Here is a 62763-nt window from a genome sequence, read left to right on the forward strand (position 1 = left end):
GGATTTTATTACTAATTTCAATGGTGGGGTTCCAGTTTTGAAAGTGTTACTTGGTCAAAAGTTCAGATTTCAAGTACACAAAGAGAAACATACAAAATTGTTCAGTGCGGCATTGTTACTGATATTACAGCAACAAAAATAACATGAAAAACAACATCCATCAATAGAGGTGGTTGAAGAAATTACGTTGCAAACATACAATGGAATAATACATAGCTTGTAAAACTTAAACACAGAAAGATTTCCATGATACAGTAAATCTAAAACCTAAGTTACAAAACAGTATCAGTGTTGTATGATCTTATTTCATTTAAAATCTAAATGTTTTCTAAAGAAATACCTAGGAAGATATTAACAAACTACCTCAGAGGATTATGGGAGACTGCATTTTCTATGTCCTACATCCCTGTATGATTTAAAAGCTTGCTGCAAGCATCTATTATTTCTATAAACAAAAACACACATTCAGGGGTGTGTGTGTGTGTGTGTGTGTGTGTGTGTGTGTGAAAGTTCACTAAGCTTTGGGCGTGATGAAATTCAAAGAAATGGTACAGAGTAATGATCATTAATTTGCTATTCTATTTGTAGACTAGGCCTATGCCTTTTATAATTTCATAAGAAACACATGACCCTAGAACTAGAAAGCTGAGGCCGTTCACAGGAAAACAACTTCTTTTCTTCTGACTCAAAAACACCTGCAGCCATCCAATTACTCCAATTACCCACTGGAACAAACATGTGAAAATGAAGCCAAAAATATAAGATAACATAAACTTAGTTGAAAACTGAAGTCTCTATAGAAATATCCTTTTCCCCAGGCACCCCTCTTTTCCCACACATACTCCCCCCGATAAACTCAGGCCTTGACCTGAAAACCACTTTCTTTCTCTTTCTTGATTGTTCCTAAGTGATGGTGGGAATAGGCTGTAAATCCCCATGAAGAACACACTTAGTAAGATTCCAAAGTTTATTGTTCTCAGTATTCGTAAGATTACTTATTGGAGTGCTAACGGTGACAGAAACACATACATCAGCATATACACTGCTTGGCATTTAGACGTGACTCTCACTGCAAAATATGGTAAACAAGGAAAACGATTTTTGTTGGGTAAGGAAAATAAAACCCTCATTACATCTCTCATAAAAGACCTGAGAAATCACTTTAAAGCTCTCACTGGCTACTCTTTGTTTAGAAAGGACCAAATTACAAAGGTTCGTCTATATTATGTTAAAGCATGCTTATAACCGTCTTTCTGAATGATAAATTTAAATAAACATTTCTTTGCTGCCATCTCGTGGATTATCTAGGTAATGCGGACAAAGCTCAGGAGCAGGCAAATTCCCCCAGATTGTGCCAGATACGAAAAGACTTATTGGTTATTTGAAATCATACGCAATGTATATGGACTACTACTTCCAACATATTAAACTTCTTCCTAAGAACCAGGTTAATACTAAGATCTTTTAGCTTTTAAATGTCGTTACCTTGTTAGAGAAACAAAGCACTTTTTGCCACTACTTATGCAATAATTACTATTTAAAAAAATTATAAATATCTTCTTTAAGGCAATGATCCCTTTAAAAATCTAGTTTTTTAATATACACTGTTGGCATTACCTCTACCACCTAATATTAAATTTTAGGGAAAAAAGGTAAAATCCTCCACTGTCTAAAAAGATAATATCTATGGCATTTAAGGCTAACTCCAAACCCACATGCCATTGGGAAATGACCCCAAAACACATAGCAAGAATTAACTTGTGGTCTTAGACAATGGGGGTCTATGGCCTGAGCTCTCTGTCTGAGCACCTTCCCCCAACACCTGTGAATACCAGCCATCTCCAAAGGGACTGAACCGCAGGGGAGGACACGTGAACTCACCTGGTGGTGTGACAATGCAGTAGGAATAGGAACACCCACCGAAAGTACCTGCAGCCTGATTTCTACTCTGTGAATGAGTAGGATAACTGCAGAGCTGTTCCCCCTCCACAGAGACTGGGAGCAGGGAAATGTGGGTGTAGGAAAAGAGGAAACAGTATTGTGATATTGTGATTTATAAGAAGTATATATTTGGTCTTCATTTCCTTCCTGGCACAGAGCTCCTAAAAACTCTTGGAATTTCCTGAATGATAAGGGTGATCAAGGCGACTTTCGTTATGTTAATGAGGCGACTTTGGCGTTGCACCTAAGGATAGGGGCTGGTTGCCCAAGGGAACCAACAATGTAATGGGCTGGAGGTTGAATCAGTTGCCAATGGCCAGTGATTTAATCAATCATGCCTATGTAATGAAGCCTCCATAAAAACCCAGGGCAGGGTTCAGAGAGCTTCTGTGTTGGTGAACACGTGGAGATGCTAGTGAGAGACACATGAAGTTCTGCATCCTCTCCCCATACCTTGCCCTATGCATGACTGCTCCTGAGCTATATATCCTTTTATAATTAATGGGTTATCTAGTAAGTAAAATGCTTCTGAGTTCCGTGAGCCACTCCAGCAAATTAATCGAATTCATTCAAGGAAGGGGTCCTTAGAACCTCCGTGTAGCTGGTCTGTCAGAAGCACAGGTTACGACCTGAACTTGCATTGGCATCTAAAGTAGGGGGCAGTCTTTGTGAGACCCAGCCCTTAATCTGTGGGATCTGATGCCATCTCCAGGTAGTGTCAGAATTGGGTTGAATTGTAGGACACCTGGCTGGTGTCAAAGAATTGCTTGGTGGTGTGGAAAATACACGTATTGGAACTGGTGTCAGAATTGTCGGTATCTTCATCCCTTTGCAGATTCTGAACGCGGTCCCGATGGGCAAAGGCTAGTGTGATGAGCAGAGGTATGCTTAACATGTGGCTGCCAAACCCACTGTCAAGTGTTGTTACAGATTCATGCTGCATTTCCCATACAATTCCTGGACCTGCAGGCATTCCTTGCAGTGTCTAGGTTTTAGGGTCAGCAATAAACCCAGAAAGGGATAGAGGGGAAAAGCAGAAACTCTTGTTAGTCATAATGCATGTATTGGAGAACTGAAGACAACACTGGAAAAAAATTCTGCTCCCCACACACCTGCTGCCCCCAATTCTTTCTCCAGTAAACCTGAGAAATATAGAATTTTCCCACTTGAGAAGAACTTAAAAGGATGTATTAGGAGAACCTTTATGAGACCCTTCAAATGTGTTCTTCAGAATCCCATGAACAAGATCTAGGACTTGTACTGATATCTCTACACTCACTGCCAGAATAGCACCTTTTAGCAGATTTGTGCTCTGGGCACAGTAGATACAGTAAAAGGTGGGAAAGCAGGGTAGTAATATGTGCTTTCAGTTGCATATTTATTTACCTCTGCTTGTAATTAAATGGTTGCATGGGAGGAGATGGGCCCTGACTGATAGATCCTATGTTGTGAGTCAGATCCTGGCCTCAGAAATACTATTTCTCCTTTAGGTTCTGTAGAATCTACCTCTGTGGACTTCGGGATAGAAAATGAGATTGACCGGGAGAAGAGCCTGGGGTTACTAGATTAAGCAGAAAAAAAAAAAGGTCACCCAGTTAAATTAAAATTTCAGATTAAAAACCAAACAGTTGGGACATGCTAATATTAAAAATTATCGATTGTTTATCTGAAATTCAAATTTCTAGTGGGCTTCAGGAATTTCATCCAGCAACCTTAATCTTCCCCTTCCCCAATGAGAAAGAAATTGGACGGCCCAACTGGAGAAAAAGAAACAAACTGGTAATTCCTTTTTAACATAAAGCTAATCTTTCTAAATTATTAAGATAAAATTGCCTAAAAATACACTGAGTAACAAATTTTCCAAATGTCATGGGGTAAAAACGTATGGCAAATTACATTAAGGTTATAATTACAGGTAGAACTGAAGGTCAAGTAGAATTATTCCCTTCGGTACTTCAGATACTTAGTAAGCACCACTGCATGCAGGAAGCATGCTCAACACCAGGAAGGGGGAGAGCAGGCTCGTCATCCAGTGAGGGGAGAGACAGAGGAGGTGGTACACAGGTGATACAGGCAGGGGGCCGAAGGACACAGGGGCCTCATGCCTCTCTTCTGCTGCCCAGAGAACCTGGTCTCGTGAGTAAGGAGGTGAAGAGATGTATTTTAAACAAATAGACCACAACTGTCTGTACTGACTCTTGGTTAACAGCAAAACCTGCATATTATCTGTCAGATGATAAAATATCAAGGCTGGAAATGACCTTAGAGACGTCCCCCAGCATGACCGTTTGATAGAACGGAAGCCTGAAGTCCCGCAGCTGCTGGCATCGGGGGTGGCCGCCCCCTGCTGTACAGACTCCATCTAAGTCTTATCCTGGCTGCTGCTTCCTCTGGGGAGGTCTGGCCACGAGGATGGAAGGGTCCATATCTCAGGTTCCAAATGACGAATAAATTCACGTCTCCAGAGACCAAAACTACCAAAGCAGAGAGAATTTTTAAAAGAATTGCGAAAGAGACTGCTGCCATATCGTGACAGTTCAGTTAGAGCAAAGTGAACAATGGGCTAAATGTTGCTACAAGAAGACAGTTATTTAGCCAGAATTGGTGTGTGCTTGTTTAGCAGGTAAAATTTACTCGTGCCATCCTTGGTCATCACACAGTTGTGTCAAAAGGCTAATCTCTGGGCTTCCCTGGTGGCGCAGTGGTTGAGAGTCCACCTGCTGATGCAGGGGACACGGGTTCGTGCCCCGGTCCGGGAAGATCCCACATGCCGCGGAGCGGCTGGGCCTGTGAGCCATGGCCGCTGAGCCTGCACGTCCGGAGCCTGTGCTCCGCAACGGGAGAGGCCACTACAGTGAGAGGCCCGCGTACCGCAAAAAAAAAAAAAAAAAAATGGGCAAAGGATCTGAAAGACATTCTTCTAAAGCATATACACAAATGACCAACAGGTACATGAAAATATGCTCAACATCATCAATCATCAGGGAAAAGTAAATCAAAACCAAAATGAGATATCACCTCACACTTGTTAGAATAGCTTTCATCAAAAAGACAAGTGTTGGTGAGAATGTGGAGAAAAGGGGACTCTTGCCCACAGTTGGTAGGAATGTAAATTGGTGCAGTCACTAGGGAAAACAGTATGGGAGGTTCCTTAAAAAACTAACAATAGAACTACCACATGATCCAGCAACTCCATTTCTGGGAATATATCTGAAGGAAATAAAGTCACTATCTCAAAGAGACACCTGCACCCCCATACTCATCATTCACTGCATTATTTACAGTAACCAAGACATGGAAATTACCTAAATGTCCATTGACAGATGAGTAGATTTTTTTAAATGTGAGATAGATACAGATATAGATACAGATACATACAATATATTTTTAAATTAAATACAATGTGATGTTATTCAGCCATAAAAAAGAAGGAAATCCTGCAATTTACAACAACATGGATAAAACTTGAGGGCATTATATTAAGTGAAATAAGTCAGACATAGAAAGACAAATACTGTATGATCTCACTTATACGTGGAAACTAAAAAAAAAAAAAAGGACCCAGAAACAGAGCAGTTGGGTGGTTGCCAGGGGCAGGGAGGAGTAGGGGAAATGGGTGAAGGTGGTCAAAGTGTACAAACTTCCATTTATAACATGAGGGCTGCAGTGGACAACATGATAAATACAATGAACACCACTGTGTGTTATACATGAAAGTTGTGAAGAGAGTAAATCCTGAGTCCTCGTCACAAGGAAAGAAAATTTTTTTCTATTTCTTTAATTTTGGGTCTATATGAGATGAACGTTCAGAGAACTTTTTGTGGTAATCACTTCATGATGTCTGTGAGTCAAACCATTATGCTGTGCACCTTAAACGTATACAGTATATCAATCATATCTCAATAAAACTGGAAGAAAAAAAATCAGCCTCTTTGTTAACGATATCATTTTCTTTTGTGTTGTGAGCTAAATATTTCTTTATAAGGAAACAGCTGACGTTAGTGAACGTGGGCTCTTTTTTAGTTAATCAGATCTGTGTTCAAATCTTAGCTCTGTTTCATATTATCATCCGTTAAGCGCAACTGGCTTATTGATTCACTTTTCTCTCAAATGAGGATAATGCATCTCAAACAACTGTTATGAAGACTATATAAGAGATAACACAGAAAAAATGCTTTAGCACAGTTTAGTAAGAACTTGATAATTCATGGCTATCACTATAGTCCAGTTAATGAAAAAAAAGAGATTTTTAATACCTATCTATTTATAACTTACCACATATTTGCCATTTAATATACAATAATGTGACAGCAAGATTAGCTGAATTCCTCATCCTAGAATTTTCTCTCCATACCCATTTTCAACCTCCAGTTGGGAGTAAAGATTCTCTACCAATGAGACAGAACGTGAAGCCACTACAGATCCTTAGCTAATTGGCAATAGGATGGTGGGTTGATAGACTGCAGGAGAATGGAAACACAGGGATATTCATGCCTTCACTCATTTTTTATTCCTCATATGTGTATTTACTAAACAAACATGTATGTCAGATACTGCTGGGTTCTGGAGTAAGAGCAATTTTTTTTAAAAAAAGAGAAACATTATATTCTTAAGTTTTTTGGTGCTAGGGGCATTTATTGACCATTTTAGGACCCTATTAAGAAGCTCTCAGAAATAAAAACTAGTTTATTGCAGAAAGCCAATGAAAATATAACATCCAATAGATATTTTCTGGTCAAATATGTCTTTAACTAGAATTAACCCAGAGAATTAAATATCTTGAGAGTAGAGTAGACAGGATAAAGGAGAGAGGGCTTGCTGGGTCCTACCTTCTCCGGGGAGAATAGACTAGCTCTGCCCTGTAAGTGCAACAGGGAAGCAGATGCCTTGCAACAAGAGGTAAGATTTCTCCATGATCAGAGCTGTCTGAGGACTGAAAGGGCAGCCTAGGAAGGGCTAAATCAATGGACACAGAAGCAATTGGCTGACAAATGCAACGACCATTTTTTTTTAAATTACCATTCCTTTCAACTCTGAGACTTTTTGGTACCCGGGCCTCTCACTGTTGTGGCCTCTCCCCTTGCAGAGCACAGGCTCCGGACGCGCAGACTTAGCGGCCATGGCTCATGGGCCCGCGCGGGCTCAGTGGCCATGGCTCATTGGCCCAGCCACTCCACGGCATGTGGGATCTTCCCGGACCGGGGCACGAACCCATGTCCCCTGCATTGGCAAGCGGACTCTCAACCACTGTGACACCAGGGAAGCCCTCAACTCAGACTTTTATCAATGAGATGTTTCACATTGAGAGGATGTTGCCTCCAGAGTTTATGCTGAGAAAATAGACACTTGGGATATATTTTTGATACAATATTTGACCCAGTATGGACAGTGGAATTACCCAAGCTGCCACATAGTGTCAGACAAAACGGAAGAGAACTGAGTTAGCCTAGCAAGTCTTTTAGGACCCTCGGATCAATCTGGCAATAAGGCCCAAATAGAGTTAACCATCTAGAGAATGGCTGCTTTAACTCCGGCTTCTTCATGGATTGTAAACCTGTCACATTTCACTTGTTTCATGACCATCATCTACAAGCCACACTAAAAGTTAATTAGCGAAACAGAATCGTCACTGCGATTATAGGATGCAGAGTCTAGAATCAGGAATGTAATGTTCACCATAGAACTATCTGGCGAGGCCACAAAGACAGGAGGAGTGCCTGACCATGAGAGGATGATGAATGAAAGTTCCCTAAGCAACTCTTCTGTGGTGAGCTCACAGTAAAAGAGGAAGAGCTGCGAGGGCCAGTCACAGTCAGCACAACTCCAAACAACGCGATCAAACTGTAGAAACAGGGCTAGAAGCCAAGCTGATACATCAATCAGAAATAGAGCAGCTAATGTTAAACACGTGACAGTTTTATAGGCAAAGAGCTTCAAGTGCAGACATTGACAGGGCCTAAAAATCCCACGTGATTCCAAACTTAAGGACACTGTGGTAGACAGGGGCAGCCGCCAATGGTGACTCAGGGTCACGTCCGTGCTCCTGCCCTTCACTGCTCTCTACTAAGAGATCTTACCTCTCTCCGAGATGAGAGATGGCACAGGGTTGGGTTCGTCACAGGGTACCTCTCCCACCCTGGCCATGATGCTGGTCCCGGGTTGGACAACGGCCAAACCCTTAACTAGGAAGCAGACTCCTTATTGCCTCCAGAATTGCAGCACTGGAGGCAGAGGATTCTGGAGTGGCCTGAGCCTTGTTCTCTACCACTGGGGAAAAGCTCCTAAGATACCCTGTGGAGGCAAAAATGAAGTCGACCTGTGCCCAAGTTCCAGTGGCTTTCAAATCTCAGACTGATCCTATGCGTGCCCTTTCTGCAGTTTGTCCATACGAACCAACGCATTCTCTTTGGCTTTAATTAAAGTTGGGTACTGTCCACTTGAAAGCAGCCTAATGTCTATCATATGTGTAACGAGTTTATGGCAGAGACACAGCTCTTTGGGGGAGTAAATGTAAAACAATTTTTTTAAACTATTGCCTTGAGCTCTACTGCATTGAGTGTCCCTCTCTTATCTTTTAAAGATATGGGCAAATTAACTGCCTTTCAGTTTTTACAGGGGTCAGAACACTTTTTCTGTAAAGAACCAGATATTAGCCAAATAGCCTAATATTTTAGGCTTTGTGAGTCATATATGATCTCCATTGTATATTCTGGTTTATTTTGTAATCCTTTAAAAAAATGTCAGGACTTTCCTTGCGGCGCAGTGGTTAAGAATCCGCCTGCCAATGCAGGGGACACGGGTTCGAGCCCTGATCCAGGAAGATCCCACATGCCGTGGAGCAACTAAGCCCGTGCACCACAACTACTGAGCCTGCGCTCTAGAGCCCGCGAGCCACAACTACAGAGCCTGAGTGCCACAACTACTGGAGCCCACGTGCCTAGAGCCCATGCTCCACAACAAGAGAAGGCACTGCAGTGAAAAGCCCGTGCACCACAACAAAGATCAGGCCCCGCTCTCCGCAACTAGAGAAAGCCCGCACGCAGCAACAAAGACCCAATGCAGCCAAAAATAAATAAATAAATTTATTTTTAAAAATAAAAATAAAAAATAAAGAAAAAATGTCAAAACCGTGGGCTGGGGCTGGATTTGGCCCAAGGGTTATTAAAACACTTGTGGTTTTTTTTTTTAATTGAAGTATAGTTGATTTACAATGTTGTGTTAGTTTCTGGTGTACAGCAAAGTGACTCATATTTTCATATTCTTTTCCATTATGGTTTATTACAAGATATTGAATATAGTTTCCTGTGCTATACTGTAGGACCTTGTTTTTTATCTATTTTACATTGATATATAGTAAAAGTTTGTGTCTGCTAATCCCAAACTCCTAATTTATCCCTCCCCTCAACAAAACACTTCAGTTTTGAGCTTCAATCTCACTGTTGGGAGAGGCACCCTGCCCCCTGAGTGTCCCTGCACGTTCCTGCTGAGTGTGCTAGACTGGCAGGCTTATGTGTCTTCTGACACTGAGCGTAGACAACTAAGTCACATGGACAGCTGAGTCCAGGTGACTACCAGGTAGCCCAGCATGATGAGCAGAGCCAAGATTAGGGCGAGGCAAGCAAGGCACCCAGAGCACAAAATCTAAGGAGGCTCTCATGCTTAGGTGCCAATCCTGCATTTGCACCGTGGGTGCCGTCCCTTGCCCCATCCTTCTCCCAGCCCAGATGAGCCCAGATGAGCACCACCTAACGGCTCATTCTCAAGAAGAAGGAAACTGGCTTTCTTGCTCTTTCCTACAATGTTTACAGCTGGCTCCAAAGGCACTAGGTGTGGGCTTCCCTGGTGGCGCAGTGGTTGAGAGTCCGCCTGCCGATGCAGGGGACACGGGTTCGTGCCCCGGTCCAGGAGGATCCCACATGCCGCGGAGCGGCTGGGCCCATGAGCCGTGGCCGCTGAGCCTGCACGTCCGGAGCCTGTGCTCCGCAACGGGAGAGGCCACAACAGTGAGAGGCCCACATACCGCAAAAAATAAATAAACAAATGAAAGCACTAGGCTTTTGGCCTTGGGTCCTTCTCCTGGAACATAACCCACTGCATGTATCCGTATTACCTCAGCCCATGAATCACCCCCATGGGACTTGCGGGCAAGGGAAACCAACAGGAACATGCTGAGGCTCATGCTTTTATTGTGCGGTGAGTAATAAAAGCCATTTGTCTCTGCCACAGGAGTCTGAGGTCTTCAGCCAGCAGACGTGAAACCTATCAGGCTAACTTGTTAGCTTGCAAGGTAAAATCAGACCCTTCACAGCTGCGGACACTCACATCTGATGCCAAACCCCCAGCCCACCCATACTCCTATGTGCATCTCAACCACGGATGGGTGGCGGCTCCAGGACTTGTAACGGTATTGTCTCTCCTTGAAACCTCTCTTTCCTTCTTTAAGGCTGGAGTTAAGGCAAGGAGGATGGATTAGGGGGTTAGAAACATGTAACTGAACTGCCTGCCTGATGATGGTGTTAGGAATTCCTCGTTTCTCATTACTACTGATTAGACTTGGTTCTGTCTGATGCTGGTGGTCTCCAAAGAGGCTATGTGTGTTTCTTAGGCTACTGTCAGCCTCACTCAGCTCCTTCCATTTCTGAGAAGCCCCTCAGGGAGGAGGAACCTAGACCCTCTCACCCATAGATGTGGTAAATGTCTCTTGATGGGAGTTGTCTTCTCACTCAACCTAGGTAATTATATAGTTCCTGCCCTTCTTTAACTTCCAAATTCCTTCCCAAGGATCCCAAAGAACCTCTAGGTAACTCTTCCATAGCCTCTGAGAGCTGTGGAATCCCAGAATGGGGTGGCAGTTACCACCCTCCTCTACCTGGGCATCCACATCCTTCAAACTCTGCCAACATAGGCTGCTCTTGTAGATTCCTTGTCTTCAGAAACCTCCAGACAAAAGCAGATATTCATTTCTATGTACACATACTTCCTCACATTCTACGGATATATTTCATGCTCTCTCTAGGCTCTGACCTTGCTCTACTAAAGGGACAGTGCAAGACGCACTTTGGGTTCAGACTGATTCTCTTAAAGCCCCAGCCCCTCCCTGGGCTTGAAAGAAACCACCCCCTCTCCTGCCCCCAGGAGGAGAGGAGGTAGCCACTGGCTCCAAACACCGTTTCCCCTATGGTCCCTCCTCAAGCTTCTCCTGACGTAACTGTGGGTGAAGAAAGGGATTGCTAAAATAAATTAAAATTTGGCAGTGTCGGACAGTAGACTATGGGAGAATTAGCACCCTTTATTCTCAGCTTTGGGCCTTGCTGCAACTCCAGAATAATAAGAAAGTTCCTATTGAATATCCTGACACAGGTATTTATAAGACATGGGTCTTTTAAAACCACGCCAGAAAAAATCGTAGGCATTAACTTTGCGTCATTGTTAGGGTCCACTCTAAACTGGATCCACAACAAGAAACTTGGTACTATTTTCATGGGTTTTTAGTATATATGATGATAGCACAAAGGAAAGCTGGTCTCTAAGGGAAAATTTTCAGGAGAAATTTAGAACTCATTCAAACGTATTAAACAGAAAAGACAACTTCATCAACTGGAAAAACAAATGTTTCCTTACTAGAAGGCTAAAACTATTTTCTGACTCGATAAGAGTGTTTACAGTTAACTTCAACGTTCAAATTGCTTTATTGTCTTGTGCACCAATGGTAACACAACCAAAAACATCTTCTTGTGTAGTTTTAGGGTTGGCCTTAAGGGGTCTAGATCTTTAGAGCAGTGATTCTCAAACTTCAGCATGCGTGTGTCAGACCCCTTTGGAGAGCTGGTTAAAACCCTAATTGCTGGACCCCAGCCCCGGTTTCTGACTCAGTCGCTACTGTTGGGGGCAGGGGAGGGAGCCTGAGAATTTGCACTGCTAACAGGTTTCCAGTGATCAGTGCTGCCGATCTGGGAATCCCATATGAGAAACAGTGCCTAGGGTATCATTTTCTAGCTCAGAGAGCATCCACTGTGTCCAAGCCAACCTGTTTCTTTATAAAAATAGTTTTATGGTAATGCAATCACATTCATTTATTTACTTCTTGTCTGTGGCTGCTTTCTTGGTGCAACTGCAGAGTTGAGTTGTTGCAATAAACTTTAAGGCCTTCAAAGCCTTTTTTGGCCCTTACAGAATATTTCCTATTTGGTGCTTTATAGAAAAAAATGCTGATCTCTGGTCTACTACATCATCATCTAGCCCTAGTAAACCCTGCCACATCATGTCCTGGCCTGAGGATAATTACAGAGGATAATCCTATAAGGATGTTGCCATGACTGGGGCTTATTTCACTAAATGTGCAATTTCATAAAATTTTATAACTTTGACTTTGCATGGGTCATTTTACAACTAAATATAAACTAAAGATATTTGCTCAAAACCTTGCTTTATATTCAGGTCATTATTTTAATTCCTTGAATGAAAAGTTTTTTTAAAAAAGGTCTCCAGGGGCTTCCCTGGTGGCGCAGTGGTTGAGAGTCCGCCTGCCGATGCAGGGGACGCGGGTTCGTGCCCCAGTCCGGGAAGATCCCACATGCCGTGGAGTGGCTGGTCCGTGACCCATGGCTGCTGAGCCTACGCGTCCGGAGCCTGTGCTCCGCAACGGGAGAGGCCACAGCAGTGAGAGGCCCGCATAGCGCAAAAAAAAAAAAAAAAAAGGTCTCCATACACCTTGGAAGATAAAGAACTATTGAAAATATCTATGTTACCCAGCCACAAAGGAAAATTGGAAGGATACAGCATTTATTATGGTGGAGTTGTATCTCGTGCAGAGTTATATACACAAGAAAAAAAATCTCATGGAGTCAAAATTATGCTTGGAAATCAAAGTCACCTTTAAAAAATACAGTATACAACATTTACAGACCATGTTGGAAGCAGATTCTCAACGTGTCCAACACAGCCAGTTTTTCCTTCAGTGTTCAAACAGATGGCTCAATCTTTGGGTGAGCACCAGATGAAATAGTTGGCTTGCATTTGAGGCCATCTTGTATAAAAAAATACTTATCTTTAAACACTAGAATCACACTCCGCACAGTGAGAAGCTCACGCTACAAGGCACAAAGAATCTATGACCAACTGAGGGAGCTCACTTAGTCTGGGGAGTATTCAAGAGAAATGGTAGTCAGAAGTGACTGCATGACTTAAACCCTCAACCTCTCTCTTTCCCTCTGGCCCAGCACATACACTTGGACTCATAAAACTTGAATGTGCCTCTGATGGGACTCCCCTATGTTCATGAAGACACTCGTAATAAAATAAAGGTCTTTGAGGGCTTCCCTGGTGGTGCAGTGGTTAAGAATCCGCCTGCCAATGCAGGGGACATGGGTTCGAGCCCTGGTCCGGGAAGATCCCACATGCCGCGGAGCAACTAAGCCCGTTTGCCACAACTACTGAACCTGCGCTCTTGAGCCCGTGAGCCACAACTACTGAAGCCTGCGTGCCCAGAGCCTGTGCTTCACAACAAGAGAAGCCACTGCAATGAAAAGCCCTTGCACTGCAACGAAGAGTAGCCCCGCTCGCTGGAACTAGAGAAAGCCGGCGCACAGTAATGGAAGATCCAATGCAGCCAATAAATAAATAAATAAAATAAAATAAAAAATAAAGGTCTTTGAATGGTGGTTCATATCCCACTCCTGGTACCAGATTCTGTTATTGCTCTGCTCAGGTTGTAAATAAAAAACATGCCCAGCAGAAATAGAGACACAGATGTAGAGAACAAAAGTATGGACACCAAGGGGGGAAAGTAGCGGGAAGGGGGGATGGGGGAGGGGGATGGGGGAGGGGGATGGGGGATGGGGGATGAATTGGGAGATTGGGATTGACATGTGTACACTAACATGTATAAAATGATAACTAATAAGAACCTGCTGTATAAAAAATAAAATTCTAAAATTCAAAGAAAAGAAAACAAGATTACTTAGAGATAATGGAGATAAATCTAAAATACAGTCAACTAAAAGAGTTGAAACTGATGCCTCTGTGAAAGTCGAAATGGGGGAAAAGGTAGTGGACTGCCTTCTGTTTTCATAGAAAACCTTATAATCCTTGTTATTTCCTTAAACCATGCATATGTATAACTTTTGTTTTTAAAAGAATATAATAAGTTTCCTGATGGCACGGACCATGAGAGTATTGTTCTATTAAAATCCCCAGTGCTCTACCTGAAAAAAAAAAAGAAACATGCCCAGGTAAACTTAAAGGAAAATGATTTATTTTTAAGACATATCAGCATCACTAACGGCACTAGTACTTTGACAGTGTCATCTCTGTTTATGTCAGGGCTTTTTAGCTCCAAATAATCCTAGCTAAAAAGCTTACTGGATCATTTTGTCACCATCCACCACCTCTGACCCATGACCATGGCGAAATGCAAACACTCCTACGCCATTTAGACAAAGCTGCCATGGGTACTTTCCTCTGACAAAGGCAACTTAGCAGGCTGTCACTTTAAGGCCCCAACCTCCTTTAGTACAAATACCAAATACCAAGCCCTTCCAAATGATCACAAAGATTGTTTAAAAGCCACGTTTATTCTTCACAGTAAGTTCACATGAAATTGTTTTTAAAAAGATAATACCTGGTTTAAAAAATTTTAAGATTTTTTTTTATTTATTTGATCTTAGTTCCCCTTACCAGGGATCAAACCCAGGCCCCCTGCAGTGGAAGCGCAGAGTCCTAACCACTGGGGCGCCAGGGAATTTCCTGTTTTAAGATTTTTAAGTCCAAGTTTACTTTCATTTCAAATAATATTAAAATATTGTCTAAATTGAGCCTCGCATAAATCTTGTGAAGATGGGTATTAACCTTACTTTGCATATAAGAAATTGAAGAGCATAATTAAGTCATATAACATGTAGGTTAGAGCTGGACTCTAAACCCAGGTCTCTTCTGATTCTAGGAAGCTGACTTGGTAGGTTTCTTGATAAGTAAATCAATGGCTAACTTTGGCATAATCATTACAGGAACATGAAAAGTATTTAAAATAGTACACAATTATTTTAATTGTTGAATGTGTAAGTCCAGAATAGGATAAGTAGCAGCCCGGGAAATAAAAATTTTACAGTTTTAGCAACGTGTGTAACAGGGCTAGTGAAAACTAGGAATGCCATCTATACCTATCTTGCTGAAATAGGATAACAAAAGTTTAAAAGGCTCCTGGTAAAAAAAAAAAAAAAAAAAAAAAAAAAAAAAAAGGCTCCTGGTAAAATCGCCTTTCCCTTAGCGTATTATTCATCTAACTAAAGCAAAAAGATCGAGTAAACAATCTGCATAAAGAATCACAAATATAGCTGTAGCTTAAGAAGTTTAGATTCATTAGAAAAATGGATAGTTTAATGTGTGAATATAAAATTAATGTAAGGAATTAAGTATAGTTACTCATACATCATTATTTGTTTGACTCAGTTTAGTAAAATGTAATTGTTTCCTACATTAAGTGTTTATGAGTGGAGATTTTTTAAATTGACCAAGCCACATTGCATTATAGCATGTCAATGATTAAAGAAACATCTCCCCATTAGTGATTTAGGACTTCACGATCTCCTAAAGGCTACCATAATTTTCCTTTGAGATTTAATGAACATACATAACACAAAAAAATCTTCTGTCCCAATTTGTTTCAAAATCTGAAACTGCTACTCATTTATACCCAGATAAAATGTAAAATATCTGATCTAAATTTACATAATATTTATTAATCAGTAAAGTTATGGTATTATTACCTACACATACTCAATATATTTATTACCTGCATCTCTACTTGCATTGAAGATCCTCAACACTTGGGACTTTCCTGAGCATTGGAGGACATTTAGCATCCCGGCCCCAGCACACTAAGTCCCAATAGTTCGTTCCATTACTATGACCATAACAAAGGGTGGGCATGAACCGTAAACGTGCCCCCAGACATTGTGAAAACCCTATACCACTCTCCTCATCCCCTTCAAGAACCACTGTGATATGGGCTTCCTTGGTGGCGCAGTGGTTGAGAATCTGCCTGCTAATGTAGGGGACACGGGTTCGAGCCCTGGTCTGGGAGGATCCCACATGCCGCGGAGCAACTAGGCCCGTGAGCCATGGCCGCTGAGCCTGCGCGTCCGGAGCCTGTGCTCCACAAAAAGAGAGGCCGCGATAGTGAGAGGCCCGCGCACCGCGATGAAGACTGGCCCCCGCTTGCCACAACTAGAGAAAGCCCTCGCACAGAAACGAAGACCCAACACAACAAAAATAAATAAATTAATTAATAAACTCCTACCCCCAACATCTTAAAAAAAAGAACCACTGTGATAGATATTATAGCAGACCTGGACAAAGTTGACAAAGATAGGTAGCTCTTTGGAAGAGGTTTCTAGGAGACTAGATATATTCAATGTAAGATGTAGCTGGGAAATTTTTCTATACTAACGTATAATTTGACTTGCTGACTTCTTTACTATTGAGCTGGGTTTAATTCTGGAGTAATACATCCCTATGATATTGATTAGGAATAACGAATATCGCTTATTCTAGTAGATAATTGTGTTCATTTAAGTTACAGAAGGGTTCTGAGTCAGAACTCGAAACTCGGGAATACTTTTCTCTCTTCCACCTCACCCCCAATCATCACACAGGACCTGGACCTCTTTTTAACTTGAAAGAATAAAATATAATGGAAAATCAGGCTACCTCTATAATTTTCACATATCATTTCAAATTTTTTCTTTAAAAAAATTCAGATTTAATAAATTACTAAGTCAAATATTACTGATTTTATAGAGGACATTTATATGTTAGTTTTAGACATACTTTTGGAAAATTGTTATGCCTGTACATATCACGAATATATTACACTGCAGAGCCCTTGCACAATTATTTATAGGAACTACAAACCAGAAAGCCTTAACTGAGTAAGACTGCATGGAGGCAACTGTTAAAACACATGTGAATCTGAAATCTAAAAAGTAGGTAGAGAATCAATCTGCTTTCATCCTTTTTCTTGAACAGTTCATCTGCAAAAGAGGGGGGGAGGTAAAATTTCATAAGAAAACTTTCAAATCTTCAGCTGAAATTGCAACCACTCCTGAGAGAGCACACAGGCACAGAATCTTTGTATTGAAAATAAACCAAAATATCCATTACATTTGTGTACTTGATAGTTATAAATCATAATGTACATTATAGATCCCTGTATCTACATATGCACATAAACTGGCTATATTTACTTTAATAATGAGATTACTGCTGTAGAGCAAATGATACAATAAACGTTCAACTATTTTGAATGGTTGCTATTTCTATTTTAGAGTCTTCATATGTCTTCATTGTTTTGAAAATGTAGACAACTGAAATTAAATAGTCATTACCATTCCTCTATGGTAAGTACTGATGACATGAACACAAACACTTATAAAAACATACTATGCATTCCTTTGAAACAGGTGAAGAAAAGTAACAGCCATAACTTGCTAAAAAGTCATGTAAGATAGCTGCCTTTCTACTGATGACAGTTTTGCTTCTACAGTTGTGAATTAGTATTTTTTAATTTGGAGAATTTATAAATATACAGGAAATGTGTGACACCCATTAGCCAAGCCTCACCAACCAACATAATTCCATGTTTATGTAATAGTAGAAGCTGTAGTTTATAACATATACCAAATAACAATTCAAGCTTATTACAACTATCAAAGGCTTCTTCATCCTAAAACATTTATGCTTTTGAATAGTTGCTAGCTCTAAAATGTTTATGTCCGTTTTAAGTATTCAATTGATTAAATTTAAACTTTCTCCCCGGCAGTGCCTTGAGAAATTTTTGAAATATATTCTTGCCCTTTTAATATATTTTTACTTGGATCATGACCTAGATTCTGGATATCTGGAGAATCCGAACATTTGTGGGTATATGTGTTGTCGCAATATTTTAAAACAGGTAATACTATTGGGGGCTGAAATAAAAAAGAATTTCAAGGTTAAGAAACTTCAAATCCAGAAACTAACACACCATTGTAAAGCAATTATACCCCAATAAAGATGTTAAAAAAAAAAAAAGAAACTTCAAATCTATAAAGAATATCTGCTATCAAATAGGTGGCACCATGCTGGATGCTATGTAGGGTACCCTGACATTTATAATGGGAAACACTTCAGAAATAAGCCCAAGGGCAAAATGAATACACTAAAAATCATACAAAAGCTGAGTAACTAATAAAACAGCAAAGATATTCAACTAAACATCAAAGGTTTTGTATATAAGCTTTTGCTCTGAATTTCAATTTGAGCAGTTTCTGAAACCAGTTGGTTGGAGGAAAGGGGCTTTCCTGAACTGAGCAAAAAGTAACATCTCTCACAAGACCTTTAGATCTTAGAAGTACAAGGACTAATTCATGGTTTTCAACCTTGGCTGTATATTAGCATCACCCCAAAGCTGTTAAAAAATACCCATGCCCTTGCCCCATCCCCAGAGACTGGTTCAAGTATCTGGAGTGGGGACAATGTTATTTATTAAAAGCAGGCAAATAATCCTAATGTGCAGATAGGGTTGAGACCCACTGAACTAGATGCAAGGATCAGAGAAAGCAGATCGTAATCTAGGAGTCTGATGGTCTTTCATGGAAATAAACTCATCCACGCTAATATAAAAAATATGAGTGACTGGAGCACATTCTCATTCTGGTTAATTTTAAATAGGCTTAAGATAAAACTAATTCAACTTGTCTCCTTAGTCCACTAGGAATTTAATAAGAGTAATATAAGAAAATTCCTAACTGGCCAATCCAGCAAGTCTCTGTTCAGCCTTAGAGAAGGATCCAGAGTTCAACTATCAAAGACCAGTCCTTCCAGCCCTCCTCTGGACTACACTCGCTTCTGAACCTCATTCCACATTAAATGTCTCTTTTCTATATCTTCTCTCTCTAGGATCCATCCCACTAACATCTAAACATCTCAGTCTCTCCCATTTAAAGCACGCGTCCCTAGATCCCTCATCAACACCCTCGCCCACAATCCTATTCTTCTAGTGTCCCCTAGCTCAGTGTCCAACAAGCCCATCAGTGCAGCTGCTAAGGATCCTGGGGGTCTCCCCTCACAACGAATCATCATGTCCTTCTCTGATAATGCATTAAAAAAACTCAAACGTGACACCTCTCTCCATGCCCACTGCTTCTTACCAAGTCCAAGCCACCATTGTCCCTGCATTGCAAGTATGGTAACAGCCTTATAATGTGGTATCCTCCAATCCATTCTTCTCTCAGGCCCGTTCTCCACATGGTAGCCTAAGTAATCTCTTGGGCAAATAACCAATTACCAAACCCATGTTTCAGTCTTTCTTTCCTTCTTTCCTTCCTTCCTTCCTTCCTCCCTCCCTCCCTCCCTTCCTTCCGCATGAGGGATCCTCGTTGCTGCATTCGGGATCTTAGTTGTGGCATGCAAACTCTTAGTTACGGCATATGAGCTCTAGTTCCCTGACCAGGGGTTGAACCAGGGCCCCCTGCATTGGGAGAGCGAAGTCTTAGCCACTGGACCACCGGGGAAATCCCAAATCCACTTTTTTTAAATTAACAGACCTCATAGAAGTATTGAGATCAAATGAATACTAAACAAGAGCAATTAGCAACTGTGAAGCATAATAAATGCTGGTTATTATTAGTTTATTAATGTACAAATACTTAATAGCAATTGAACTATTTGCATTAGTAGAGGAAACAAAATTTCAGGGACTAAAAGGGCCTACAAAGTCTTGTTTTATCTGGCCTCCACCAACATTTCCGTATCATCTTGGACTCAACACATCAGCCTTACTCTTACTTAGCCTTCACAAAGCTGTTCCTTTTGCCTGGAATGCTCTCCTTGTCCCACTTGGCCAATGAATGCCTGCTCATCACTCAAGTTCTGGCTTAAACTTTAATTTCTCCAAGAAGCCTATCTTGACTCCTCCATGCCCCTTCCCAGACAACATCAGGTCTCCCGAACCTCCGGTACCACTTCCAGGTACATCATATTTGTAATGAGCTGTTCCATGATCTTCCTTCCTTCCCACTAGACCATGAACCCCACAAAGAACCATGTCTATAACTCCATCCATCAGCACCATGACCAGGACAATATAGGTTTTCAAATGTTTAATAACTAACTTTAATGACCTAACTGAAACATACCCTTAAGTGTCAGCATGAGTCGGTAATCGTTGGCATTTCTCCATCACTTTGTCTCCACTGAGCTTCACCAACCAGGGTAAGGAAAGTATCTTCTTTTTCCTAGTATTAAACTTACATTTCTAACATAAGTTATGGAGGTGACAAACCATCTGCTTGGCCTATATTGCTATGACAACACTAAGAAATGGTATAATGAAGGAAGAAAGTGTATCTGCTCTCCCATCCTGTATCATAACTAATAGCTCAGTGATCAGGATCTTAATTTAGAATACATTTTTCTTTAACTCATTACCTCCTACCAGCCTACACTTGCTACTTACTATCCAATCAGGGAGAGAGAAAATCCCTGTAGATTGTCATCCCCGTGAGTTTTACTACATACATTTCCACAAGAAGTTAAATAAAACACTAGTAGTCCTTAATACCAGGCACCATAAGTATCTTCATCCAGAAGTCTTTACACATTGTTTATCGTCCTTCAGTAAAAAACACTCGTTTTTTACTGAATTTAACTCTCAGTGGGACCGGAAACACTTGGATTTCTTCTCACTAGGTACATCTTGCTTTAATCCCATGTGTGTCATGTGAATCTAATTTTTTTAAGAAAGACCTTATATTGCCCGGAAGAACTTGATACATTAAAAAAATCAATAAAATCAAAACTAAAAGTATAAATGCCCATGTAAAGAAAGTTTTACAAAGCTTTATTTTTACATACGAATTTCCTTAAAGCAGTACACTTTTCCTCTGAGTTTCAACATGGAGAGGTAATGATTCTTTTTCCCTTAGAATGTTATCTCCTAAAACGGAGCCCTGCCTTCTAGCTCAACTCTTTCAGTCTGCCTTAGACTTTTCACTCTATTTTTTCACTCATTGGTAAGGTCAGGGTGACTGATTTTCCATGTATTGCCTTTTTCCATTTCTTACCTACCAATCTTCTAGTGCATTTATCTTAAGCTAAAATTTTCCCTTTTTTCCCACCAATCACAAGATTACTTTTTCTTCTGAAAATGTACCTGGATATCTGAAATATCTGTGTCCTAATAAACTATCCTTCCACTTGGAATATTTAAACGTGAGAAAATGGATACTTACGCAACTCATATTTTCACATTAAAGTCCTTATCGGAAGAGAATAGATTAGAAAAGAACTTCGGGAAACAGGCTAGTCCCGAAGCCATCAGTAATGAGGAGGCTTGGAGCTAGGCTTCAAGGTGGGCTTGATAAGAAGGGGGCAGGGCAAGAGGAAGCACAGCTTTGAAAGTGACCTATGCTGTTGTAACTTACGAAATAAACACGCTTAGGAATGAAGAGACCAAAGACACAACTAAGTGGTCAAGGGTACAGCAGACCAGGTAAGCGCTGAAAGAGTTTAAATGGTTAGGAAAGACTGGCAACAGCCCAAGTGGGCAGAGAAGCCTCCATGGAATAGCCTTGAAGAATAGATAGAATTTGGTCATTTGAGAAAAGAATGCATTTACTGAAGACTAAAGATGTCAGTTCAACTAAAAATAAGAATGTCAGATCAATTAGAAGAGCAGGACAGGTTACAGAGAATATTGAGAACATAATAATAATTTAGATTTGACACAATAAAAGTCACTAAAGGCTTAAAGCCAGGAGAGTAGAAAATAAAAACATATAATTATTTTGGCAACTATTTGGTCACTAAGAGGACCTCTGAGATTTAAATCTCAAACCTGGGGACTTCCCTGGCAGTCCAATGGTTAAGACTCCATGCTTCCACTGCAGGGGGCGTGGGTTCAATCCCTGGTGGGGGAATTAAGATCCTGCATGACACGCAGCGTAGCCAAAAACAAAAAACAAAACAAAAGAAACCCCAAACCTGACACTTATCTGTTATATTTAACTCCAGTTATTTTATTTTCAACCTTCAGTTTCCTCTGTAAAATGAGTACTAAAATCCCAGCTCACTGGACCGTTGGGATGATTAAAGGAGATTACACAAGTAAAAGCCCCAGTACATGGCCTGGAATGTAGTTAACGCTCAAGTAATGTTAAATGTTACTAAGAAGCAGGTGGCAGTAAACCAGAAGTACAGTAATTAATCCAAACAAGAGAAGACTCAAAATACCAAATACCCACCCCCTCGACATGGAAATACTACCATCATTGTTAATTTACCATCATAACTCATTCGTAAACACTCCCCAGATGTTCGGCACACACAGTATTACACTCCATAGTGTGGCAAACACTAAGAAATCCTAAGAAATACTCCCTCCCCTTACAGATCTTGATCTCAATAAGAAGTAATATACTTATGGAAAGTAACGGACCATAAATGACAGGTCCCAAACCTAAGTAAGTACCATAGCAGTTAAGAGAAAGAATGAATCATGGGGTGAAAAATGACCACAGGGGTGTAATGGATTTGAATAAAAAGCAGTGGGAAATACTCTGTACAGTGTGCAAGTTGCAAATATTTTTATTAAAGAAATGGGCATATCTCTTTAACGTGTTAAAGAACTTCTGTAAGTCCAGTAAGAAAAACCAAATCCTCCTCCCCCTACCAATAAATGAAAAAGGACAGAGACAACTCACAGAAAAAAATAAACAGCTCTTAAATACATAAAAAGCTCACTCTCAATCATAAGAGATCCATTTTTTTAGACCACAAAGGGCTAAATATGAGATAACACAGTTGGAGAGAATGAAGGAAAGCAGGAAACCTCATAACCTGCTGGTGAGAGAGGAAACTGGAATAATTTCTGAGGAAGCAGGAACTATCTAAATTAAAAGCCCTCACAGCCTTTGACGTAGCAATTCTACATCTAGGAATCCATTCTACAGATATACTTAAGTAGCAACATTTGTAGAAGCAAAGGATTATAATCAAAACACTGGTTAAATAAACAGTGGAACATTAGAATGTTAACAATGTGAAGCTGTGAAAGAAGGAAGCTACTTTATACAGGGATCTAGAGTAATTTCTAAGATACACTTTAAGTGAAAAAAGTAGGGTGCAGGGCGTTATCTTACTTGTGTGGGACAAAAACATGAAAAAGTTGGTAAATTTATAGACTATCCTTGATGGGCACACAAACTTAGTAGCAATGGCTGTCCTTGGTGAGGGGAACCAGGTGACTAAGGTTCAAAGGAAGAGTCACCCATCACTGGATGCCTATCTTGAACATGTTAAAAAATTCAAAGTGTAACTTCCTACCAATCGAAACAAATCAAAACATTCAGTTATCAATATTGTCCATTTGTAGGATGGACAGATGACTTGCATCTTCTTTATGCATTTCTATAATTTTCATAAGAAAATGTTTTAAAGGAGATGAGAGTGTAAAGGAGGAAATTCTAGATAAGAAAGAATATGAGCAAATCTAGAGGGCAGGCTGAATACAGAATATTTAGGTTATAATACACAGGCAAGCCTAAATAAAGCAGACTTTTTAAGAGTTTTACAAACTTTATTGCACTGATTAAAATTCTAGGTCTCCATTTCATATTTCTAAAAAAGACTGTTTTTGAAACGAGATATACAACTGTGCCTCACATATAGAAAGGCTGTGGTAATCCTGCAGAACGTATGAAAGATTAGGTTGGGGGGCTAAGCTCTCACGGCATTTTTGGTGCTGGACAAAGCAGTGCAAACTAATCCACAGGCCTTTGTTGACATTAAAGCAGAAAAACGACAAAGGTACTGTTAAGATTAATTTGACACATCAGAATGTGGCTACTCTACAAGTAAAAGTAGCCAATTTCTGGCCACAGGCATGTTTCTTGTGGCTCAGGTAGTGTTTTAAGGGTCTGGAAAAGCAACCAAGTCCAGAAGCTCTGATTGTGAAAAGCCCACAATCCACGTGAGGAAGACGTGGTTTCCCTCTTTAGACAGGCTGGGTGCTCTCTGTGTGTTTTCCTACGTTGTGGCCTAAACAGACTCACTTCTTTCACGTACCTACCTCTTCTGGCCTCCAGACAGAGTTCTGGATTGCTAACAGACACCCGGGTGAAGTCACTGAACTGGAACGCTGGTGTTGGGAGACGGGAGGGCTCAGCAGGGGACCCAGGACGTAGGCTGCCCGTGAGAGGCGGAGGCCGGGAACTAGGCCAGGCCACGCAGTCTAGTCCTGGCTTCACCACTTATTAGTTCTGCGACCTGGGACTAATGAGTTACTTGTGTCTCATTTTCCCCCATCTATAAAATGGAGACGTAACAGTACCTGCCTCACAGTTGTTAAGGATTAAATGAACAAATATTTGTAAAGCACTTAGCACAATGCCTGGCACAGAATTAGTTTTTGTGAAATTTATTGCATGACCTCAGTCCTAAGAGAAATAAAAATTCACAGACTTTACACTTGACAGGTACAGCAAAGGAGAGGGGAACTCTCAAAGATGACAGTAAATGGAGATTTAGAAGGTATCTGCACAGAGGTAAATGAAGACAAGAGATGAGTTCTTCAAGGGTCAACATTTAGACAAAAATCAAATAGCTGAGGACTTAGCCTCAAAGAAAAAATCCCTCTGACTGGATACAGAAAGATAAGTCACATAAAGTGTGACTAGAAAGGCACAGTGTCTTGCTTGAGAATCAAAGACAAGAAGAGAATCATTTCAAACTTCCAGTAACAATAATTCCATCTTATACTTGTACCAGTACTATATATATGTAATATTCTAAAATAATTCTATAAGAATCAGGATATTATAAGTTAATTTTAACTTCATTCAATGGAGCATTATACCCCTTTCTCCTGCTTTTTGAAAAAATAAAAACCAAATGACAAAATAAATGGGGGAATTTGCCTAGCATTAATCAGCCAGAAATAAACATACCAGAAAAAAAAAATACAGCCTGACATTTTTCCTATTTGCCCAACGAGTTAAATAGTACCCTCCATTTATTTTTTACTGATTAAAAAAAAAAATTCTTTGTTCATTCTCTTAAAAAAATATTTGAGCATTAAATACTAGCCAGGTACTACTACAGACCTTCTCAGTTCTCAAAGAGCTAAGTAGGGCACAGACACTGGTAAATATAATTTTAATCTAATGCAATAAACACTACAATGCATATATGTACAGGGGCACTGATCCAAACCCAGGAAGAAGCAGGTGTGGTGCTGGGAAGGAGATGAATGGAAGATGCCCGGGAATTAGTCGGATAACACACTTGCAGGGAGTGAGAAGGTGCCAGGCAGTGTGGATACAAACAGGCTTTAGCGAAATCAGTAATGCTTATACCACAAAAATGCAATATCCATTCAATTTTAATTATGTTACCTTTTATTATTTTACAATATATTTCAAAAAATGCTGTTACAGTTGCCTTAACTGCTCTATATATATAAGACCTGGAATCAAAGAACACTGAGAATTAGAACACACAAACATCAAGCTGTAATACCTACTTGTGCTGAACAATTACTATCAAAAGGATGTCGTTTTCTAAATAAGGAGATGTGTGGCAATTCAAAATAAAATACAAACCTGTTAGAACAGTAAACTTTGTTTCAATGGCTATAGAAAGGAGGTGGTTTTGTTTTGTTTTGTTTTTTTCAACACATCCGGTCTGGCAGCAAGTTGTACTATGCATTTAAAGCAATACATGCCCTGAAAGCTTATATTTTCAGTTGTGCGCATCACCTGAGTCAGAGCCCAGGTGAAAAAATATTACTCTCCATACGCTCAACACCCCTCCCTCTATAAGGTCACAATGTTCTTGAACTCAAGATTCTGGTTGGCGAACTATTTTACAATAATTCTTCTCCAGTGACACTGGATGCTTTTAGTTTTCTCTAAAAGAGAAGCAATGAAAACGCAAGGAAACCCTCCAGGGTCCAATTTTCACTTCACATTCTCCAAGGAGTTAAATAGCAGCTCTACATGTTGACGAAAAAAGTTTTCGATTTCCTCCTATTAGTTTTAAATCATATTAGCATTAAACTTTATCTGGAGTTAGTTGGATTTCCAAAAGAAAAATTTTTGTTGCCAAATATTTCAGAAATTTAATAAAGCATTACATATATGTGATTAGCTCTTAAATCTATACCAAAAATATATATGTATATATATTTATATTTATTTATCTTACCTTTGCTGAAGTCCTGTTTTTTTCTGGCAGAAAGTTTAAGTGGACGGACAAATGCTGGCTTGCTTTCTTTATAAGCAATAATTTGAGTCTTTTTTCTTTTCATTCAATATGACTGCATGTTCATAATAAATTCACAAAAAGCAATACAAGGAAACACCTACTGAATAGGCATCTGCCAAGTGATTCATGTTTTAAGGTTAGACTCTACCAAATAGCACTATGGCATTATAGGCGTTCCATTTTTGTTTTCTTTTTTCAAGTTTGTCAGTTCTTTACTACTTTTTTTTTTCTTCTTCTCAGCAGGGGATAGTGTGTAATCACAAAGTAAGGCCTAGAGACCATTTACAGTCACTCCCAATATTAGGGTGGACATAATTCTCAAGAGCTGATATAAACCAAACTGAACAGCAGTCAACTAGAACCACATTTGGTCACATTCAAATGGTCTCCAATAACACTTTGCTGATACACGTTTCCTTCTCGACTGATTTTGTGTTAATCTTTTAAAAATTATAACAACTAAGACTGCCAAGTTTTTGTAGAGTTGTATTTTTAGGGGTCTGTTACATTGCAATGAATATGTTTTAATTCACAAAATGTCACTAGTGACGTCCTTTCTATAAACATGGTTGGCAAAATAAAAAAGGCACAAAAGGGGAATTATGAGAAATGCTTTCAAAGCAAGTATCTTTTCATGAGAAAGAAAGAGTACCAAAGCAAGTATCTTTCATGAGAAAAGGCAAAGTGTTCAGTAATTCATGCACAACTTGAGCTAAAAAAAAAAAACAACAAAAAACTTCTCTTCAGATAGGTCCTGAGGCTTGAGAAAACAAGTTTTCCTAATCACGTGCTTTGTGTAAAATAAAATGTAAAGCTGCACAAATACATGTTTGGTTTAACGGTGGACCCATGTTTTTTAAAAAGTGAGGCAATTTAAACAAAGGAAAACAAAACCAAAACACCTTCATAAACAAAGCAATTCCACCTGTAGCCTGTCCTTTTTACCACTTAGTGGGGTAAAATGTCCAGTAAAATGTAAAATGCAGCATTCTTAATCATGTAATCTAGAAACTTTTCATGATAACTTATTGCAAATTGCACTTGACAGTTCACCACAACAATGGAAAACTGGCCCCTTGTTCGTTTACACAGTCCTTGAGCCCCAAACTGAAGTCACCAGTAAAATGATCTGGATAAAAAGTTTGCAGCTGTGCTCAGCCAGCTAGCTCCACCCTCTGGGTGTGAGCCCACCCGGGACACTGCTTTGTCCTGCTCCTTTGTGGGACTCTCGTCCTCAGGCAGGTAGTCGGGCAGCTCTGTGTTCTGTTCTACTTCCACAGGCGTGTCTTGGAACGGGACCAGCATCTGATGCAGAGAGCACGTTAAGAGTTGTTACAAAGTCAACCTAATTGATATAGGTACATGTCAAACGTTAAAAGTCAACTTTATTTCTCATTCTCATCACCATATTTATTCTCAGAGGTTATATTCCTTTAAAAAGTATCCTCTTCTATGAAGGTAGGCCCAATTGTTGAGCACTGTGTAAGCACAGAAGGAAGAAGTAGACGTGAAAATTCTGATGCTTTTCTCCTGAGGCTCCAGGAATAAATGTTCAACCTCTATTTAAAGACGACAAAAACAAGCAACCGGCTGCTATGGGGCCCTGAAGGGCCAATGAACCTCCTTTCTGTGGAAACTCAAATGAGCTAAAGCCATACAGATTCCTCTTCCCTATCAGATTCCTCTTCCCTATCACAAAGCCAGTGGAAAGAGTAGCAAGATGCAGAGATTATCACTATATATACCTGCCCAACGATGGGACTGGATCTTTATTTTTGGACTGGCAAAACCAATTAAGGGTTAGAAAGTATTTAAAAACCAATGCAAGGAAACCACATATCCTTTATTTCCAAATAAAATCAGCAAGACATCTCCACTGACATCAAGAACAGAGTCTGAGAGATTCTGAAATCCACCAAAGATCTCTCTGTATTTCTAAAAGTGTTAACTGTTAACCAAGAAACATTAGGATAATCTGACTCAGCCACATCGCTATATACTCAGCAGCTATTAGTCTAGAAATACTAGCAATCTGCTGGCCACAAGGGACAATCAAGAGGGAGTCAAGCATAAAGCAAACTAAATCGAGCTTTTACCTCTTCTCCACTTTCGCTTTTCACGACTTGCTGAGCCTTCATAACCTTGGTTGATGCTATCGCTGATGCCAAAGCCTAGGCCAGGATAGAAAGACAACAGTTTTGAACACGGATGTGTTTACCCGTAACCTCAAGCATATTTAGCCATTTAAAATACCAACCTCTGCTTTCAGATCCGAACGGATTCGCACCACACATCTTTGAACAGCCATTTGAAAAGTAAAGCTAATAACGCCTTTGATTTTTAACAAAGCTTCTTCACACAGGTTTCTCCGAGACTGAAAAAGTAAAAGCAAATTGCTATTAAAACTAGCAAAATAATAAGGGAATAAATCAAATCAAACAACACTGAACTAGTCTTTATATTTGGGGGGAAGGAGGGAACACAGGGCAAGGGAAAGCTAATGTCCCTATTTCAATTCTACAATCACATATTTGAGGGCACAGAAAGGGTGGTGCTTAGTCAAGTTTATGAAAATTTATAAGATCCAACAAAATAGTAATTCCTGCTAGATTTTTTCAAGCTTCATTACTAATATTTAATTTTAATCATTTTAATCAGAAATAAATTTGCCAATGTTAATTTAAATCTTAAACCAAACAGAATGGAAGAATAATACAGAAAACATGCTGAAAAGCAGAGTTTCCTCAAGCTCAAGGGTGGGCAAACTACGGTCCAACAGCTGTTTTTGTAAATAAAGTTTTATTGGAAACACCCACACCTATCTGTTTACATACTGTCCAAGTCTAGTTTCACCCTCTAGCAGAGTTAGTAGTCATAACAGAGACCATATGCCTGCAAAACCTGAAGTGTTTACTATCCAGCCCTGTAAAGAAAGGGTTTACTGACCCCTGCTCTAGCTTAAAAACCTCCAGGGATAGATTCTAACAGACTGAAGTTAGAATTAGTGAGCATTCAGTGTAGGAGTCACTATTTTTTAAATCACTTGGTATTTATATCACGGCATCCATCATTCATGGCATTCTCGGTGGTTACCACTGTATTCTCAAGGGTTATCAATATCCACTTTTTGGTTCTCATTTTCCTCTTGACAACACAACATAACATACTCCCTTCAATGCTTCTTTGACTTCTTAATAATACACCACCCTGGTGTTCTGCTCACACCACTGAGTATTTCATCTGTCTCATTTTATCTCCAAGGTCCAGTGCTAAAACTAAGTGATTTTCTTTCTACTTCATCCCTCAGTAGATTATTCAGATCACTTCAACCATCACTACCATGTAGAAGCACAGAAGTCTACTTCCAATATGATTTTATTTTCATTTGTCTACAAACACATCCACGTGGATAACAAGTGGTCATCTTAAACACAAGATCCAAAGAGAAAATGAATTAAAAAGTAACTACAGTTCTCCCCATCCCTCCCTCCTCCTCCAACCCATACATCGAATCAACATCTCTAAATTATCCTGTTTCTGTATTGAGACCAGACTCCGATTCAGTACCTCTGAGGGGACAGGAATCAGCAAATGACACCAAGTCTCTGGGTCATAGCCTAGGAAGCACTGCCTTCAATTACCTGATTCATTCTTTTCTACTGAATAAAATCAGTCTTCAAACTTATTCCCACATCCTTCAAAACAACTCACATCATTGTTTATCTCCTACTTAAACTACTTTTCCACTTCTGCGTTTCAACACTATTCAGGCAAGGGTCTCGCATACAGTGGTGCATGGCAGCGCACGGGGCTCATGTACTGCACTGTCCCTTCTGCAAAGCGCCTTTGGTGGATTAGTGCCCAAAAGGTCCATGTTTATCTCTTCCACATATTCAACACCAGGTAAACTTAACAGTGAACGAAAGTTTACACAGCATATACAACATGAAAGTTAGGATACTACTAGTCTAATCTGTTTCCTTATTTTAAATGTGAGGAAACCAAAAAATATAAACGTTAAGCAACTTTCCTGGTTTATCACAAGAGTCTGACATTAAATTCCAACTATGTGTGACAGTGAAAAACCACACTCATGATGCCAACTCATCTTTATTTTAACACAAGTTAACACATCTGCAACAGGTAAAGGGGGGTGTCCAACTCCAAGATGTAAACATGAGATCTTCAACAGAGCAAATAGGATCAAGAATTAGCTACGAAGGATGAGTAACTTCTTGATAGGGATAGAAGGTCAAGATCAGGTTTTAAGAATCATAAGCAGATCAAATTAAGAATTGGGCAAGGAGGTAGATGGGTCAAAGTTAACTGCCTGGCAATTGCTAGGAGAAGGGTTGGGGTGCGGGGGGGGGGGGAGAAGGGGAGGGGGAGGAAGGAAGAGGGAGGGGGAGGGGGAGGGAGGGAGGAAGAGGGGGAGGGGGAGAGAGTGTAGATAATAGCCTCTCTCCAATTTCTAAAGACTCCATGGTAGCATGATTTGCAGCTGAGGAAATAAAGCAAAGGGAAAAATGTGACAATCCAAAATCAGGAATATCTTTCTAAAAGCCTTGATACGTACACTAAAATAATGTACACTGCTTTCATTACTAGTGAGAGTAGACACGTTTCCCTGCGTAGCTGTCCAAAGCAGCAGTTAAGAGCGGGGTTCTGCAGCTAGACCCACGCTGCCTAGATTCAAATCCCATGTCCTTCACTTACCACTTCTACTACACCAGGAAGCTATTGAAATTTGGTGTGCTTCTGTCTCCTCATCTGTAAACTGGGACTATAAGTAGACCTTATACTTTTAAGAAAAATAAATGAGTTAACACACCAGAAAGGTACCTGCAAGTACTGCAATAAATGTTAGCTGATACTATTTACTGGAAATTACATCTCTTCCAGGAATTTCCCATTTTCCTGTTGGATTTTCTTTTGTTGATTTTTTTGATATATATTTTTAATTTTTATTCTTTTTAATTGGAGTATAGCTGCTTTACAATGTTGTATTAGTTTCTGCTGTACAATGAAGTGAATCAGCTCTATGTATACATATATCCCCTCCCTCTTGGACCTCCCTCCCACCCTCTCCCCCCATCCCACCCATCTAGGTGATCACAGAGCACCGAACTGAGCTCCCTGTACTATGCAGCAGGTTCCCACTAGCTACCTATTTTACACACGGTAATAAGGCCACTAACCTGATGTCAATTATTCATTACAAATATTTTCCTACTTGTTTTTATGTTTTAAGAATACATTTAACAAAGCAAAAACTTTACTGTTAAACTAGAGCTCTTTCCTAAAGCAATTTCTTCCACATCCTTTTATTACTCTTAGGTATCTTCTTAGTTGTCTATGTGTGAAGGCTTGACATTCATGGCTCCCTTTCTTGGGAACATGCACTCTTCCACAGATATCCACTGGGTCACTCCTAAGTTTTGGCTAAATGTCAGTTTCTCCAAGAGGATTTTTAAACCATCCTATTTAAAACTATAATCCACCATCCCACCCCTTAGCGATCCCTAGCTACCTTCCCTTTATTTCTGTCCATGGAACTTACCACTTCTACTATACTATAAAACTTGGCTTGTTGACGGTCTCCTCCAACTATGAGATTAGCTTAATTAAGTCAAACATAGGATTCATGAGAACTTTTGCTTATTTTGGTCACCGCTGTATCCCTGGTGCCTAAAATAGTGCCTGGCACATACTAGGTGCCAGGTTATGCTGCCAAAACATTACAGTACAGTTTCACAGTTAACCTTTTTTTTTTTTGGATTTTAGCAATTACATTTTTAAGATATAGTGGCCTATGTATATATTTTTTAATATATTTGTTTATTTATTTACTTTTGGCTGCACTGGGTCTTCGTTGCTGCACACGGGCTTTCTCTAGTTGCGGTGAGCGGGGGCTACTCTTCATTGCAGTGCGCGGGCTTCTCATTGCGGGGGCTACTCTTCATTGCAGTGCGCGGGCTTCTCATTGCGGGGGCTACTCTTCATTGCAGTGCGCGGGCTTCTCATTGCGGAGGCTACTCTTCATTGCAGTGCGCGGGCTTCTCATTGCGGGGGCTACTCTTCATTGCAGTGCGCGGGCTTCTCATTGCGGGGGCTACTCTTCATTGCAGTGCGCGGGCTTCTCATTGCGGGGGCTACTCTTCATTGCAGTGCGCGGGCTTCTCATTGCGGGGGCTACTCTTCATTGCAGTGCGCGGGCTTCTCATTGCGGGGGCTACTCTTCATTGCAGTGCGCGGGCTTCTCATTGCGGGGGCTACTCTTCATTGCAGTGCGCGGGCTTCTCATTGCGGGGGCTACTCTTCATTGCAGTGCGCGGGCTTCTCATTGCGGGGGCTACTCTTCATTGCAGTGCGCGGGCTTCTCATTGCGGGGGCTACTCTTCATTGCAGTGCGCGGGCTTCTCATTGCGGGGGCTACTCTTCATTGCAGTGCGCGGGCTTCTCATTGCGGGGGCTACTCTTCATTGCAGTGCGCGGGCTTCTCATTGTGGGGGCTACTCTTCATTGCAGTGCGCGGGCTTCTCATTGCGGGGGCTACTCTTCATTGCAGTGCGCGGGCTTCTCATTGCGGTGGCTTCTCTTCTTGCAGAGCACGGGCTCTAGGCGTGTTGGCTTCAGTAGTTGTGGGGCGTGGGCTCAGCAGTTGTGGCTCGCGGGCTCTAGAGTGCAGGCTCAGTAGTTGTGGCACACGGACTTAGCTGCTCTGCGGCATGTGGGATCTTCCCAGACCAGGGCTTGAACCCGTGTCCCCTGCATTGGCAGGTGGATTCTTAACCACTGCACAACGAGGGAAGCCCCCTATGTGGCCTATATTTTTGTGTGTGTGAGCTTTGTTGGGTGTTTTTATTTGGTTTCTGCTAGCTTTAAAAAGGAACTGTACTGTCTTCATTAACATTAAACAAATGGTACTGGTGACAATTTATACATCTTAATATCTTTCATTCAATTAATTTACATTTACCAGAACCTGCTTTCTAGAAACTTTTTGGGATCTTGTGGCCCCAGTTTTGAGAAGATAGTTGTTAACTTATTTGGCAATGTCATGGATGATATGCATATGAAAAGTTTTCCCCAATCCCTGTTTACTGAATCCTAAATCCTGAGGGCTAGGTGCCCCAATGCCACAACTAGAAAAAGCTGTGGATAATCCAATGTAACCTACCTGGCACAGCTAAAGAGATAAGTGGTAATCCAACAGTTGCCACCCCTCAATATGTGAAGGTATATAACTTATCACTGCTCAAGATAACTTCAGGGAGACCTGCAATTCCAGTCAAGATGGAGTAACAGGGACCAGATTTACCCTCAAGGCTTAAACAACTAAAAACACAGACAAAATAAAATGAATAAAACAATGATTTCCAGGTGTTGGAAAGCAGACACCCCCGAGAGAAGGAAAGCAAATGAAGTTAGGCTCACCAGCACAGCAGCGGATTGCCTGGAAAATTTTTAGGCTGCAACTCACAAAGCAGGAAGCCAAGCAGAACCAGCAGTCTCCCCAAGTTGAGGACACAGTTGAAAATTCAGGGAGGTCAAGGCAACTATAATTCATAGCACAGAGCATGAGAGGACACAGTTGCACAAAGGGGGCCCCGCAGAGAGAAGACACACACCAGAGATCGGCAATGGGTTCCCCTCTGGTTTTCAGCTGAGTGATGAAGGGTGCACGAATGTGAGGAAACAACCAGGCTGGAAAGGAATAGAAGCAACCATCCTGCGTACTCACACAGGGCTGGGAATACTTCCTGTCCCCATCAGCCAGAGCAGAGAAAACTGATATACACAGGGCACAGACAGAGAACCCAGAAGAGTATGGCCTCAGTAGTGTAGTAAAATTATCTCTAGGTTAAACGGTGCTGTAGTCTGCCTACCAGAGCTTAAAGGCAAGACTCAAAAACATCTAATGTTTGCAAGTAACTTAACTGATCCAGAACAAAATTCAAGAATATTTAAAGGCTTTGCATACAAATACATGCTGTATCCCAATATGTAAAATTTGTAATATGTGGCATCCAATCAAAAATTATGAGGTGTGCAAAGAAGCAAGAAAATACAACCTATAACTAGAAAAATCAACCTACAGAAACACACTCAAAAATAACACATATGACTGAATTAGTTGACAAAGACATTAAACAGTTATTCTAACCATATTCTGTATGTTCAAGTAGACAGAGTATAAACTGTTAAGGAGATATAACAAAGGCTCAAATCAAACTTCTAGAGATAAATAAAATAATGCCTATGGTGAAAAAATTAACAGCAAAGTAAATACCGGAAGAAGAAAAATTTAGCAAATATACCAACAGAAACCAACCAATATGAAAGAGAAAAAAAGAATGAAAATGAAATTAACAGAGTATCAGTGAGCAATGGGACAACTTCACATGGTTGAATATGTCACAGGAATCCCTGAAAGACAGAAAAAGTACTTGAAAAAATAATGGAAAAAATTGCCCAAATTTGCTGCAAACTATAAACCCAGAGATCCAAGAAGCTGAATAAACATGAAGAAAATGATACCAAGGCACATCATAAACAAACTGATCAAAAGCAATAATAAAAGAGAAACTATTAAAACAGGCAGAGGGAAAAAGTAAGATACATTACACATAGATGAACAAAAAAAAGAATGACAGAATTCTGAATAGAAACAATACAAGGGAGAAGACAGTGGGACAATATTCATAAAGTATGGTAAGAAAATGAACTGTCATCTAGAGTTCTATACATATAAAAATATCTTTCAAAAGAAAAATACAATAAGGACTTTTCCAGATACACAAAACTCAAAGAGTTAGAGACTTCAATATCCATCTGACTTTTTTTAAAATTAATTAATTAATTTAATTTTTGGCTGCATGGGGTCTTCATTGCTGTGCACGGGCTTTCTCTAGTTGTGGTGAGCAGGGTCTGCTCTTAGTTGCAGTGCACGGGCTTCTCATTGTGGTGGCTTCTCTTGTTGCAAAGCACAGGCTCTAGGCGCATAGGCTTCAGTAGTTGTGGCACGCAGGCTCAGTACTTGTGGCTCGCGGGCTCTAGAGCACAGGCTCAGTAGTTGTGGCACACGAGATTAGTTGCTCTGCAACATGTGGGATCTTCCCGGACCAGGGGTTGAACCCGTGTCCCCTGCATTGGCAGGAGGATTCTTAACCACTGCGCCACCAGGGAAGTCCATCTGATTTTCAAAAATGGATAGAACAGCTGGACAGAAGATCAACAAGGAAGAAGACAACTTAACACTGTAAACCAACCAAACCTAACAGACACTTGTAGAAGACTCCAACCAAAGGTATATACATTCTCAAGTGCACGTGGAACATTCGCCAGGATAGACCTTTAGGCCACAAGATAAGCCCCAACAAGTGTAAAAGAATTGAAATCATGCATATGAAATGAGATCAGAAATCGGTTAACAGAAGGAAATTTGGGAAATTTAGGAATATATGGAAATTAAACAACAAACTCCTAAACAACCAATGGGTCAAACAAGAAATCACCAAAAAAATTAGAAAATACTTTCTGATGAATGAAATGAAAAACTACATACCAAATCTGATAGTATGCAGACAGTAGTGCTCAGAGGGGTATTTATAGCTATAATAACTACATTAAAGTAGAAGAAAATCTCAAGCCAATTACCTAATATTCCATTTAAGAAACAAGAAAAAAGGGCTTCCCTGATGGCGCAGTGGTTAAGAATCTGCCTGCCAATGCAGGGGACACGGGTTCGAGCCCTGGTCCGGGAAGATCCCACATGCCACGGAGCAACTGAGCCCGTGCGCCACAACTACTGAGCCTGCGCTCTAGAGCCTGCGATCCACAACTACTCAGCCCACGAGCCCACGTGCCTAGAGGCCATGCTCTGCAACAAGAGAAGCCACCGCAATGAGAAGCCTGCTTGCTGCAACTAGAGAAAGCCCACGCACAGCAACAAAGACCCAACACAGCCGAAAAAAAATTAAAAAGAAACAAGAAAAAGAAGAGCAAACTAAACCCAAAGCAAATGGAAGGAAGGAAATAATAAAGATTAGAGCAGGGGAAAAAAAGAAATAGAGAATGGGGGAGGGGTGGATAGAAAAATCGATGAAACCACAAGTTGGTTCTTTGGAAAGAGCAACAAAATTGATAAAGCTTTAGCTGGACTGACGAAGAAAAGAGAGGAAGAAGACTCAAATTACTAAGAGCAAGAATAAAAGAGGATATATTATGACCAATTCTAGCAAAAGAAAAGGATTATAAGCGAATACTATGAACAACTGTATGCCAACACATCAGACAACCTCTACGAAATGATATATGCCTCAGAAGACAGAACCACAGGGCTTCCTGTGGCGCAGTGGCTGAGGGTCCGCCTGCCGATGCCCTGGTCCGGGAAGATCCCACACGCCGCGGAGCGGCTGGGCCCATGAGCCATGGCCGCTCAGCCTGCACGTCCAGAGCCTGTGCTCCGCAACGGGAGAGGCCACAGCAGTGAGAGGCCCGTGTACCAAAAAAAAAAAAAAAAAGAGACAAAACCATAAACTGACTCAAGAAAATATGAATAAACCTATACAACAAGTAAAGCAACTGAATTAATAATCAGAACATTTCCCACAAAGAAAAGCCCAGGACCAAATGGCTTCACTGGTGAATTCTACTAAATGTTTAAAGAAGAGTAACACCTATCCTTCACAAACTCATCCAGACACTTCCCAAATCCTCTTATGAAGCCAGGATTACCCTGATACAAAAACCAGAAAAAGACAACACAAGGGAAAAAAAGACTACAAACCAATACCCTGTATGAATACAGATGCAAAATGCCTCAATAATATACCAGCATACTGAAGCCAGAAGCACATTAAAAAGGTTATGCACCACGACCAATCGGGATTTATCCTAGGAATGAAGGGCTGGTTCAACATAGGAAAATCAACTGATGCAATACATGATATTAACAGAACTAATTCATCTCAAAAATAAAGACAAATAATAAGCAATTTTTTAAAAAAATGGACAAAGAATGAACAGACATTTCTCCAAAAGAGAAAATCTGTGATAAATTAAAGACATACACAATAAACCCTAAGTCAACCACTAAAAATGACCAATAAGCATGTGAAAAGATACCATGATTGTAATTAGGTAAATGCAAATCAAAATCACAATAAGATACCACTTCACACCCACTAGAATAGCTATTTTTTTAAGAAATGGAAAATAAGAAATGTTGGCAGGGATGTGGAGAAACTTGACCCCTCACACCTTGCTGATGGGAATGTAAAATGCAGTGGCCACTGTGGAAAACAGTCTTGCAGTTGCTCGAAAAGCTAAACGTATCATCCAGCAATTCTACCCTTAAGAATATACCCAAGAGAACTGAGGACATATATCCACACAAAAACCTGTACATAAATGTTCATAGCAGAATTATTCATAATAGCCAAAAGGTGGAAATAAGCCAAATGTCCATCCTCAGCAGACCTGTACTACTTACTATAAGAAATGTTAAAAAAAAAAAAAAAAAAAAGAAATGTTAATGGAGTCCTTCAGGCAGAAGGAAAATATTAGACGAAAACCTGTATTTACACAAAGGAATAACGACCCCCAGAAATTGTAAATACGTGGGTAGACAGAAAATACTCTTATTTTTTAATGTCTTTAAATACTTGTAAATGGTTAAGATGGATGGTAATTCTATGCTAAGTGTAATTTACCACAAAAAAATTTTTTAATAAAAAAAGAATATTTAATGTTATAACAAAGTAATTTGGGGTTTATAACATGAAGAAGTAAAACATAACAAGAACACAAAGGCAGAGATAAGGCAGATGAAAGTATAGTGTTATAAGTGTCTCATGGTGATTAGTGTTAATTGAAGCTAGACTGATAAGTTAAAGATAAGCTGTGACAAAGTGAGAGAGTGGCATGGACACCAAACGTAAAATAGACAGCTAGTGGGAAGCAGCCACATAGCACAGGGAGATCAGCTCGGTGCTTTGTGACCACCTAGAGGGGTAGGATAGTGAGGGTGGGAGGGAGGGAGACCCAAGAGGGAGGGGATATGGGGACATATGTATATGTATAGCTGATTCACTTTGTTATACATCAGAAACTAACACACCACTGTGGAGCAAATATACTCCAATAAAGATGTTAAAATAAATAAATAAATATGATTTAAGACATGTTAAAAAAAAAGTTAAAGATACAGAAAATAAATCCTAAATAAAATTCAAAAATAAAAAAAAGATACACAAAATAAACCCTAAATCAACAAACATAAAAGAAAGGAAGGAAGGAAAGAGAATTAAGGCAAATAAGCTAACAAAGGAGATAAAATGCAATCATAAAAAACTTTCAATTACTCCAAAAGGCAGAAAAAGAGGAAAAGAGAACACATGGGACAAATAGAAAGCAATTAGCAAGATGGTTGTTTTAAATCCAGTCATATTAATAATCATATTAAAGGCAAATGATCCCAGCACTCCTGTTAAAAGGTAGAAATTTTTCGATTGGATTAAAAAAGCAAGGCCCAACTATATGGTGCCTCTAAGAAATCCAAGTAAAATACAGACACAAATACAAGATACACACTATAATCAAAAGAACGCTTGAGCAGCTAATATTAAAAGCAGACAAGGGACTTCCTTGGCAGTCCACTGGTTAAGACCTTGCCTTCCAATACAGGGGGTGTGGGTTCGATCCCTGGTCAGGGAGCTAAGATCCCACGTGCCTTGTGGCCAAAAAACCAAAACAGAAGCAATATTGTAACAAATTCAATAAAGACTTAAAAAATGGTCCATATAAAAAAAATATTAAAAAAAAGCAGAAAAGGTAGAATGAGTTGAGAAAAAACTACACTGTACAACTACTACCGTATAATACTTTAAAATACAGTACAATTGGTATTACATTTTCCTTAAACGTTTGGTAGAATTCACCAATGAAAATATCAAGGCCAGAAACTGTCTTTATGGAAAGGTTTTTAACTACGAATCCAATTTCTTTGATAGACATAGAGCTATTCATTCAGGTTATCCATTTCTTTTTGAGTGAGCTTTGGCAATCCATCTTTCAAGAAATTTTCCTGTTTCATCTACATTATCAAATTTATTGGCATAAAGTTATTCAAAATATTCACTTATTTTCCTTTCAGTGTCCACATTAAAAGATCTATAGCAATGCTGTCTCATTTCTGATACTGATACTTTGAGACCCTCTTTTATTCTTGATCAATTTGGCTAGAGGTTTATCAATTTAATTGATCATGTCAAAGATCAGCTTTTGATTTCATTGATTTTTCTCTGTTTTCCATTCCACTGATTTGTTTTTTTTGTTTCTTCTCTTCTGCTTACTTTGGATTGAATTTGCTTTTCTTTTTCTAGTTTCTTAAGGTAGAAGCTTAAGTCAGAGACCTTTCCCTTTTTGTATATAAATATTCAGTCATTTGGTGCTAATGAATTCCCCCCTAAACTCTGCTTTAGCTGCTTCCCACAAATTCTAATACTACATCTTTGTAAAAATATTTATTTATTTTTGGCTGCATTGGGTCTTTGTTGCTGCGTGCAGACTTTCTCTAGTTGCAGAGAGTGGGGGCTACTCTTTGTTGAGGTGAATGCTTCCCATTGTGGTGGCTTCTCTTTGTTGCAGAGCAAGGGCTCTAGGCACGCGGGCTTCAGTAGTTGTGGCACATGGGCTCAGCAGTTGTGGCTCGCGGGCTCTAGAGCACAGGCTCAGTAGTTGTGGCGCATGGGCTTAGTTGCTCCACGACATGTGGGATCTTCCTGGACGAGGGCTCGAACCCATGTCCCCTGCCCTGGCAGGTGGATTCTCAACCACTGCGCCACCAGGGAAGCCCCACATTTTCATTTTATTCAGTTCAAAATACTTCCTAATTTCTCCTTTGATTTCCTTATTGACCCATGGATTACTTTAGAAATGGGTTAATTTCCAAAATTCTTAGGGGGTTTTCCAGGTATCTTTCTGTGATTGATTTCTAACTTGCTTTTCATTGTGCTCAGAGAACACACTTTGCTTGGTTCTAATTCTTTTAAATCAGGACTTGTTTTATGGGACACAATATGGTCTATCTTGGTAAATGTTTCATGTGCACATGAAAAGAATGAATATTACCTTGCTGCTGAGTGGGGCTTTCTATAAATATCAGTTAGGTTAAGTTGATTATTAGTGTTGCGTCTTCTATATCCCTGTTGATTTTCTGTATACTTGTTCTATTAATTGAAACAATGGTAATCAAATCTCCAGCCCTAGTTGTGAATTTATTTCTCCTTGCATTTCCATCAGTTTTTGCTTCATATACTTTGAAGTTCTATTACTAGGGCATAAATATTTGCAATGGTTATGTCCTTTGAATAACTGACCCGTTAAGCACAAAATGCCCCTCTTTATCAGAATAAAATGCTAATATTGGGACTTACTCTTTTCTTTTTAATTTATTTATTTTTAATTTTTGGCTGTGTTGGGTCTTTGTTGCTGCATGTGGGCTTTCTCTAGTTGTGGCGAGCGGGGGCTACTCTTCGATGCAGTCTGTGGGCTTCTCATTGTTGTGGCTTCTTTTGGTGCGGAGCACAGGCTCTAGGCATGTGGGCTTCAGTAGTTGTGGCACGCGGGCTTAGTAGTTGTGGCTCGCGGGCACTAGAGAGCAGGCTCAGTAGTTGTGGCGCACGGGCTTAGTTGCTCCACGGCATGTGGGATCTTCCTGGACCAGGGCTTGAACCTGTGTCCCCTGCACTGGCAGGCAGATTCTTAACCACTGTGCCACCAGGGAAGCCAGGGACTTATTCTTAAAGACTGTTAGCAGGTGACACTGAGATAACCAGTTAACATGATTTCCCTCTTGCATGTTATGAACCATGTGTTTATAAAAGTCTTACCGTATCATCAAGACCATCTATATGCAAAACCACTGTTTTGGCACGTTTGTTTGTGGTTCCCAGAAAAAACTGAGCTTTCCTTCGACGTGAATTCATTTCATTGAAACTATCACCATCTGCCATATTGGAAGACTGAAGAATTTCATAGATTTCAGAGGCCAGCAGTTTTGTTTCTCCTGGAGTTGTAGTCCTTGAAAAGAAACATATAAATTAACAAAGTAGTCTTGCCACTTCTACAGATTCTGTAATTTTATTCCTCAACTTGGCAAAACCTTGTTTTCTTCATTCTGATCTATACTTTATTTCTAGAGTCACATAGGCTAAATCTACTTAGATAAACAAAACAGTTACAGACCACAGACTGGCAAAAATGGTTATAGGAAATAAATACTCCCACCATCACTATTTTTAACTTCCTTTATTTCATAGTTCAAAGTGTCATCATTTTCATACAGTAATAAATTCCTTTCTGGAAGATTTTCAATTTCTATCTACTTAAAACCAAAAATTTTTAAAAGAATAACATAGTCAAATCAACATGATGGTCCCACTGTTGTTCTAAGTATGTTTTTCTGGTATACCTCATAGGACTAATTTTATTGCTGCCCTTCCTACGAAACAGTTAAGGGAATACCTCTATAGACACAAATCTCCCTTAAAGCTAAGTAAAATTTTGTCTTAGGCAGAATGAAATTTGCAAAAGCATATAAGCAAAAATGAAGTAAAAACGATTACAAAAAAATGGTTCTGGGGCTTCCCTGGTGGCGCAGTGGTTGGGAGTCTGCCTGCCGATGCAGGGGACACAGGTTCATGCCCCGGTCCAGGAGGATCCCACGTGCCGCAAAGTGGCTGGGCCCGTGGGCCATGGCCGCTGAGCCTGTGCATCCAGAGCCTGTGCTCCGCAACGGGAGAGGCCACAGCAGTGAGAGGTCCGCGTACCGCCAAAAAAAAAAAAAAAATATATATATATATATATATATATATATGGTTCTGAAGAACCTAGGGGCAGGACAGGAATAAAGACACAGACCTAGAGAATGGACTTGAGGACATGGGGAGGGGGAAGGGTAAGCTGAGACGAAGTGAGAGAGTGGCATTGACATATATACACTACCAAACGTAAAATAGCTAGCTAGTGGGAAGCAGCCGCATAGTAGCTCGGTGCTTTGTGACCACCTAGAGGGATGGGATAGGGAGGGTGGGAGGGAGACAGAAGAGGGAGGGGATATGGGGATATATGTATACGTATAGCTGACTCACTTTGTTCTACAGCAGAAACTAACACACCACTGTAAAGCAATTATACTCCAATAAAGATGTTAAAAAAAACAACGAAGTTACTTCTTGATCTGGGCACTATATGAGGTATCATAAATATCTATGTATGTTGCTGTTCAACAAATTAATGATAAATAATTATTGCCTTATTTTTTAAAAATGCCTTTAAAACCAAAAAGAAAAAGCCAAGAGCATCTACAGCTTTGGAAGCAGGTATCTTAGTCTTTAAAAAAAAAAACCAACAAAAATTACTATTCAAATACTGTGATTCAAAACATTCAAGTACAAAAAGTCTAGAGTTATATGGTACAGTTGGCCATAAGCCTAAGAAAGACTGTATAATTAAACAAGTACTAGTTGCCCTAAGCTTCTTAGTCAAGTGAAAATTGAAAGAACTGATTAATGCCCTGGATTTAGTTCAGTCTTTAAAATATGACACCCAAGAAAAGACTATCTTGAAAAGCTCTTTCATCTAAATAATTGGAATTCTGCTCTCAGTAATTTACTATTCCATAATGAAGTATATTGATTCCTCACCACTTTTTCTAAATAGTTATCTATATTGAAAATGTTCAAAATGTTATTCATAAAACACAACTGAAAGGTGAACTCTGATCTTCATTATATATCAAAAATAATTTTCATTTTGAATGTATTTCCTCACTAGTCATAAACACCAATTCACTCTAATCCTATATAGATGCTATTAATAACATTTTATACCGCCTATAAAAGCCAGTTAAGACTTCCATATACTTCATGAAAGCAGTGAATATACTATTTTAATGTTAAAGACTTGCTATCATCTTTTGAAGATCTTCACAACTTTTCCTTTAGGAGTTGGTTTTGCTTTTTTTTTTTCTGTGTTGTTCACTAAAAAAAGTGTTCTTATAACATTTATGCAACTCAGAAAATCATCCTTCATCTTTCAATGCAAAACCAATCCTAACTTTAAAAGGGTTCTAAGAAGGCAGTCAGCAACTCTGCTTAGGTAACAATGAAGTCCAAAGGCAGGAAAACTATGATCCTTGAGCAAAAGTCCGTCATTTACATATCATCTCTGGCTGCTTTAACCCACAAGGGCAGAGCTGAGCGCCGCAACAGAGACTGTGAGCCCAACAAAGCCTAAAATAGTTACTATCTGGCTTTTTATTTTACAGAAAAAAAGTTGCCACCCTCTGTTCTAAAAACTTTACAAAAAACAACATAAAAATCAAGGCAAAATGGAGCAGCATTTTCAAGAATCACAAGAAAACAAAAGGTGAACCATGGGTGCAGTCCAGTTTTCCTTCAAGTAGCAAGGTTACAGAAAAGGAATTTTAAACATGAAGGAACTCAAGGAATATTAGAGTCTTACTTGAGCAATCTACTAGAGAATTAAGCTTCAACCAACAAAGAGATGACTAGGAAAACTAGCAAAAGGACTGATGATGAGCATTTTACACATTTAACTGTAGATCTAAATTTAAAACTAAAGTGGAAAAGGGAATAGAATATATAAATGTTCTGATAAAGTAGAAATAATGCAACTTAAAAAAAGAAAGGAAAAGGGAGAAGAAAAGGGAAAAGTAGAAAAAGTCTGACTATGGGAGTGAAAAGATTACCATTAAAACCAACAAGCAAGATGGTGAAAGTTTAAATAAGAAAACAGAAAACTTAGAAGATTTCTTTAAAGTATAAGTACAAAGGTAACCACTATAACAATAAGACAAATCAGAAGAAATTTTCAAGATAAAAGAAGAAAACAGCAGGCACAGAAACACAACTATTATAATATACATGGTAATTACAACAAAAATGGGTTAAGATGAAATATATCAGTAACAGCAATAAATATAAATGGACCTAGCTCACTAATTTAGAAGATTTTTTATTTTATTTTTATTGGAGTATAGTTGATTTACAATGTTGTGTTAGTTTCAGGTGTACAGCAGAGTGATTCAGTTATACGTATACATATAGTCATTCTTTTTCAGATTCTTTTCCCATATAGGTTATTGAGTAGATAAGAGATCCCTGTGCTATACAGTAGGTCCTGGTTGGTTATCTATTTTATATATAGTAGTGTGTGTATGTTAATCCCAAGCTCCTACTTTATTGCCCCCACTAAAAGATTTTCATTTTGACTCACAAAACAAGACACAACTAAAAGTGATTCAGAAATAAAGGAATGAGCAAGTGTAGATAAGGCAAATAGAAACAATGAGAACAGGAATTGTGTACTGATATCACACAAAGTAGAATTCCAGCCCCAAATCCAAGCATTAAACATGAAAAAGGACACATTTTTTTCTCTTAAAATACATACTTCACAATGACTATATATAAGTGATGAAGACATATATACCAAACAACAACATGTATGGAGAAAGAATAAAGCAAATGTTAAAATAGTAAAACAAAGGACTTCCCGGGTGGTCCAGCGGTTAAGACTCTGTGCTCCCAGTGCAGGGGGCCTGGGTTTGATCCCTGGTCAGGGAACTAGATCCCACATGCTGCAACTAAAAGCCCGCATGCCTCAACTAAAAGACCCCCGCATGCCACGACAAAGATCTCATGCTGCAACTAAGACCCAGGGCAGCCAAAATAAATAAATATTTAAAAAAACAAAAACACAGTAAAACAAATGGTAAAATGTTAAAATTTGGGGACTACTGGTATACTTATCTAGGCATCAGTGTACTGTTTGTACAACTTTTCTGAAAGTCTGATGTCATTTCAAACTAAAGTTTAAAAAACTATGTATGTATAAACATATTTAAATGAAAACATAAATGGCGTTATGGATTTTCTTTTTTATATTTTTGAATTTTTATAAATAAACCACATACCACATACTTGTAATAAGATTTTAAAACAGTATTTTAAATAAAATAAAATAACACAGAAGAAAGGCATAAAGAAATGAAGCACATACTTTTCATCCAAGATTTTAGCAAGAAGAATAGACCACCATTACTATGGCACTGTTTCAAAATCTAGAATTTTAGAAAGTTCTCTAGATGAAATGAGGTATTTTAAAGTTGAGATGCCACATTTTATTAAAGTGACTTTTATTTACAGCATACTTCATGTTAGATATTCACAAGTACCTTTATAAAATACATTTTGTATCAAAAGTATTACTCCTGAAATACAAATTAACAAATGTCTTAAACTGCATTTAGATATTTTCCTAGACTGACATTTTGAAAATTCTCTTCACAAAGGGATCCAGGGTTAAAAATAAAATGTAAAAAGGTTCTAACCTCTAAGGACAAGTTTTCATTTATGGAAGATTAAAATTAGAACACAATGCCAGATTCATTTTGAGTGACAGAGAACTTGAAATTCTCTTCACAATTGAAGAACTGAAAGTAACAGTGACTTTGAAATCAATCCAACTGTCGATCTGTAGGCACCAATTTGACCTAAACATTAAGTCAAACCTGCTGTTGAATAACTTGCTAAAATCTCAGCAAAATTTTGTAGCAAAAAATAATTTGGTGATAAAAGGGCAAAAATTTCAATACACAGAATTTTCCCTATTTTATAAAACATTGCTCTCTGCTTCTCATGTTAAGAGTAACCTCCACTCTCCCCACCTACTTCTGCTTTCTGGTTTCCCCTTTGATCACTCCAGATGAAGGTTTCTCTTCAGTCAATAAAGCAGCATCCCTCCACAATAGATTTTCTTTGTTCTATGGGTCTCACTGGGGTATGGGAAGATCCTTTTGCTGCTTCCCTAGTTGTATAGTTCCACAGAATCATAGCTAAATCTCCCCCTAACTCAGTACTCCTAAACAGAGAGAAAAACTGATACGAATCCCACCCTGACTGCCTAGCTGTCATGGGGCAGCCACATTAATGAAAACAATTGGGGTATATAATTTAGATCTCTTGTGCTATGGCTTACCAAGATGACCTATATAAGAATGGAATAGTGGTAAATCAGTCATCTGTATCTGCCAACAAAGACATCAAAATGCAAAATAATGTCTGAAGAACATATGTCTACAGTGTCAAAACGATTATGCATATATAAAACTCACCCTGCTCTATATGATAAAAACTTTTCCTTTTGATTTTTTAAGAATTTTTAATACAGGTACCCAAAAGAAAAAAGTAAATGAGGAGAAAATAATAATGCCAGAGCAATCTAATTTCTTAAAAAAGGATAATGAGGGACTTCCCTGGTGGTCCAGTGGTAAAGAATCCACCTTCCAATGCAGGGGACTCGGGTTTGATCCCTGGTCAGAGAACTAAGATCGCACATGTCGCGGGGCAACTAAGCCCGCATGCCACAACTACTGAGCCCATGTGCCACAAACTACAGAGCCCACGTGCCCTGGAACGCCAGTGTTCTGGAGCCTCCTCGCCACAACTATAGAGACCATGTGCCCTGGAGCCCTGCACCACAACTAGAGAAGAGAAAACCCGTACGCCACAACTAGAGAGAAGTCCGCGTGCTGCAACAAAAGATCCCGTATGTCTCAACAAAGATCCCGCACGCCACAACTAAGACCCGACGCAGCTGAAAATAACTAATAAATTAAATGAATAAATATGTAAAAAAAGAAAATTATGTCCAAGCCATGAGATAATTCACAACACAAAGCTAAACATGCTGAACCAAAACCTGATTCTAATACTTCAGTCTTAATGTTTACAAGCTAAAACACATAGTTTTATTGACCTTCTGATAACAGTAACTGATAAATTCTAAGATGATTATTTTAGTAAACAGAGGTGACTTTTAAGAAAGCTTGAAAGGTAACCTTCAAATCTGAGATCTCCCACAGCCAAATGAGCTGGAAAATATATACAAAAATTATTACATCATATCTCCACTTTTGAGAGGGGTACAGGACCAAATTATAATGGCATATGCAATGAATGCATACCTGTTTTACTGCTGGAGGAGCCAGCAACGATCACCACAGTGTCCTAAAAAATATACATCATTTGTATTAAAGAGAAGCTGCTTGTGGCAACCGTGGAGACCCACTGCTTGGATCTCCCTTTAAGAAGGAAACCTGCCCTTTGGCTACAGGGAGTAGAATAGTAGAGCCACCAGCAGTAGTGGCTTTGAGATCTCTCACACCATTCAATCCTTCATTCCAAGGCCTGACTGTTCCCAGGGAGACCCCACTCAATGCCTGGGCAGCAGGGGCACAATAGGGCCTGGCCATTTCTGCCCAATGCAAGACTGATCTACAGGGTAATCCTCGCTTTGGAGCTTCCCCTTGAGCTGTCAGATTTGCATTGCAATCTGAGACTCTCCTTGCCCCATTCGGTTTCCTCTTCACTTTCCTTTTACAGATGTCAGATCTGCATTGCAGTCTAACGACTATAGTCCAATCCTTCTTCATTCCCTTCTACCTCTACAGACGATATCTCACAATAAACCTCTTCCATTTCTAACTCCATCTCAAGATCTCCTTCCCAGATGACACTGCAAGATAATGACCTGAACTGACACAATACTTCTCTTATAAAGATACAAGTTGTTGGTCTTCCCTGGTGATGCAGTGGTTGAGAATCCGCCTGCCAATGCAGGGGACACGGGTTCGAGCCCTGGTCCAGGAAGATCTTACATGCTGCGGTGCAACTAAGCCCGTGCGCCACAACTGAGCCTGCGCTCTAGAGCCCGCGAGCCACAACTACTGAGCCCACGTGCCACACTACTGAAGCCCACACACCTAGAGCACGTGCTCCACAATGAGAGAAGCCACCACAATGAGAGAAGCCACCACAATGAGAAGCCGGCGTACACAACGAAGAGTAGCGCCCGTTCGCAGCAACTAAAGAAAGCCCGCACGCGTGGCAACAAAGACCCAACACAGCCAAGAATAATAAATAAATAATAAACTAAATAAATTTATTAAAAAAAAATACAAGTTGTCTCCCTAACGTTAAGATGTTACGGAAAACCCCGAACTTTTTGGCCAACCCAATATTTTAGATGTATCTCTCACTTACAGATACACACATACATATGCACATACCACAACCTTAGCCAACCAAGCTAAGAAATTGTTTTATAGGTTAAATCTACAGTACCTCTAAAACTTGCTCTAAATGTTTAAAGCTCAAATTTGAAGCATATTTTAATATCAACATTAACTTTACATATAATTTCTTACATTTTAAAATTTTTACCACGTATTTTCAGCTTCAATAACCAAACCTGTTAAAGAAATACACAATCTTAAGTTCATCATATGAATAAAATAATCCTACAGAAGGCTCCATATTATGCTTAATCCTGTCACGACTTCCAAAAGAATATGCCAGTTAAAAATAATTACATGGGGGCTTCCCTGGTGGCGCTGTGGTTGGGAGTCCGCCTGCCGATGCAGGGGACACGGGTTCGTGCCCCGGTCCGGGAAGATCCCACATGCCGCGGAGCGGCTGGGCCCGTGAGCCATGGCCGCTGAGCCTGCGCGTCCAGAGCCTGTGCTCCGCAACGGGAGAGGCCGCAGCGGTGAGAGGCCCACGTACCACAAAAACAAAAAAAAACAGCTAAAGAGGGCTTCCCTGGTGGCGCAGTGGTTGAGAGTCTGCCTGCCGATGCAGGGGACACGGGTTCGTGCCCCGGTCCGGGAAGATCCCACATGCCGCGGAGCAGCTGGGCCCGTGAGCCATGGTCGCTGAGCCTGCGCGTCCGGAGCCTGTGCTCCACAACGGGAGAGGCCACAACAGTGAGAGGCCCGCGTACCGCAAAAAAATAAAATATAAAAAAAATAATTACATGGCATTAAAACATACTAGGAACAAGAACAATGCAACCTCATATTTTATACAACATTTTAGAATTTACAGACCATTTCTACACCTATCATCCCACTGAATCGAGCACTTTGACGTTGTTACTGCAGGTGTATGGATAAGGAAACTGAGGGTCAAAGAGACCATTTCTCTCAAGTCAGAACTGCAATCCAAATTCTACTAATGCAACTGACCTCAAACCATAGGTAATGATTAATACAGTTGATGCCAGTCAATATTTTCTAATATTTATTCCTAACTGATCACCTGAATAAAAACAAAAAAAACCCTTCAGTCTCTAACTTGTCATTATTAAAGATCAAGACACCTATCGGGGTAGCATGATTAAAAAAAAAAGATTATTAAAATAAAATTTATCTAGAGGCCAAGAACACTAAAAAAAAAAAAATACACTGCCTTGGAAGTCAGTTTGGATGGCGGTCCACTGATATAATTTAACTTACAGTGCTTGGGAATTATAGAACTTTTGTAAGCACTCAAGCCAAAGAAACTGCAAGTTTTAAAAATCAGTAAATTAAATGGTTATTTATTATAGTCTTAAAGGCAGTCATGTCTTGAATAAGATCAAGATACAAAGTAAACTAAGATAAAACCTCAGAAAGCATAGTTTTTTGCTTTCAGACACAGTGGAAATAACAAAACACTTAATCTTCAATTTCTAGCCTTCTACAAGGAAATCAGCAAGGCCTAGGAAAGGAGCAAAACCAGACGTTCCCAGAGGCAACACAGCTGAAGGACTACAGATAAGAAACTCAGCCTCTGTAATTTTCTCACCCATAAAACTATTATCTGTCTAACCTACCTCAAAAAGCTGTAAATAGCAAAATGAGATGATAGATATAAAAACCTTCCTAAGATGAAACAACTAAAAACCACCCATTTGCTAGAATTCAAATTAAATGGCCCTAAATCTCTAAGAGACATCGCAATGATTCTCAGGAAAATCTCACCAAAAGCCCTTTTTGTCATGATACAGATCAAGGTTCTTTCGAGTAAGACTGCGAGGAAGTAAGAAAAGAATTATGTACTATACTATAATGCTGTACATTTTCAAATGCCACCTGTGTTGCACTACTAGCAAATCCATTTACATCTATTTCACAAAACTTCATACAAGGTAGGACTGTCTCTTTTTAGAAATATTATTCATAAGTACAATGTGTATCAACATTTTAAATAAAATTTGAGCATTTTCATAAGGACTACTGTTAATATCAACGTTTAGAAATAATCACAACACTGACCATCAGAACATTTTTGGACATATAACCCACGAAAGTATGCCGTCACATTAAGAGTACAAATTTCAGTAAAGTAACATGACCCACTTTTCTACTCCATTAGGAGACACTATCTATTGTACTTACTTCTGTATAACACTTTGCAAGCTTAGCATCATACCCAGCTCTCCTTTCATCTTTTCTCTGTTAGCACGGCACTCTGCCAAGTATCGAAGAGCCTACAGCGAGAGCAGGAATAGGTCAGTCCACATGCCAGACTACTCAAAATTAAACCCACTACTAAGCTACTGCGAGAGGAAAGAGTGAAAAACAGGGCTTTGCTTTTAGAACCAATTGGTTTTGAATGTTTAGAAACTCTTCTTTAAATGTGATAAGCAGAGCAGTCCTCTAGGGGACAAAAATATTCCTTTGAGCTGCAGTAGCTGAATCTGCTCTTTGAAATGAAGGTTCCCAACTTATCTGCAAGGTCAAAATTAGGCTGTTCCGGTTTCATTTTCACCACTTCATCTTGACAAGGATACAAGGAACTATAGTCCATTTATTAATTTCAGGGAGCAGTCCCAATAGCCATCATTTCCCTAGGTGCTTTTGACATATTAACTAAAATAAACTGCTGAGAGGGACAAAACATACAACCCCCTTTATGGAATGAACTGTTTCTAGTTTTATAAAACACCTTTAAAATGACTTTTTTTTTTTTTAAACTGAAAACCAAAAGACGAACTCACTCTCACAAATTCCTATTCTGTGAAGTTAACTTTTCTAGGATGCTTTTCTCTTAAGATTTAAAGTACATTTTTGCAAGTATTTCCTTCACATGCTGATTCTTGAGGGATTTTATTAGCTGTTCTACAAACTTCCTAATCTCTGATCATTCACTGCAGACTTTAGTACCTGATTCGCAGGGAAATACCTCTGTGAACTACACCATCCAAAGCTGCCCCCTCAGTTCACTGACCTTCTCATTTCCTACTAGTTCTCTACACTACATTTCCAAAGTGCCTGGTCCTTACCAAAAATGGTACTATCCATGAAATCACAAATCCAACAACCTGTCTCTGACTACAGTCTCCTATCCTTTCTGTAACTAGTCTTACCTTGATTTTCACTTTGGTCCATATAGGATTAACTGCCAAGGGAACTGCCCTCCCTTCATAAAAAAACTAACAAACAGGACAACTGGATGAGAAGCAGCATAGGACTGGAATCCCTAAGAGAAATGATGAGGCAGATCCTACAACTGCCCCATCTTACTGCTTTGGAAGCAGTTCCAGACTGCAGCACAGGGAGAAGGACGCCCAGTGAAGTCCTGGGGTCTTGCCAAGCTAGGGAGACAGAGATGAGAGCTGGGGAGGTTAGGGTGGAGTAGTATAATAAAAAAATACATGTCTGCTCTTCGTCTAGTCCCTGGCATAGAGTTCCTAAAACCCTTGGAACTTTTTGATAGGAGTTTGTTATTCATAAGGAGGCCCTGTAGATCACACTTGGGTGAGTTCATGTTAAAGAAGTGAGTTAGGCTGTGTCCCCTAGATGGCCTCAGGAGGCAGCTCCTCACTACAAAGACCAAGTGATTAGAGGGTGGGAACTTTCAGCCCCACCCACTGACCTGGGAGGTAGGGAAGGGCTGGAAATTGAGCTCTATAAAAACTCTTGAACAAGGAGATTCAGAGTTTCTGGCTTGGTAAATACATCCACCTGCCAGGGTGGTGTGCCCCAACTCCACAGAGACGGAAGTTCCTGTACGCAGGACCCTTCCAGATCCTGCCCTATGTGCCTGTTCATTTGTATCCTTTATAAAAATCTGGTAAATGCAAGTAAAGTGGCTTCCTGAGTTCTGGAGCCATTCTAGTAAATTACTGAACAGAGGAGGAGGTCACTGGAACACTCAATTTATAGCTGCTCTGTTAGAAACATGGGTGACCTGATACTTGCAACTGGCCTTTGAAGTGAAGGCAGTCTTGGGGAACTGAGTCTTAAACCTGGGGAATTTGATACCTAACTCTGAGTGGTTACTGTCAAAATTGCATTGTTGGTCACCCAGCTGGTGTCCACAGAGGACATTGGCTGGTGTCAGAAAATACCCCAGGCAGCTAGAATTTGCAGAGCAGAGTAACAGAGAGGAGGGATCAGCACAGCAAGACAGCTCCAGAGATCTACAGAGGGGTGCCCAAGAATCTATGGTTGAATACTGACTTGCACATGCCTGGAGTAAAAGACCAAAGGGCCTGGGACTAAAACCACCAGAAAGTAGGGAAAACCATTCCTGGACCTCACACTGGGCTGAGAATAGTCTGTGACACCACCAGCCAGCAGTGAAAAGACCTCACAGTGCAGGAGGAATCAGGGTGAATCCTCAGAAGAGCATCCCATTAGGAGTCTTGGAAGGATCAAACTGATCCCAAGTAACTTAAGGGCAACCAAGAATAAAGTTGAAGAATATTTATAGGGACACCAAAACCTCCAAAGCCCATACGATAAAATCTGTGATGTCTGGCATCTGATTAAAAACTACCAGACACGAAAAGCAGAAAAATATGACTTATAATCAAGGGGAAAAAAAAAATCAATAGAAACAGACCAAGATATGACAGAGGCAAAATGAGAAATAAAAGCATTAAAATAGCTATTATAATTATGTTCCATATGCTCAAGGATGGGTAGAAACACCTAAGTATCGTGTGAAAAAAAATGGAAGATATTAAAAAGACCCAAATGTAACTTCCAGAGGACAAAACATAATGTCTAACATGAAAACCACAGTGGATAGGATTAACAAAAGATTAGGCACGATAGAAAAAAACATCAGTGAGCTTTAAAATGCAGCAATAGAAACCATCCAAAACGAAGGACTGCGAGAGAAAAGAAAAAGACTTAAAGAAAAAAAAAAGGAACAGTGACCTGTGGGACCACATGAGGTATCTAAAACACATACAACTGGAATCCCACGAGAGGAGTGACAGGGAAGAGACAGAAAAAACTTGAAAGAATGATGAATCACAATTTCTCAAAATTGATGAAAACTGTAGAACCAAGACCAACAAATCCCAAGCAAAACAAGAACAAAACCAAAACGCAAAGAAAACCATCCATATTAAGCACATTATAATCATTTGCTGAAAACCATTGATAAAGTCACAAAAGAAGCCAGAAAAAGGCTTATATATTATATGGAGAGGAACAAAGGTAAGAATCACAGCAGTCTGCTCATTAGAAATAATTTGAGCCAGAAGATAAAACAACATCCACAGGACTTCCCTGGCAGTCCAGTGGTTAAGACTCTGCGCTTCCAACGCACACGGCACAGGTTCGATCCCTGGTCGGGGAACCAAGATCCCACATGCCACTCGGTGTGGCCAAAAAAAAAAAAAAAAGAAAAAAAAAAAAATGAAACATCTTGTAAAGCACCAGGGGAAAAAAGCCAAGAGCAAAACTGCATTACAGGGCTTCCCTGGTGGCGCAGTGGTTGAGAGTCTGCCTGCCGAGGCAGGGGACATGGGTTCGTGCCCTGGTCTGGGAAGATCCCACATGCCGCGGAGCGGCTGGGCCTGTGAGCCATGGCCGCTGAGCCTGCGCATCCAGAGCCTGTGCTCCGCAACGGGAGAGGCCGCAACAGTGAGAGGCCCGCGTACCGCAAAAAAACAAAACAAAACAAAACAAAACTGCATTACAAAAAACGTTAAACTTCTTCAGGAGGAAAATAAAAGACACCAGTAGAAATACAAATCTGTATTAAGAAATGAAGAAGGGCTTCACATGCCGCGGAGTGGCTGGGCCCATGAGCCATGGCCGCTGAGCCTGCGCGTCCAGAGCCTGTGCTCCGCAACAGGAGAGGCGGAGAGGCCACAACAGTGAGAGGCCCGTGTACCGCAAAAAAAAGAAATGAAGAACACCAGAAATGGTAAATATAAAATACACTTGATTTTTAAATCTTTAATCTCTTTAAAATAGCTTAGAGTAAGAGAAAAAAAATACTGTAGATTTTTTAAACATACACAGAAGTAAAATGTGTGACAAAAAATAGCACAAAGGATGGGAGAAGGAAATGGAAATATATGGTTGTAGGATTCTCACATTATACATGAAGTAGACTGTAACAAGTTAAAGATGTATAATGTAAACCTATAACAACCACTAAAAAAATTAAAAACAAAAAGGTATAGCTAATAAGTCAACAGTGAAGATAAAATGAAATTATGAGAACACCAACATATTCTTCAACCTCTCTGGGAACTCTGAGCCCCTGGCTCCCTCTACTCTCTCCTTACTAGGTCCCTCCATGACTTGACTTCTCTTCTTATTTAGCCCAGCACCTACAGTCTACTGTTTCAACTACTCTCTTGCCAAAATCCTAAACGCCCTTAATTACCAACTTGCCTGGCCAAGAATCAACCTCAAACAAATTCAACTATCTGGCTCTCAGGGCCTATGGCAGGCCTGAACCAGGGTGAAAAAGGAGTTTCATAAGCTGTAAGCCTCATATCAGCGTTACCAAACTAAGCAGTCCCTCAACGCTTGTGAACAATCTCACCATCGTCCTCAGTTAGCAACCTTTCCCATTTTCTGTACCAACTGTGAGAGCCTTCTCCTCAAACCTTTCCCACTTCAGCAGCCCCTTGCCTTCTGAATTTAAATAAGTTCAAGACTAGTCTATTTAGAATAAACAACCCCCTTCAACCCCAAGTCTCTGTCAAGAGACCAACACACTCTCTCCTCTCACCCTTATTCCAATTCTCATTGAAATAGGACCCAAACTAGGGGCCACGCAAATATCCCCATTTGTTACTACTGTTCACTCATACCAATGTCTGTTTTGCCTAAATAAACGTCATTCTATGAAAGTAAAATAGGAAATCTGTATTATGTACTTTGATTTCTGAAAAGAAACAGCCTATATTATTTTTCTGTATGAACTTGTGAAATTACACTAAATGGGAATTGATCATGGGTCCTTAAGTAAAGGACAATGAGTTTAAAATTTTCTATGACAGTAATTTTCTTTTAAACTTTTTGCTGTGAAAATTTCAGAAGACACAAAAGTAGAGAAAATGTGTGGTGACCCCCATGTATCCATCATTCAGCTTCAACAATTATCATCCACTAGGCAATCCTGTTTCATCCATCTCCCCCGCCGCTAACCACACTGGAGCATTTTATAGCAAATCTCACAGAACATATAATTTCATTTGTAAATACTTCAGTATATCCCTAAGAAGTTAATGTTTTTTAAAAAATTAACTTAGTGATAATACTATTATAATACCCTGCAAAGCAATAAGTGGTTCTTTAATATTATCTACTGTCTTGTCCACATTCAAGTTATCTAAAAATATGTTTATGGTTGATTTGTTCAAATTGGGATCCAAGTCAGGTCCACATATTATACCTGGCTGATATGTCCCTTAAGTCTCTCTAAATCTGTAACAGTTACTGCTATGCCTTTCGCACACCCCAACTGCCTTTTTAATGCAATTTATTGTTCACTGAACTGGATTATTTGTCTTCCAGAAATTTTCACATTCTGTATTTGCCTGATTGCTTTGTATTGTTCTTTATCATGTTTCTCTAGCCCCCACATTCCTCATAATATGGTAGTTCCTTGTGCATTATTAGCTATTATCCTGTATATTTTCTCTTTTCTTCTCCTTTAGCTTTCCTTCCCATCTTGTATTAAAACAAGTGCTACATCCATCTACTAATGAACAGATAAACAATCTGGCACACCTATATAATGGAATGAAGGAACCATAAAAAGGAATGAAGTACTGATACATGCTACAATGTGGATGAACCTTGAAAACATTAGCTCTGTGAAAGAAACAAGTCACAAAGACCACGTATTATATGCTTCCATTTATATAAATATATACAGGCACTTTTGCCAGAGATATACGCAAATACAAAGAAACAGGAAGTCACGGCTGCTTAGGGAAAGAGGGTGAGGCTGAGAAACAATAAGAGCAGAGTTTCTTTCTGAGGTGATGAAAATGTTCTAGAATTGATGGTGGTGATGGCTGCACACTCTGTGAATACACTAAAACCCATCGAATTGTACACTTTAGGTGAATTGCACGGTATATGATTACATCTTAACAAAACTGTTACAAAAGAAAAACAAAACCATAAGTGCCTCTTTGAGTGTCTTTCTGTACTGATATAATATAATCCTTAAGACTTCTTCTTAAGTGAAAAAAGGAAGTTGCAGAACATTCCATGCATGTAGTATGCTACCATTTGTGTCAAAGAATAAAAACAATATAGTATGCTACCATTTGTGTAAGAGGACTACACGTACATGTTTGCACATACAGAAATACATACAAACTTACTATTATTTGCTCTACACTTTTAACTTTTTACACTTTAACTTTTAACTTTTTACACTTTTAACTTTTTACCACGTCATCTAATACTTTTTCAAATTCTCCTTAATTTCAAAATTATAACACTGAGACTGAAATTACTAAAGGCAACTTACAAGCAGAGCCGAGTGGACGACAGGGGGGTTGGGATGGTCCATAAATAAAATAAGGCCGGGCAGACATCCCTGATCCTGGACAATGGCTCTACGGTTTAATGGATCTGCTGCTAGATCCCGGAGCTGGTTAACTACCGAGAGAGCATCAGGTTCTTCATTCATGGTGGAGGAGGACGAATTCATCTTCTATGCCATACACGTGAACAAAATCTTCTTAAATTCTGTAGAAATGGTTGGCAAAATTAGTTCTAGACTGGTGAGGCATATTATGGCATTTGTTAAATAATCAGAATCACAGCACTTTCAGAAAGAAACAGATGAATCTAAATCGCAAAAACTTAAGCATTTGGCAATTCCAGTCTGAGAACATAGGAAGCTAACTAACAACAACAAAAAATCAAGTTATTTATGTGTGCACAATGTTCAAAGAACACATCATCTTCATTATTCCAATAAACTTTTTAGCAATACATATTTTAACACCGAAGTACAATAAACAAGATCTTTACAGTTCAAACTTACAACCTTTGCTACACTTCTCAAACTGTAACTGCCAGTGTTTTTTTCCTCTAGAACACTTCTGGAGCCTAAGACAAGTGTCTCCGAGAAAAGTGGCTGGCTGACAGCTTTTTTTCTAAATCATCTGTGAACAAAACCCAGTTTACTGGGTTTACAAAAGATAACATCCCTTAAGAAGAAGGAGGGAGTCAAAGAAGGTCATGAACAAAGAAGCCAAGAAGGGGATCTTGCCCTGTGCCTCAGGCCAGTGGAGTCTGCGAGATCAGGGTGGATCTGAACCGAATCTAACCACACCTGTCCGTCCCTGAGTGGTCCAAACTCAGAAGAATGAAACAGATTTTGAGGTGAGGTAATTCATTTGGCAGATAAGGAAACAGTCACAGAGAAGTTAAATAATTTGCCTCAGGTGACAAAAGCTAGTTAGTATAGAACTGGGCTGAAAGCTTATTTATTATCTCCTAAACTGGTCAGCAGTCGTTCCACTTCCCATACCTTCCTTTTAAACTCAGCATACCTTTTCCCCACAAAAGTAAACAAGATATTTTAGAAAATGTAACATAATAAACATACAAGCAGAAATACAAAATAACAAGGAATAATTTTCACAGATGCAGAAAGTTAAAAATAGTAACTTCCATTAACCAAGTTACACAATATATTTCTTATTAGGAAGAATATAAAGGTGTTGGGGGAGGAATTCCCTAGCGGTCCAGTGGTTTAGACTCCGTGCTTCCACTGCAGGAGGCACAGGTTCGATTCCTAGTGGGGGAACTGAGATCCCCATGCCATGCAGCAGGGACAAAAAAAAAAAAGAATATAAAGGTGTAAATACTTTCCACAAAGTAATGAGTTAGTTTAATGCTAATTTCAAAAACCATGCCAACTGGGGGAGGTGGGCTGGGAAATTATTCTGTAACTCCAGACAGCCTACTAAAGTTATTTGGGAGGAAAAAGGTAATAAAGCTGAAATGGTCTTCCCATATATTGAAATATACAAAGATATAAAGAGTAAAGCAGTAGTACGGGGTGGGAGGTAGTTGAGAGACACTTCTCCCAGGAAAGCTGTTTATACAGTCCATCTAAGAAAGCAGGCTCTACGTGAATCAGACCCTGGCTCCCCCACTTGGTAAGTGTGATTTTAGGCAGGTCACCTAAACTCTTTGTCTCAGTTTCTACATCTGTAAAATGGGATTAGTCATAGCAGCTATCAAATGGTATACTGTCCAGATGAAATAACAATACACGTAAAAGGCTTAGGTGACACATTCTAAGTGCTCAATAAATAATGGTTGCAAGTTACATGGGGTCAAAAATCAATGAAAAATAGTAAGATTATTCAATAAAGGGTACTGGAATAACTTCTAAGCAATTTAAAACCACTGCTAAGATCTTTAACTCGTAACACATGGGGGAAAAAAATCATATCCCAGATAAAATACTTTAAAAGTTAAATTTTTGAAGTTTTCAAGCAAGCATAAAATAAAGGACTCAGAGAAAACAAGGCTTCAACAGGATAGTATTTGGCAGATAATCTTCTCAAAATGAAAATATAGTTACTTCAGCAATTTTAAAAAGGATTTAACAAAAAAGCAATAGACTGAATACTGTACACAGAAATAAGACGCAAGGGTTTGCCTCTTAGGTGCTTCTATTATCAACATCCTGAATATTGCTGTTTACAAGCCAGTTTATGCATCATGAACTTTATGTGCTGTCACCAGCACAAATCCTGTCAAAAATGAAAATTGCAGAACCAATCACTGGCCCAAAGGTCCAAGAACCAAATACCCAGAGTAATGGCCTTTTGCTTACAACACTGGCCTTGAAACTGGAGCGCTCCATTCTCATCTAAGGAGTACTTAGAGAACCACTCAGTGGGAATGATTCTGAAAGTTACAGCCTTTCCTGTTCCTTTGAGATGAACAAAAGCCAAGAGTTAAAACTTCTAACCTTATCAGCCCATTCAGAAGGAGAGGGCTCAAATTAGGATCTGCCCAGGAAAATGTAGGGAATAACACAAGGTATACCTTTTACTTTCTCTTTTGTTTAGTTCAATTCGGGCAAACAAATCCTTATGACAATGAACGCACCCCAAACTTTAACAGGCACTCTGATCACCTAAGGGATCTTATTTTAAAAAGCCAATTCTAATTCAGTAGCTGGGGTGAGGTCTGAGAGTCTGCAGTTCCAACAAGCTCCCAGGTGAGGTCTATGCTGCCAGAATGACGCTTTAAAAAGCTAGGAGTTAAGTGATAGATGGGAGGCACCTGTAATTAGGTAGCTGCCTGATTTTCTTTCAGCCAAGATGTACCATTCAACTCAAAGAATTATTTAGCTCTCATATACAGAGTTTAATATAAATACACAGAGCTACACAACCACAACTTAAATCCATATTCAGTTAAGCGAGTTTTTTAAAAAATAACGTAAGCAGTGACATCAAATTTGGCTTGCCCTTTACTAGCAACTAACTCTTTGAGAAGTTGGGTTACCTCCTTTGAGCCTCAGCTTCCTCTCATAATAATCCTGAGTGGTTGTCAGGATCAAATAAGAACTTCAGATGGTGCTAACAGTACCAGCAATTAGCAAACAAGAACGATACTTGATCCTGTGGGAACCTCTATTTGGCCACGTGTTGGGGTACACACATAAGTACACTACCACGAAAGGAAGTGCTGTAGGCACAAACGCCCCCAAGAACTGTTTTTAAAATACAGAGATGTGAACGCTGGTCTCGCTTGAATGAAGCCGAACCCAACCATGTCCTTCTGCTCTTAGTAGACACGCAGGAGCATAAAGCTAATAGAAAGTTAGTAAACAACAACCTGGAGAGATGAAGAAGTGAGATGACACCCATTAATAATGTTAGGGTTTGTGAAAATCGGACGTGCAGGGGACGGGGAGAAAGTGAACAAAGCTAACATTTTCCCAGGACACGTGGGAGCAGAGCTTTAAAGCGCCTGGAGGGACGCACTGCCTCAAGGCAGGCAGCGCGCCCCGCCCAGGCCGACTGGCCGCCTGCGTGCAGGTGCCGCTTTCTGCGGCCTTCCCGGCTCCACCGCTTTGTCTGCCGTCGCTGGACCCTACTTACCGCTCCAGCGTTCTAGGAATCCGGAGCCTGCTGCAGCATCAGGGCCACACCGACGGATAACGTAGAGGAACCCAGCAGGCGCGGAGCGAGTCCCTCCTTTCGCAGACGCGGCCTCGGCGATGACAAACGACCCTACTGACTTTAGGAGCCAAAAAAACCTAGGACGCTGGCAGGGAAAGGCTTTACGGACTCTCCCCCATGACCCAGCCACCTCGGCCGGTTCTGCCCTCCCATTGGCTAATACCATTCCACGGAGTGTAAGACATCCAATCCACGAAGGCCTTCTTAGACTAAAGCGTTCATTGGTGAACAAGGGAAATGCTCGAAGCGTTGAACAGGAGGGTCTAGGGAGAACCCGGGAAGAGTGAATTGGACCAAACGACTCTCCGTCCATTAAGCGCTAAGCAATGGAACGTGGTTCCCTCTGAGAAGCCGCCGCGCTTTCCCGACTACAATTCCCAGCGTTCCTGCGGTAGAGGAACCTGTCCCCTGCGGCCTTCAGAAATTCAAGTTGAACGTAACTTCTCTAGCAACTCTTTCAGTTCCAATAGGGCAGCTTTGTAATATTTCACTGGCTTCTGTGAGTCTTAATTCAGAATCTTTTCAAATTTTTTTCTTTTTACTGAGGACAGTAGCACTGTCTTCGTAGAAGCGCGAAGGTAGCAAAGTACAGTTTTTTGTTTCTTTTAAATAGAAACTTCTTTTTGGAACTTTTTTTTTTGTAAGGAAAAAGAGCCTTATGATCAGGGAATTTTCTTAAACTCGTGAAGAAGTATTTTTAAAACATTGTCTTCTATTTAGTTTATCAAAGTAAGGGTTTAAATTCTTGTTCTATTCATGGCAGTCACTGAAGTTTTTGTTCTGTTTAGGTATACGTTTTATATTCTTTAATATATCTCTAAATGTAAGTATAATTTAAATCCCACAGGCCAGTCTGATTATAATTCTTCCGTTGCACTCAATAACCTCACTGAAAAAATTCTGAATTCTCTTTCACAGTTTGATTCTGCCACGTACTTCCTATATTAAAGTCCGAAGGAATTTGAGAGGCCTCTAATGGAGAAAGAGTGTGAGTGAGTATAAATATCCCCGGCTGTACAGTTGTCTCTCCTAATGTTTCTCCAATACTTTGATTCGTCTGTAAGTGAATTTAAAAACCAAACGGTTACTTCAGCCCAAATTCCTTTGCCTTCACTTGTTCTTCGTTATCCTTCTCTTCCTCCTAATAAGCTCAAGCAAAAAGGGGCAAAGTTGAGTAGAAAAGATCTCTTTCACACCGTTTGACCTATAGCAAAAACACATCTGGCTGGTTTCTACTTTCCAAAGTCACAAGAGAGAGTGGTAGTAAGTGAATATTGAATCTAAAATAAAAAGGAGAAGAGGGATGGTGCATGATGTCCAGTGATAGAAGCACCAGCCTCATTTGTAAAACTCAGCCAGACCAATTAACTGCTGGAACTGAAAAAAAAAAAAAAAGAAAGAAAGAAAGAAATAGGAAAAAAGGAATCGTAAATGTAGAAAACTGTAAAAAATATAAGAAGTACAAAGGGCAGAGTCAGGTTAAACATAGCCCATTTGACTGAGTAAATTAAACTTTGTTCAGTATTGTTATCAAAAACAATAACCCAGGGAAATAAACTTGCTATTTTTGCTGAGGTTAATTTGTATATTAGAAAAGGAAAAGTCGTTTGGGGTTTTCCCAACTAATTATTGATATAGGTTTTTGGCACCAGTCAGAATATATGTTCAATAGAGTTTTTGACTTTTAGAAGTTCACAATCTAAAGTTAAATATAGTCACACTTCCACATATATACAATGGAATATTACTCAGCCATAAAAAAAGAATGAAATAATACCATTTGCAGCAACATGGGTGGACCTGGAGATTACCGAACTAAGTGAAGTAAGTCAGAGAAAGACAAGTATCATGATATTGCTTATATACAGAATCTAAAAAAAAAAAACAAAAGACAAATGAACTTATTTACAAAACAGAAAGAAGACTCACAGACTTAGAGAATGAACTTACGGTTACCAGGGTGGAAGGGTGGGGGGAAGGGGTAGATTGGGAGTTTGGGATTGACATATCACATTGCTATACTTCAAATAGATAACCAGGGACTTCCCTGGTGGTGCAGTGGTTAAGACTCCACCTGCCAATGCAGGGGACATGGTTTCGAGCCCTGGTCTGGGAAGATCCCACATGCTGCGGAGCAACTAAGCCCGTGCACCACAACTACAGAGCCAG

General features: G+C 39.8%; 1 protein-coding gene across 1 annotated transcript; it reads right to left on the bottom strand.

The window, feature by feature from the left end:
* Positions 1–25355: 25355 nt before the first annotated feature.
* Positions 25356–60707, bottom strand: ARMC1 (armadillo repeat containing 1). Its single transcript, XM_065895254.1, has 7 exons — positions 60514–60707; positions 56904–57124; positions 50555–50646; positions 41139–41328; positions 28499–28615; positions 28338–28412; positions 25356–27546 (listed from the first exon to the last, which is right to left on the bottom strand). Exons 2-7 carry the CDS (start codon positions 57084–57086, stop codon positions 27355–27357), a joined length of 849 nt encoding a protein of 282 aa, XP_065751326.1. The 5' UTR covers positions 57087–57124; positions 60514–60707; the 3' UTR covers positions 25356–27354.
* Between the last annotated feature and the right edge of the window lie 2056 nt (positions 60708–62763).

This window comes from Phocoena phocoena, chromosome 17 (genome assembly GCF_963924675.1).
Source record: "Phocoena phocoena chromosome 17, mPhoPho1.1, whole genome shotgun sequence".
In the NCBI taxonomy this organism is placed as follows: domain Eukaryota; kingdom Metazoa; phylum Chordata; class Mammalia; order Artiodactyla; family Phocoenidae; genus Phocoena; species Phocoena phocoena.

Bases quoted from the DNA above. Each gene is read 5' to 3' on its own strand.
- ARMC1 (XM_065895254.1), bottom strand. From the start codon at position 57,086: ATGAATTCGTCCTCCTCCACCATGAATGAAGAACCTGATGCTCTCTCG. The intron at 50,647-56,903 runs GTAAGTTGCCTT...CTCTCGCTGTAG, and splicing joins TCGTCCACTCGGCTCTGCTT to GCTCTTCGATACTTGGCAGA. The intron at 41,329-50,554 runs GTAAGTACAATA...TTTCTTTTCAAG, and splicing joins TTGCAAAGTGTTATACAGAA to GACTACAACTCCAGGAGAAA.